The sequence below is a fragment of the Bufo bufo genome, chromosome 5, assembly GCF_905171765.1.
Source record: "Bufo bufo chromosome 5, aBufBuf1.1, whole genome shotgun sequence".
NCBI classification, from domain to species: domain Eukaryota; kingdom Metazoa; phylum Chordata; class Amphibia; order Anura; family Bufonidae; genus Bufo; species Bufo bufo.
The window spans coordinates 469,587,183-469,659,271 of NC_053393.1; positions in this window are offsets into that span (position 1 = coordinate 469,587,183).

Below are 72,089 nucleotides of genomic sequence, written 5' to 3' on the forward strand. Positions count from 1 at the left end.
TGGATGCGGACCCATTGTAAGATAGGGCAAAAGATCTACGCACTGCAAAACATAGGACAGGCATGCTCAACCTGCGGCCCTCCAGCTGTTGTAAAACTGCAAATCCCATCATGCCCTTCTGTAGGCTTATCGCTGTAGGCTGTCGGGGAATGATGGGAGTTGTAGCTGGAGGGCCGCAGGTTGAGCATGCCTGACATAGGACATGTCTTATCTTTTGCTGTATGTTGCAGTTCGTGGACCCATCCAAGTGAATTAGTCCGCCCCGCTGCACAGAGTTCACATGGCTGGGGCCCGTGTTTTGTGGACCACTAATTGCAGTCCACAGCATGGGGACGGTGGCCATACGGTCGTGTGAATGAGCCCTAACCTAAATGAAAATGAAAACACCCCAAAAACGTGCCTGACCGCTCCAAACCAAATCCCACGCGACTCTCATCGTCACTACTTGCCCGTCTACCGGAGAAAGGAGCGGATCTCTCCTCCTCACCTGTCTGTCAGACATACTGTACTGCAAGGGTAAAAGAGCAATAGTGTCAGGCCGCAATTTCGCACCAACTCCGCAACTACTGATTGACAGTGCACATCAATTTAAGTGTAAAAGAATTTGAACACCCTAAAATGTGTGGTATCAGGCTACAGTTTCACACCAACTCCTCAACTAGAGATTGACACCCTAAAATGTTATGTGTAGTATCAAACCAGGTTTGCATAAAAAACACAGAACAGGTGCAGATCTTTCCATTACACCTTATCTCTGAGTAGGCTTTAATACTGGTTTTGGCTCACAAAACGTTGCACACAATAGTTTTTGCCCAGCCAATTCCTGGCATTCTATGCCAGAACAGCCTGCCGAAGAGCTGTGCCGCAAATGTGAGCCTTAGCCTATAAAAATTGTGTGTAGATGTGTATGGGCATAATCTAAACCCTGTCTGGTGTGAGAATATAAAGTGAACGTCCTAGACACTTTTTTATTCTAACTAAATAGGACCGACATGTGCTGATTATTGTAATGTATTAATGTATGTTTATCGGTATTGAAGTTCTAGTTTTCCAAAACAGTCTAATGCATAGTCATTGACTTAAAGGATAATACTCTGGCTGCTGTTGTTGTTTGGTTTGTCTGGTAGGGGCTTGTCTTCCCCATTAGGGATATTAATAAATTCTAATAAACTCTAGATTTTAAAACGTTACTGCCCCTCATTCTTTTCACACTTTCTGTCACAGAGCAGTACATCCCGGGAGAGTGCCCGTGCACCATCTCCCCCTAGGGACCACCCGTTTTTTTCTTCCCTAAAATAGTACCAACAAAACTGTCACCTTATCCCATAGTTTCTAAAATGGGATCACTTTTTTGGAGTTTCTACTCTAGGGTTACATCAGGGGGGCTTCAAATGGGACATGGTGTCATAAAAACAGTCCAGCAAATTCTGCCTTCCAAAAACCGTATGGCATTCCTTTCCTTCTGCGTCCTGCCGTGTGCCCGTACAGCGGTTTACGACCACATATGGGGTGTTTTTGTAAACTACAGAATCAGAGCCATAAATATTGAGTTTGTTTTGCATGTTAACCCTTGCTTTGTAACTGGAAAAAATTATTAAATGGAAAATCTGCCCAAAAAAGTTACATTTTGAAATTGTATCTCTATTTTCCATTAATTCTTGTGGAATACCTAAAAGGTTAACCAAGTTTGTAAAATCAGTTTTAAATACCTTGAGGGGTGCTGTTTCTATAATGGGGTCATTTTTGGATGGTTTATATTATGTAAGCCTCACAAAGTGACTTCAGACCTGAACTGGTCCTTGAAAAGTGGGTTTTTGAAAATTTCTCACAAATTTCCAGATTTGCTTCTGAACTTCCAAGCCTTGTAACATCCCCCAAAATGATCCAAACATGAAGTAGACATATGGGGAATGTAAAGTAATAACTTTTTTTGTAGGTATTACTATGTATTATAGAAGTAGACAAATTGAAACTTGGAAATTAGCACATTTTTCCCAATTTTTGGCAAATATTGGTATTTTTTTTATAAATAAAAATGATATTTTTTTTACTCCATTTCACCAGTGTCATGAAGTACAATATGTGATGAAAAAACAATCTCAGAATGGCCTGGATAAGTCAAGCGTTTTAAAGTTATCACCACATAAAGTGACACTGGTCAGATTTTCAAAAAATGGTCTGGTCCTTAACCATTTCATGACCAAGGGTCATTGATGCCCCAGTGTCCAGGTCAAATTTTATAAATCTGACATGCGTCTCTTTATGTGGTAATAACTTTGGAACACTTTTATTTATCCAAGCCATTCTAAGATTTTTTTCTCGTGACACCTTCTACTTCATGATAGTCATAAATTTGAGTCAATATATTTACCATTATTTATGAAAAAATCCCAAATTTACCAAAAAGTTTGAAAAATTCCTAATTTTAAAAATTTCAATTTCTCTGCTTTTAAAACAGAAAGGGATTCCTCATAAAACATTTATTACTTAACATTCCCCATATGTCTACTTTATGTTGGCATCATTTTGGAAATGTCATTTTATTTTTTTAGGACGTTAGAAGTTTAGAAGCAATTCTTAAACTTTTTAAGAAAATTTCTAAAACCCACTTTTTAAGGACCAGTTCAGATCTGAAGTCACTTTGTGGGGCTTACGTAGTGGATACCCCCATAAACGACCCCATTGTAGAAACTACACCCATCAAATTATTCAAAACTGATTTTACAAACTTTATTAACCCTTTAGGTGTTCCACAAGAATTAAAGGAAAATGGAGAATAAATTTCAAAATTTCACATTTTTGGCAGATTTTCCATTTTATTACATTTTTTTCTTTAACACATTGAGGGTTAATAGCCAAACAAAACTCAATATTTATTACCCTGATTCTGCGGTTTACAGAAACACCCCACATGTGGTCGTAAACTGATGTAAGGGCGCACTGCAGGGCGCAGAACAAAAGGAGTGCCATATGGTTTTTGGAAGACAGATTTTGCTGGACTGGTTTTTATATGCCATGTCCCATTTAAAGCCCCCCTGATGCACCCCTACAGTAGAAACTCCGAAAAAGTGACCCTATGGCAGATTTATTTATTCTATTTCTGAACATGATTATGGGGGCAGACATCTTGTTTGTTCTTAACAGCATTTAGAAAGCATTAAGAAAATTGATTTATGGCAGCCCCATGGTCCATAGACACAATGGTCAGGAGGGGACCTCACTGACTTCTATGGGAGAGTTTTCTAGGCATGCTCTGTGACCTGTGCGGAGGTCATTATATAAGAAAAGAATACATAAGCTTTGACAATCACCTATTGTATATGGAGGATCCTGTCTTATCTATACAGAGAGGTGACATAATTACAAGCAGGATTAGAATGACAGATAAGCAGGTAACTGCAGTAAAGTGATCTGTACAGATCAAGAAGTAGCACCTATTATTAGACATAGTGGCCAGTGTGAAAACTTCTAGATTTTATGGCTTTTGTTTAAATATAGATAGTGACATGGGAAATTAAAAATAACATCAAAAATTATTTTTAAATATGTTACACATATAAATTGGATTTAAACAATAGGTCATTTTCTGATGACACATTCCCTTTAACTCTTTTTGAACCCTACTGGCATGGGATTCAGCCAGTTGCCTCCAGTTCTCCAGATCTGGTAGTTAAAATTATAACTGGATCGGAGAACCATGTTATCAGCTTCAAGTACCGATCCGATGCTGTGGCAGGGCAGCTGGAGATGTTCGCTTCCATTGCTTTGTGCTAGAGATGGCCTGGTTGTTCGCCCGGCGGTCGGTTCGCGGCGAACTTCCTATGTTCGCGATTCGCCGAACATGCGAACATATGGCAATATTCGCGCCGCCATATTCTTTTACATTGTGAAGAACTTTGACCCATGACACATCCATCAGGTGGTACAGTAGGAGAAAATTGAGACATTTCAGCCCATGGACATACCCCCTACCTTATAAATTGACCTGATCTGGCCGCCATTTTACATTCTGTCTTTTGTCAGTGTAGGGAGAGGTTGCTGTGTGGAGCAGGGACAGACTGTTAGGGTCAAAAATGCTATCAAATAGGTCCACAAAGGTCCTATCAAGGACTGGTATAGGTGTACTATTGATAGGTGTGCAGTACAGAGAGGTGTAATACACTTATAATATACTTTCTAACATAGAAAGCATATTATAGTGGATTTGTATTGGGCAGCAGTGGTGGTGACTAGTGAACGGTTCTGCAGCGATACTGCAGCTACACAGAGTGACAAACACAATTACAAAAAAATATTATAACTAGTGTGATATACCAGTTGCCCCCCAAAACAGCTGATAGAAGCGGGGTGTTATATACCAATATACTTTCTTTATAGTGTATTTGGGTACTGCAGCATTTGTTTGCTGCATTCCCTCTGCTACACACAATGACAAACGGTACTAGAAAAAATAATTATAACTGGTGTGATATACCAGTCTCCCCGAAAAACAGCTGATAGAAGCGGGGTGATATATACCTTCTTCCACAAATACTGCGCTTCTATAGATACTTTTGTCACAGGGTCATTTAAAAAATGACAGGCAGAGGAAGAGGCAGGCCCTTCCCCAGGGGTTGTAGGGGTCGGGCAGGAGCACCAGGCCAGAGCCTAAGTGGGAAGTTGCAGAAGGTGCTGTGGTGAAACCAACCTCGCCACTGTGTGGTGGAGAAGCCTGGTTGCCAGCCTCTTGCCCCAGGATTATGGGCCCTCTCATCAGCCCATGCTAAACTTAAACCCCATGGCAATTTGACTGTGTTTGTGGCATCTGAGGGCTGTTTGGATATATTGGGTGCTCAGATCCAAGCCATCTGGGGATATGTTAAATGTCTATGTTTACTGTAATGGTTGGGACATTGTATATTTGAGTAGTGATGTCTGTCCTATTGTCTCCATGTGTGTATTGGCCATTTTCTTTTTGTCCTGAGAGATAATTGAATTACTCCTCGGTTGTCTCCAGGACAGAAGACATTGTGTATTCTCCTGCCTGTGATAATTACATCAACCCATTGTGTAAGGTAATCGTACCACAGGCAGAGGGGAGGATTTTGTGTGGGAGTGTTTTACTGTATTGTACGTGTTTATTGGTGTGTAACAATGTTATATAAGAACAATAAACACACAGCTCTGGCTGACCACTGCTTGACCCTCAACACGCTGCCTCGTCTCATTCTTGGGGGGATTTACTGTATGCTGTTAGAGACTGATTGCTAGGAGTGTAAGCCGCTTGGGTGCGTTTCCTATTCATCTGATAGCAGCTATTTGTGAGGTTCCGTTCAGGAGTTTGGTGCATACCCTTGTATGCCAATACAGGTGCGTCCGATTACGTCAAAGGATGCACCAGACTTGGTTGAGTGGCTCACTCAGCCTTCTGCTTCTGCACCCTCCTCATCCTCTCTATCTGCACCCTCTCCACTCTCTGCTGTGTCCACCCCCAAAGACACCACCACCAACACCACCACCACCATATCCCCTCTGCTCAAGTCACAGGAATTATTTTCTGATCCATTGCAAGACATTTCTGATGCGCAGCCATTCTTGGCATTGGATCAGGAAGAGGAGGTAGCAACGGCCGCCACTCAGCAGTCTGACAACAGTACCCAGATCAGCCAAGTAGGGTGGTCCCCACTGTTGCTTCCTACTCCGAGATCTCTAATGTTAGTGGTTGGAAAGGTGACATCGATGATGACGTGTCAATGGACGTCATGCAGGTGCCCACAAGAGAGGAAGAGGAGGGGAGTTCAGAGGGAGAGACGAAGCAGCAGATAGGGAGGAGAAGCAGGCAGAACTTACATTGCACAGAAGGCAAAAAGCCAACTGCAAATTTATCAGGAGCGAGCCATCTACCATGCACGGTCAAATCTGGCGCTCCTAGGACGCCAGCAAATGGCTCCGCAGTGTGGGCTTTTTTAACGTGTCCGCTGCTGACAATAGTGTTGCCATCTGCAGCCTTTGCTGTCAACGCATAAGTCGCGGTAAGCCAAACACTCACCTAGGGACGACTGCCTTAAGAAGGCACCTTGCCTCCCATCACCGAGCCCAGTGGGAGCAACGCCGTCAGAACCCACAAAGCCGCACTCCTGGTGCTCCACGTCCTACCTCTTCTCCTTCTCCTCTCTCCTCCCAATTGTCCTCCTCTCCACCTTCCACCATGCCGTCCTCATGTTTATCTGGCAAAATGCAGGCTTCCGTGGCCTAAATGTTCGAGCATAAAAAGATTATGACGCCAGATAACCCTCTTGCCCAACGGTTGACCGCTGGATTGTCGGAACTGCTATCCAGCCAACTACTGCCATATAAATTGGTGGACTCGGAGGCCTTTAGAAAATTTGTGGCCATTGGAACACCACAATGGAAGGTCCCAGGAAGGAAATATTTCTCCCAGAAGGGCATCCCAGAGCTATATGGCCATGTTCAGCGGCAAGTGAATGTATCTCTGGCACACAGTGTCAGTGCTAAGATACAGTCCTGATCAAAAAGACCACTTGAAAAATGGCAAAAAATCATATTTTACATTGTTGGATCTTAACAAGGTTCCAAGTAGAGCTTCAACATGCAACAAGAAGAAGTGAGAGTGAGACAAAACATTTTTTGAGCATTCAATTAATTGAAAATAACGATTAAACTGAAACAGGCTGTTTTTCAGCTGATCCAAATTAGGACCACATGCCTTTAAAAGGCCAAATCTGTGCAAAGATGTGGATTCATTGTAATTTTCTCTCAGGTAGTCACACATTGTGATGGCAAAGGCAAAAAAACTCTCTCTTTTTGAACGTGGTCGGGTTGTTGAACTGCATAAGCAGGGTCTCTCACAGCGCACTATCGCTGCTGATGTGGGACGCAGTAAGACAGTCATTTGGAATTTCTTAAATGATCCTGAGAGTTATGGAACAAAAAAGTCAAGTGGAAGACCCCAAAAAATTTCATCAGCACTGAGCCGGAGGATCCAATTGGCTGTCCATCAAGACACTGGACGATCCTCGACCCAAATCAAGGCCCCCTACTGGTGCTGACTTCAGCCCCATAACCATCAGACGGCATCTGAGACTGAAGGGCTTCAAAAACAAAAAACTTCTTCAAAGACCTCGTCTCCTTGAACGCCATAGAACTGCTCGTTTGGACTTTGCAAGAGAGCACCAAACATGGGACATTCAAAGGTGGAAGAAAGTTTTATTCTCTGATGAGAAAAAATTTAACCTTGATGGTCCTGATGGTTTCCAACGTTACTGGCATGACAAGCAGATCCTACCTGAGATGTTTTCTATGTGCCACAGTTGAGGAGGCGCCATAATGGTCTGGGGTGCTTTTTCCTTCAGTGGAACAATGGAGCTTCAGGAAGTGCAGGGGCGCCAAACGGCCGCTGGCTATGTCCAGATGTTGCAGAGAGCATTCCTTATGACTGAGGGCCCTCGTCTGTGTGGTAACGACTGGGTTTTTCAACAGGACAACGCTACAGTACACAATGCCCTCAGGACAAGGGACTTCTTCCAGGAGAATAACATCACTCTTTTGGCCCATCCTGCGTGTTCACCTGATCTAAATCCAATTGAGAACCTTTGGGGATGGATGGCAAGGAAAGTTTACAAAAATGGACAACAGTTCCAGACAGTAGATGGCCTACGTGTGGCCGTCTTAACCACTTGGAGAAATGTTCCCACTCACCTCATGGAAACGCTTGCATCAAGCATGCCGAAACGAATTTTGGAAGTGATAAACAATAACGGCGGAGCTACTCATTACTAAGTTCATGTTTGGAAGTTGGATTTTTGTTTAGGAGGGGTTTAGTGTTTTTTTTTTAGGTGTGGTCCTAAACTTTTGATCAGCTGAAAATTAGCCTGTTTCAGTTTATTCGTTGTTTTCATTAAATTGAATGTCTCACTCCCATTTCTTCTTGTTGCATGTTGAAGCTCTACTTGGAACCTTGTTAAGATCCAGCCATGCTAAATATGATTTTTTGCCATTTTTCAAGTGGTCTTAAACTTTTGATCAGGACTGTACATCTGACCACAGACCCGTGGTCTAGCAAACAGGAAGGTACATAACTATTACTGCCCACTGGGTGAACCTTCTGACGGCCATCAAGCATGCAACCTGTGGCACCTGTGTAGATTTGGTGTTACCGCCACGGATTGCATGCAGGCCTGCCTCTTCTTCTCCTCCTCCTACTCCATCCTCCCTCTCCTCCTCGGCTGACTCCTCCTTTTCTGCTTCTATCGTCTCTTCCGCTGTGCCCCCCAAGATCCCCAGAACCTATTTGACGTGCCAGGTGAGACGTTGCCATGCTGTGCTGCATCTGTTGTGCCTGGAAGCCAAGAGCCACACGGGTCCCACACTCCTTTCAGCTTTGCGCTCACAGACAGATCAGTGGCTAACCCTGCTCAATTTGACAGTTGGTAAAGTGGTGTGCGACAATGGTGCAAATCTGCTGAGCATGTGGAAACCGGGCAAAATGACACACGTGCTGTGCATGGCACACATCATGAACTTAGTTGTGCAGCGATTTGTTGCCAAATACCCCGGGGTCCAGGACGTCTTGCGGCAGGCCAGGAAAATCTCTGGCCATTTCAGAAAATCTTACACGGCCATGGCTCGCCTTGCTGACATTCAGCGGTGACACAACCTGCCCGTCAGACAATGAAACTCCACCTTGTATATGCTTGATAGGCTGCTCCAGCAGAAACGTGCAGTTATTGACTATCTGTACGAACTCTGCAGCAGGACAGGTTCTGGGGAGCTTGTTTTCTTTTCACCACGCCAGTGGCTGCTCATGCACGATGCATGCAGACTTCTGAGGCCATTTGATGATATCACCAAACTGGTCAGTCGCAGCCAGGGAGCCATCAGTGACATCGTACCTTACGCCTTTGCGTCGTGTCATTGATCAAGCCATCGAGGAGCAGGAGCAGGAAGATGAGGAAGTCGCAATGCTGGATGAATTCCCAGGGGGGCTACTCTATCTGAGACAAGTCAACAACAGGAGTCTGAAGAGGAGTCAGAGGAGGATGGTGCCGGGCGAAGGAGAAGCAAGAAGACCATGTTTTAAATCATTCTGGGATCCCTGGTGTTGACATTATCCTGGTTAATGAGCAGGAACCAGGCCACTACACCGCTTCCAGTTTAGTGCAAATGGGGGCCTTCATGCTCCAGTGTTTTAAGAGGGACCCACGTACAAAAAGCATAAAGGGCAAGGATCAGTACTGGGTGGCAACGAACTTAGACCCCCGATACAAACAAAAAATGGGGGAAATGTTACCAATATCACAGAGGGCTGTCAGAATGCAGCACTTCCAGGCCTTGCTTCGAGAAATGCAGCATTCTGCTTTTGCGGGCGCTGGCAGAGGAATTTCCACTCACAGAGAAACAGTTGCGGGTACCAATTCAACAGCACCTGCAAGAAGAGGGCGGTTTGAAGATGTGTTGGTCACTTCGGATATGAGATCATTCTTGCAAACAACCCATCGACAGCTGTCCTCCGGATCCAGCCTCAGGGAACGCTTAGACCTACAGGTGTTCAACTACATCGTGTTAACGGCCGATGTGGACGTTCTGAGAAGCGATGAACCCCTGGACTACTGGGTGGGCAGTCTTGACCTGTGGCCAGAGCTTGCACAATTTGCCATGGAACTGTTGGCTTGCCCCTCGTCCAGTGTCCTGTCCGAAAGGACGTTCAGCACCTCAGGGGGGATCGTGACCGATAAGCGCAGTCGCCTAGCTCACGGCAGTGTGAACTACCTCACATTTCTAAAAATGAATGAGGCATGGATCTTGGAGGAATTCAACACATGTGACGAGTAGACCATGTTTGATTGAAATTCCTCATGACAGCCCACAAATATCCGCCACCACCCAGAACAAATCATGGTCCCTGTCTTAGGTAAATACAGCAGCATAAAAGGCCTTTTATGTCCGTTGAATGCCTAATTTTTGGGGCCTGTACTGGCCGACACTTTCTTATTTATCCTGTAAACGGCTAATGTACCTCCAGCCAAAGAATGCAAAGTTCTTTGCTGTCAGGTGAACGCCTATTGGCTAATTTTTGGGGCCTGTACTGGCCGACACTTACTTATTTATCCTTTGACCGCCTAATGTACCTCCAGCCACAGAATACAAAGTTCTTTGCTGTCAGTTGAATGCCTATTGGCTAACAAAATCAGCTGGTTATATTCAAAATCTCTATCGCGCTGTGTGTTTAAATATATATACAGTACAGACCAAAAGTTTGGGCACACCTTCTCATTCAAAGAGTTTTCTTTATTTTCATGACTATGAAGGCATCAAAACTATGAATAACACATGTGGAATTATATACATAACAAACAAGTGTGAAACAACTGAAAATATGTCATATTCTAGGTTCTTCAAAGTAGCCACCTTTTGCTTTGATTACTGCTTTGCACACTCTTGGAATTCTCTTGATGAGCTTCAAGAGGTAGTCCCCTGAAATGGTCTACCAACAGTCTTGAAGGAGTTCCCAGAGATGCTTAGCACTTGTTGGCCCTTTTGCCTTCACTCTGCGGTCCAGCTCACCCCAAACCATCTCGATTGGGTTCAGGTCCGGTGACTGTGGAGGCCAGGTCATCTGGCGCAGCACCCCATCACTCTCTTCATGGTCAAATAGCCCTTACTTTCAAAGTTTTCCCAATTTTTCGGCTGACTGACTGACCTTAATCTCTTAAAGTAATGATGGCCACTCATTTTTCTTTACTTAGCTGCTTTTTTCTTGCCATAATACAAATTCTAACAGTCTATTCAGTAGGACTATCAGCTGTGTATCCACCTGACTTCTCCTCAACGCAACTGATGGTCCCAACCCCGTTTATAAGGCAAGAAATCCCACTTATTAAACCTGACAGGGCACACCTATGAAGTGAAAACCATTTCAGGGGACTACCTCTTGAAGCTCATCAATAGAATGCCAAGAGGGTGCAAAGCAGTAATCAAAGCAAAAGGTGGCTACTTTGAAGAACCTAGAATATGTCATATTTTCAGTTGTTTCACACTTGATTGTTATGTATATAATGCCACATGTGTTAATTCATAGTTTTGATGCCTTCAGTGTGAATCTACAATTTTAATAGTCATGAAAATAAAGAAAACTCTTTGAATGAGAAGGTGTGTCCAAACTTTTGGTCTGTACTGTATATATACAGTGGGGGAAATAATTATTTGACCCCTCACTGATTTTGTAAGTTTGTCCAATGACAAAGAAATGAAAAGTCTCAGAACAGTATCATTTCAATGGTAGGTTTATTGTAACAGTGGCAGATAGCACATCAAAAGGAAAATCGAAAAAATAACTTTAAATAAAAGATAGCAACTGATTTGCATTTCATTGAGTGAAATAAGTATTTGAACCCCTACCAACCATTAAGAGTTCTGGCTCCCACAGAGTGGTTAGACACTTCTACTCAATTAGTCACCCTCATTAAGGACACCTGTCTTAACTAGTCACCTGTATAAAAGACACCTGTCCACAGAATCAATCAATCAAGCAGACTCCAAACTCTCCAACATGGGAAAGACCAAAGAGCTGTCCAAGGATGTCAGAGACAAAATTGTAGACCTGCACAAGGCTGGAATGGGCTACAAAACCATTAGCAAGAAGCTGGGAGAGAAGGTGACAACTGTTGGTGCGATTGTTCGAAAATGGAAGGAGCACAAAATGAACATCAATCGACCTCGCTCTGGGGCTCCACGCAAGATCTCACCTCGTGGGGTGTCAATGGTTCTGAGAAAGGTGAAAAAGCATCCTAGAACTACACGGGAGGAGTTAGATAATGACCTCAAATTAGCAGGGACCACAGTCACCAAGAAAACCATTGGAAACACATTACACCGCAATGGATTAAAATCCTGCAGGGCTCGCAAGGTCCCCCTGCTCAGGAAGGCACATGTGCAGGCCCGTCTGAAGTTTGCCAATGAACACCTGAATGATTCAGAGAGTGACTGGGAGAAGGTGCTGTGGTCTGATGAGACCAAAATAGAGCTCTTTGGCATTAACTCAACTCGCTGTGTTTGGAGGAAGAAAAATGCTGCCTATGACCCCCAAAACACCGTCCCCACCGTCAAGCATGGGGGTGGAAACATTTTGCTTTGGGGGTGTTTTTCTGCTAAGGGCACAGGACAACTTATTCGCATAAACGGGAAAATGGACGGAGCCATGTATCGTGAAATCCTGAGCGACAACCTCCTTCCCTCTGCCAGGAAACTGAAAATGGGTCGTGGATGGGTGTTCCAGCACGACAATGACCCAAAACATACAGCAAAGGCAACAAAGGAGTGGCTCAAGAAGAAGCACATTAAGGTCATGGAGTGGCCTAGTCAGTCTCCGGACCTTAATCCAATCGAAAACCTATGGAGGGAGCTCAAGCTCAGAGTTGCACAGAGACAGCCTCGAAACCTTAGGGATTTAGAGATGATCTGCAAAGAGGAGTGGACCAACATTCCTCCTAAAATGTGCGCAAACTTGGTCATCAATTACAAGAAACGTTTGACCTCTGTGCTTGCAAACAAGGGTTTTTCCACCAAGTATTAAGTCTTTTTTTGTTAGAGGGTTCAAATACTTATTTCACTCAATGAAATGCAAATCAGTTGCTATCTTTTATTTAAAGTTATTTTTTCGATTTTCCTTTTGATGTGCTATCTGCCACTGTTACAATAAACCTACCATTGAAATGATACTGTTCTGAGACTTTTCATTTCTTTGTCATTGGACAAACTTACAAAATCAGTGAGGGGTCAAATAATTATTTCCCCCACTGTATATATATATACAGGGTGGGCCATTTATATGGTTACACCTTAATAAAATGGGAATGGTTGGTGATATTAACTTCCTGTTTGTGGCACATTAGTATATGCGAGGGGGGAAACTTTTCAAGATGGGTGGTGACCATGGCGGCCATTTTGAAGTCGGCCATTTTGAATCCAACTTTTGTTTTTTCAATAGGAAGAGGGTCATGTGACACATCAAACTTATTGGGAATTTCACACGAAAAACAATGGTGTGCTTGGTTTTAATGTAACTTTATTCTTTCATGAGTTATTTACAAGTTTCTCTTTGTTTACAGCCATTGACATGTCACAGAGGTTAACACGTGAGGAGCGGATAGAAATTGTGTTGTTGTCTGGTGAACGCAGTAACCGGGTCATTGCAGCAGATTTCAATGCAAGACACCCTACGAGACCACCCATCTCTCATGCTACAGTTAGCAAACTGCTTGCTAAGTTTCGTGAAACTGGTTCAGTGTTGGATTTGCCAAAATGTGGACGCATTAAATCTGTCTCTAATGAAGAAACATCAGTGGCTTTCCTAGCTTCATTCAGCAAGAGCCCACAGCGTAGCACTCGCCGCATGTCACTGGAGTGTGGCATTAGTCGAACATCCCTTCAGCGGATATTAGCTACTCACAAATGGCACCCTTACAAACTCCAGCTACTGCAGCATCTCAACGAGGATGACCCAGATCGGCGCACTGAATTAGCAGAATGTGCAAAACAAAAATTGGAACAGGACCCTCAGTTTACGCAGAAGATTTTGTTCAGTGATGAGGCAAACTTTTATGTGAATGGTGAAGTTAACAAACAAAACCACCGCTATTGGTATGACACTAACCCACATTGGATAGATCCCTCCAAGACTGTTGGAACAAAAAAAATTATTATTAAACTTATTGGGAATTTCACAAGAAAAACAATGGTGTGCTTGGTTTTAACGTAACTTTATTCTTTCATGAGTTATTTACAAGTTTCTGACCACTTATAAAATGTGTTCAATGTGCTGCCCATTGTGTTGGATTGTCAATTCAACCCTCTTCTCCCACTCTTCACACACTGATAGCAACACCGCAGGAGAAATGCTAGCACAGGCTTCAAGTATCCGTAGTTTTAGGTGCTGCACATCTCGTATCTTCACAGCATAGACAATTGCCTTCAGATGACCCCAAAGATAAAAGTCTAAGGGGGTCAGATCGGGAGACCTTGGGGGCCATTCAACTGGCCCACAACGACCAATCCACTTTCCAGGAAACTGTTCATCTAGGAATGCTCGGACCTGACACCCATAATGTGGTGGTGCACCATCTTGCTGGAAAAACTCAGGGAACGTGCCAGCTTCAGTGCATAAAGAGGGAAACACATCATCATGTAGCAATTTCGCATATCCAGTGGCCTTGAGGTTTCCATTGATGAAGAATGGCCCCACTATCTTTGTACCCCATATACCACACCATACCATAAATTTTTTTGTTCCAACAGTCTTGGAGGGATCTATCCAATGTGGGTTAGTGTCAGACCAATAGCGGTGGTTTTGTTTGTTAACTTCACCATTCACATAAAAGTTTGCCTCATCACTGAACAAAATCTTCTGCGTAAACTGAGGGTCCTGTTCCAATTTTTGTTTTGCACATTCTGCTAATTCAGTGCGCCGATCTGGGTCATCCTCGTTGAGATGCTGCAGTAGCTGGAGTTTGTAAGGGTGCCATTTGTGAGTAGCTAATATCCGCCGAAGGGATGTTCGACTAATGCCACACTCCAGTGACATGCGGCGAGTGCTACACTGTGGGCTCTTGCTGAATGAAGCTAGGAAAGCCACTGATGTTTCTTCATTAGAGACAGATTTAATGCGTCCACATTTTGGCAAATCCAACACTGAACCAGTTTCACGAAACTTAGCAAGCAGTTTGCTAACTGTAGCATGAGAGATGGGTGGTCTCGTAGGGTGTCTTGCATTGAAATCTGCTGCAATGACCCAGTTACTGCGTTCACCAGACAACAACACAATTTCTATCCACTCACGTGTTAACCTCTGTGACATGTCAGTGGCTGTAAACAAAGATAAACTTGTAAATAACTCATGAAAGAATAAAGTTACATTAAAACCAAGCACACCATTGTTTTTCGTGTGAAATTCCCAATAAGTTTGATGTGTCACATGACCCTCTTCCTATTGAAAAAACAAAAGTTGGATTCAAAATGGCCGACTTCAAAATGGCCGCCATGGTCACCACCCATCTTGAAAAGTTTCCCCCCTCACATATACTAATGTGCCACAAACAGGAAGTTAATATCACCAGCCATTCCCATTTTATTAAGGTGTATCCATATAAATGGCCCACCCTGTATATACAGTATATTCAACAAAGAAAAACAGCAGCACTAATGGTGGATCCTGGTGCAAATTCCTCCGACCACAGGCAAACTGGTCATCAATGGAAGTAGTTCTCCAAAAAAGAGGCAGCACTCTAATATAAAAGTGAAAAGACCCGCTTTATTCCCCTCTGCAACGTTTCAACTGCTCATTGGAGGAGACTACATGTGACATGAAAACACGACTGAATAATCACCGTTTCACCATTAGGCGCAAAAGAACGGATTTGCCGGTTCCTAAACACTTTGTTGAGTATGGTCATACTGAAAGAGAGTTAAAATGTATGATTATCGACCAAGTTCCAAGGGCTAGACGAGGTGGCGATCGCACTTTGAACCTTAAACAGAGGGAATTGCGATGGATGCATCGTCTCCAGACCCTTAAACCAGTTCAAATGGAATATAATGTAATGTTTTTTTGGGATCTTTCATATTGTGAGCTTGTCTCTCTCATTCGGTACTCTGGTATTGTGATCACCTATGGTGTCATACAATATATTTATCATGTTTTCTTTCAGATTTTATCAGATCTGATAGATCTTTTCAAGCTCATCACAGCAGTGGAAAACAACGGCGGCCATTCACAGTGTTTTTAGTCCCATATTTGGGAGTATGATTGCAATTGTATTCTACAAATTGAGATAAATGTACTGTGGATAAGTCGTCAATGGAAGATTGTTACTTATAGTTTCTAGATGAGGGAAAATGGGTGGACCTTGGTTCTGAGGATGTTGGGTACTGATCGCACTTGACAACTTGGTGCCATAATTGGTGGGTGGTGATGATCATTAAAGTGATACAACCACATAAACCACACCCTCTGTTATTACCCTTTATTTTACAGAGACATTGTTTCCACATGGGAACTCATGACTCTATCTCTTCCTATATAGACGGTTTCATATCCCTCTTTTTTCTAGTATGAATTTTTTCTAGTAGTCTCATGATGTGGTATATATGTACTAGACAATCCTGTCATGCCCCATATGTGACTCATCCATCCCCTTCCATGTCTGTCTTTAGCGGTGCCCTTTCTCCCCGGGTGCCTGTGGTTCGCCGGATTTTGGGACGCCTTCTGGTTGCCGGGTTACGTGATACTATCATGTGATCTAGTGACCTGGTAGCGGGGTTGCCTTTTTCTGGCGCGTCACGTGCACATATGGTGGAGGCCGGTTGCCTGTTCACGCCTTGTGATTGACGTCACTGATCACGTGTGGTCATGTGACGGGTCGCGTGACTCAGTGTGTACTGGTATCCTGGTTACCAGACATGCGCATTGACAGACTGGGGACGCTGAGGTTGGCGCCATCCGATTACACTGCTGTGTAAGTTGTTTCTATGCGGCCGATTGGCCATTCATTTAATCACACACAGGTGATCACTTTAATTGATTAATGCACAATGTCACTTTATGTGAATTCACAATGAAATATGTGATTTTTTTTATATTAATAATTATGGTTTCACGAGATGTATAATAAGTTGTATCACTGATTTTATTATATATTTTACATTATATTTTTTACACTTGATTATGTATTTTTTTTCACTTGATTATGTAATTATCACTAATTGACTCACAAGGTATTGTGGGTATAAATGTGGATGTTCTGACACCAGTTTGTATGCTTGATAAAGACTGCAATTAGCAGTTGAAACGTTGCAGAGGGGAATAAAGCGGGTCTTTTCACTTTTATATTAGAGTGCTGCCTCTTTTTTGGAGAACAACTATATATATATATTGTGGGGGTTTGCTCTGGTAGGCAGATGGTAGCGGTGGCAGTATAGAGGCTCAGGAGACAGGCTTTGTGTCCAAACCGTGCTCTTTTATTCACTTTAGTGCATCACATCAAAACTGTGCAATTCACACAACAGCAATGTCCATAAACCCCACCTCCCACAACGGATCCCCAAACGCTGCAGGCGTCTTGGTGCCTGTTCACACAGTCTCTCACATCAGTGGTCAGTACTACACCTTGTCATGGGGCGGGTTTGTCCAAGTTCGTGCAAGTTAGACAGGCCACGTGTCGGCCTGGACAAGGGATTGGCTCCGGCCACAGGATCCCTTTCTTTTGGTCCTTCGCTGAGCCTGCAGCAATTGGGCAGTTCTTGTTAGACGAGCGGACTACATCGCTCAGCCCGACCGAGCGATCAGCCCCCCCATACAGCTTCCTGCAGTGAGACAGGAGACCACACTTCATCAGCCGCCCCACAGTCAGTGAGCATCAAACCTATATCCACAGCCCTGGGTGTAGCAGGCAGACCACACCCAGCAAGCATAGTGAAGGATTAACTCCTTCCCTACCCAACTAAGGCCAGAGATAACCAACCTACCAGGGTCAGTGTAGACTGACATCAACAACTGAAACCCGTCCACCCGACACACACACAATACAACCACAGCTAGGTTGAGATGTTTGATGTCATTAGGTTAATTTGGGGCATGTTCCACCAGGTACTAATTAATCAGTTGTAAAGGGATGAAATACTTATTTGCTTTACTGTATATACAGTACCTTCCAAAAGTATTCACCCCCCTTGACTTTTTGCTTATTTTGGTGCATTACAGCCTTCTGTTCAATGTTTTGTTAATCTGAATTGTATGTCATGGATCAGAACACAATAGTCTAAGTCAATGAAGTGAAATGAGAAAAATATATAAATAAAATTAATTGTTTAGAAATAGAAAACCGAAAATTGGCATGTGCGTATGTATTCAACCCCTTTGTTCGGAAGCCCATAAAAAGCTCTGGTGCTACCTATACCTATTACTTTAAGAAGTCACATAATTAGTGAAATGATGTCCACCTGTCTGCAATCTAAGTGTCACATGATCTGTAATTATATATATACACACCTATTTTGAAAGGTCCCATAGACTGCAACACCTAAGCAAGAAGCATCACTAACCAATCAATGACATGAAGAACAAGGAGCTCTCCAAACAAGTAAGGGACAATGGTGTTGAGAAGTACAAGTCAGGGTTAGGTTATAAAAAAATATCCAAATCTTTGATGAGCCCCAAGAGCACCATCAAATCTATCATAACCAAATGGAAAGAACATGGCACAACAGCAAACCTGCCAAGACACAGCCACCCACTAAAACAGGGTAAGGAGGGCATTAATCAGAGAGGCAGCACAGAGACCTAAGGTAACCCTGGAGGAGCTGCAGTGTTCCACAGCAGAGACTTGAGTATCTGTACTGTACATAGGACGACAATAAGCCGTACGCTCCAGAGAGTTGGGTTTTATGGCAGAGTGGCCAGAAGAAAGCCATTACTTTCAGCTAAAAACAAAAAGGCACATTGTGAGTTTGCGAAAAGGCGTGTGGAAGACTACCAAAAGTTATTTGCGCATCTACCTGGGCATTTTCGTCCCGGATTCTTTTTATAAACCGGGGGTGTCTTCAATTCATGTCTGACCATTTTTTAATGATGGCCAGACGTCGGTGTTTGAGACCCGTTTTGCCCTAGAGCTCAAATGACAGCTGCCGCACTATCCGCTGCTTCTCGGCGTGGAATCGGGTGCGGTCGTATCCACGCCCCAACATCCGCTGCAAGATAAAAATGAAAGCATATAATCCCAATTTTTAAACGTAATAATATTGAAAATAATTTACTCAAGTTAACTGCAAAAAGTACTTAAGTCTTTGAAGTGGAAATATTAGATTTAGGCCGCCTGCACACAAGCGTGTTTTTTCACAAGTATGGACCGTAAAAAACCCGGCCTGCCATCCTGTAGAGTGGACGAGCGCACTGCGTCATTGGTTGCTATGACGCCGTGTGCCTCCGGCCACCGCGGCTGGACTGTGATACACTTGTATGATCTATAAAAATGTATTACTGTACAGCGGTGGCGCACAATGTCATAGCAACCAATGACGCCGTGCGCTCGTCCACTCTGCAGGAAAGCAGCCCAGGTTTTTACGGTCCGTAGTTGTGAAAAAACACGCGCGTGTGCATGCGGCCTTACTGTTACGGTTAGAAGATGGGATTGTATTACGACTGTATGTGGGTGGGGTCTAAGCTATCAGATATTGTCCAGCTAAGCAGAGATGTACCTGTCTAGTGAAGTGACGGTACGGTATGGGGTGTACAGCTGGTTCGCCTCCCCGTGGTGCACCCTGGGTAACTCGAAATGAACCAGCAAATACTAGCGGTCTGACAAAGAAAGCTTCTCCTGAGTCCTGACCAATAGGACACAAATTATAATCTATAAACTGTGTCTGTGTGCGGTATATAGTTTGTGTGTGCGGTATATAGTGTGTGTGTGTGGTATATAGTGTGTGTGTGCGGTATATAGTGTGTGTCATGACAATGGATGTGCAATGTGCATGTGAAAGATATTTCTCTGCTTTCCATACAAATATGCTACTAACATACTGGGTGTGATGTCACAGGAATACTTAGTGCAACAATCACTAATATCTAGTGAGACCTTATAAAATGTGAAGTTGTGTGCACTTGAGAAAATGAAATCGCAGAAGGTCGCACTGGCGATATTTTTTATAACACTCTTTATGCGTATAAAGCGATTGTTCAGACATGCAGGTGAAATGTAATCAAATACACTACTTCCTCTTCGCTGAACTTGTTTCCAACCATCGCGTCCATGTAAGTTCTTGTCGGTGCAAACCAGTTGCTGTAGACCACGACTTCCTAGCTCATGTGCTCTTCCTATTAATACTTTGCCGAATTTTCGCATATAAAAAAATAATGCTTGTAGATCGCAAATTCGCTTAATACTTCTGGTATGTCAGTGTCCATGTTGTGGGACTATGTGTGCACATCTAGAAAGTATTTTGGGGCTACAAATATGACTTGGAGGTTTTTTAAGTTAGTCTGCCATTCAAGTCTATGGGGCCCGCGGCAAACTTCCTGTTCGCGAACATTTGCTTGCAAACGGCAATTTGCGCGTGCAAATGGTCCCACCTGATGCTTGTCTATCACTACTTTGCGCGCCCCTGATAGATTAGCTCCTTAGTTGGGTGCTATGTGTGTGTAGTGTATATATGGTGTATTTATGTACGTGTACAATAAATAAATATCAATAGATTGGAGGGCACTCAACTATCTGGTGATCTGGTATTTGAATCCCACTCCTGCCTACTAGAAATATTTTTTATTACATGCATTACAAAATGTCAAATAATGCCTGTTCCAATTGTTGTAGTAAATGTATGCACAGAATATAGGATGGTTTTCTGTATCATCTAATCACCTTTTATTATCAGCTCAACAGTCTAATTTAAATATATACTAACTTCTCTGATTATGAAGAAACAATCACAACAGGAATCCCAATTACCTTAGTTTAGCTGTATCTAGTATGAATCCATATCAAGTATCAGGCAAATTGCTATTCTATTTACAGTTAGTAATGTTATTTCCATTATTAATAATATAAAGATTCTTATTTGCAAATCACCAATAAAGTTTTTTTTAAGGAAACAGTCTAATGAGCATTTTTCATTTGTTACACAATATTTTTATTTTCTTCCACTCAACAAGATATAATTGTATCGTTTTATGGTTTTCAGGCTTTGATTAAGTTTTATGAAAGTGCTATGAATAGCATATAATAACAAAAACAATTATATAAAAAAGAAAAGGTTAAAGTAGTGCTTGCCATACAAGTTAAGGATATTAAAGGGGTTTCCAGGTTCAGGATAGGTTAGTGAGGGTCCAACACCCCACACCCACATCGATCAGACGTTCCCTGCAGCCTCTGGCACTGGAACATTACGCACAGTATCATTAAAAGTGTAGTGGCCATGCCAGGTTACTGCAGCTCAACCCCCATTTACTTTAATGGGAGCTGAGCTGGAATTATCCAGCATGGCCACTATGCTTTGAACCAAGTTGTCTGCTCCCTGTTCCATTCAAGGCTGCAGGGAATGGCTGATCATTGGGGTGTGGGTGTATCAGACCCTCACTGTTTAGATATTAAAGGGGTTGTCTGGGTTTTTTAATATTGATGACCTATTCTCAGGATAGGTCATCAATATCAGATCAGCGGGGGTCCGACACCCGGCACCCCCGTCGTTCAGCTGTATGAGGAGACGGCACATGCACTGCGCACATGCACTGCGCACATGCCGTCTCCCTTCTGTCTTCCTGTCCGCTGCTGCTGTCTATGGTCTTTGCTATAGACAGCAGCGGTGAGCAGGAAGAGACATAGGATAGGTCATCAATATTATAAAGCCCTGACAACCCCTTTACTAACTTATTCTTAGGATAAGTCAGGAGCCTGGAAACTACTTTTACTTCTAGCTCGGGGATTACAATATAGCAGACCTATCCTTAGGATAGGCCCGGAATATTAGATTGGTAAGGATTCAAGTCCTGATCAGCGATCAGCTAATTGAAAGTGTTGTGGGCTCCAAGCTAGTATTCACTTCATTGCCAGACACATTTCTGTACAGTTTGCAGAAGTTATGCCTGATACTGAAGCTCAGGCCCAATTACTCGATAGGAACTCAGTAACAATGAGTGGCAGTAACAGAAACAACCACTATTAACTGTATGGAGCTATGTCTTACAAACAATGAATGGAGCTCTCTGGTTAGGTGTCAGACCGCTCCGATCTAACATTGATGACGGGTAATATTATAGTCCCAGAAATCCCATTTAAAAAGAACAGTTTCTCCTTAGCCTTAAAATGGGAGAGGCTACATAATAATCACAGAGATGTTGGGGACTTTTAGAACGGCAAACAGTCTTGCTTGACTTCAGTCAGACCATTCACTGAGACCAGAGAGGGAAGGGGGCAGATACTAAACTAAAGCATCACACATTGCACTGATAGGAACAATGCTCTTCTGTAGGCTTCTTTATCTAGGCGTACAGTATTAAGAGAATAGAGCAGCCATACTGTTATCCTAGTTCTAGTAATCTGATATTACTAGAACATCTTATTACTAACATCTTTTGCTCATAGCAGCAGTAAACTAAACAACGGTTTAAGTCCATCTTACACCTGAAGATAATATTTCAGATCTTCACTAACAAGTGTTCATATAAGCTATGATCTGGCAGTGTAAAACTGCCGCCGATTACCCGATGACCAAGCAAACGATCTTTATCGGGTAATTGAAATATTTTTACAGGCTTTAAAATCCTTGTTTGTCGGCAGCAGATCATGCAGTTTAATCACGATCTGTTGCCGGCAGATTGCCTGCTTCATTTGCTTCCCAACAATCGCCTGCTTCATCTGTAGGTATAATAGGGTTCTTACCTATCTGTATAGGAGTTTTATCCATTTGTGTTGACTGCTAAAGAATGGCAACATTTTGCATAAATTATTTTTTTCCCCCGAAATGACAAAAATAAAACAGCCAAAAATTCTAAAAAGAAAAGTTTTCTATGAAATGTCATTAATATGGGCCCTGGACTAAAGCAGTTGTAGATACGGCTATCTAGGCTAAAGTCTACCATCCTTTTCTCTTGGCCCAATATGTAATAGATGTGTGGCAGCGAGATTACCAGCTTCGAAAAAATAAATAGATTTTGTGATACTCCAGCATAGAGATGAGCAAATCAGTTCGTAACAAACCAGGTTCATTTAGAACTGTGCAATATTTGGTCCAGCATCCGAACCTGAAGTTTTTCAATTCAGGTTAGTTTTGGACAAATCCAGTTAAACGGCGCACAGCACCATTTTACTGCACTTGGAGTAGAGAAAAAGCACTAGGGAGGAAGAAAATGGATTCTCACATGACCCTGAGAGGAAGTGTGGGGGGGGGGGCGGCTTGCCCTAATTGGCTTACAGGCTGACAGCCCGGATGAGCCAATCAATGATGCAGCAGGCAGGGTGGTGCCCTTGTAGAATGATCTGAAGAACGAGCTGAACATCATTCTGTATGTCAGGCCTTGAATGAGGGTGGATGGATCTATGCAGTGTCTGACAAAAATGATCTTAGGAACAGTGTACAGTCACAATCAAGCTGCTAGTCTACTGTCAGGGACAATGAAGGGAAAGGCTGGAAAGAAGAAGAATCATGTGCAGTAAGGAATGGCCGGGAAAGCTGTCAGCCAGGAAGTGAGCAGTGAGGAGCTGAGGCTAGGTGAGCCTGGCAGTATGTTCCAGCTGCAATTACAACTTTATAACACAGCAGCAGGTGCTGCAGAACTTTAAAAGCAGCTAACTTCATGGACATTTCTTTTTTTAATTTTAATTTTTGCAATTTTAACAGAAATGCAGGTTTTGTGTTTGGGGGTGGAATGGGGGGTTGGATAAGCTCAAGACTGTAAAAAATACATGTTTTATAATCCAGCGGATAGATGTAGCAAATCTCAGTGAAAACACCTGAAGTACTAGTCTGAACTCCATATCAGGGTGTCTCCACATACTTTCCTTTATTTATTAATTTTTGGTTTACATTTAGGAAAATAGCATGCGTGTGTATTTACAATATGCAGTGTAGCGGATGATAACATCTTTGAGTGATAACGTGACATAGGAGACAAAAATCTGTGTTTGTGCATCTCCACACAGTTCAAATTTAATATTTTTGGGGGTTGAAGTTTGGGAAAACAGCATCTACATACCTTACAAAGTAATGGAAGATGATATCTGTAAGGCCGAGTTCACACGAACGTGTGTGACCCGTGCCTGTGCTGCAGCCCGCAAATTGCGGGCCGCAATGCACGATCGCCGGCCGTAGGTCAGCCGCATCGGATCGCGGACCCATTCACTTTAATGGGTCCACGATCCGCCCGTTCCGCAAAAAGAAGGGACATGTTCTATCTTTTTGCGGAACGGAAGTACGGGACGCAACCCCGCGGAAGCACTTCCGAGGGGTCCCATTCCGTGCGGCCGTTCCGCAATTAGATAGAACATGTCCTATCTTTTTGCGGAACGGGCGGACCGCGATCCCCCCGTTCCGCAAAAAGATAGGACATGTTCTATCTAATTGCGGAACGGCCGCACGGAATGGGACCCCTCGGAAGCACTATGGAGTGCTTCCGCGGGGTTCCGTCCCGTACTTCCGTTCCTCAAAAACATAGAACATGTCCTATCTTTTTGCGGAACGGGCGGATCGCGGACCTATTAAAGTGAATGGGTCCGCGATCCGATGCGGCTGACCTACGGCCGGCGATCGTGCATTGCGGCCCGCAATTTGCGGGCTGCAGCACGGGCACGGGTCACACACGTTCGTGTGAACTCGGCCTAAGTGATAAGGTGACATACTAGGGCGAAATCTGTGTCTGTGCATCTCCACAGAGTTCAAATGTAACTATTTTTTTTGGGTTGAAGTGTGGCAAAACAGCATCTACGTGTCTTACAATATGCTAGATAGCGGATGATAATATCTGTGAGTGATAATGTGACATCATTGGAAAAAATCCATGTTGGTGTAATCTCCACACAATTCAGTTGAAGTTTGGGAAAGCAGTATATATGTGTTTTACATTACGCAGAGTAGTGGCCAATAACATCTGTGAGTGATAACTTGGCATAGTAGGCAAAAATCTTTTTGCTGTCTGCGTGCCTCCATGTACCATATGGCTGCTAATGCCTCAGCTTCTGCTCCTCGCTGCTAATTTCCTACTGCCACCACTATCAATGCTATGCATCTACCTCTAACACCACTACTACCACTACTACTACTACTATTACTACAACTACCCATAGACAGCTGAACTACTCTTACCTTTCCACATCCCCACTGCATTTCTGCTGCTCCTAATTAATTTTTATAGGCTTGTTCACAACGAGCCACTTTTTCTTCTAACAATTAACACTTGTGTGTCATATGGGAAAGCATTCTGACCCTCTCAAGGCATAATTCTTGGATGTTTGGTCCCCCAACAAGCCACTTTAAAAAAAACATTTTTTTATCTCTATTCAGGTCCAAACTGAACTTTTTGAAAAAATTCTGCCAAACCTGGACCGAACCTTGAATAATTTGCCCATCTCTACATAGTATATATGCTGTATGTGTCTTATTGTGATGTGAATTGCAACCTGTCAAAAGTATTGCTAACCTCACAGCATTGTATTGAATTTGCTAGGTGAGAAATTGGAGTCCTTAAAGGGATTGGCCACTGTGACTAATGTGTATGTTATATGAATATATGGAAATTACTAATGTAGCCTTTGTAGATATCCTGTGCCGTTTGCTATATTACACAAGCCATGTACCCTTGTTGGGCAAATCTTCTGTGCTGGCCACATAGAGGTGCTGTCCATAGATCGCTGCTGATATAGGGTCATGTGAACAGGCAAATCACTTTCACAGACACAGTCTTCTCCATCCGTAGCCATTTTATGGACAGGACCTATGTGTGGACAGCACAAAAGACTTGGAAAACAAGGGGGCATATCTTATAAAATATAGAAAATGGCACAGAATTTTAAAATAGGCTATATTTGTACATAGTGCCATATAGTCATCTTAATAACACATTGTTCAACAGTAAGTAGAAAGTGGCCAACCCCTTTAACCAAACTCAAGGAAAGGTACAGGTGGACATGTTGGTGGCAGTATTCATCCAATTAAGTTGTTAGGGAGGTGGAAGTAGAATGATACTGCTGTAGCTGGGTCTTTGTTACTATCAATGTAGAACAAAAATGGCACGTCTAAGGCACAAGCATGGTTGCACAGGTACAGGTTCACATTAAAAAAGGAGATATTTGCAGACTTTGAAGAAATTGAATATTTTTGATGATGAGAATGGTTTCAGTAGTAGATCTTTTCCTAATTTCCAACTGGGAAGGGTCAGGTATTTGAGGGTCTTTCTCACCTTATGTTTTTATGCACACAGTTGTATCAGGGGATCTTCCAGTGGGTCTAGGTTCAGATACATTGTTGGACACTTTGACACAGGTCCCATAAAGTACAGCAGCAAACAACCTCATCTGATACTGACTTTCAGCAGATCACTGGCACAAGGATTCAGTTTTAGGGTTAATATACAGCCTATTATTACTTATTAACTGCCATTATCAGTGCAACTATAAGAGAAGAATTTATTGTACGGTTAGTGCTTATTAGCCTATGGTAGAAAAAGAACTATATAATTTGTAGTTTGATATTTTACTTCAATTTTGTATTCCGTTATTTTTCAACCTATACTATTTAACATTGATTTAGACCTGAATGCTGTCCACATCAGACTGCTGCTGTAATGGATTTTGCAGAATTGTCAGTTACAGAAGTTTCAGCTGTTGCTAAGTATCATTTATTTAGCTTATATATGTTGTATGCATCCTCTACCTTTTGTGTATTCATTATCAAAGCTCTCAGTGCTTATTATTGCCATGCTGTGCAAAATGTCAGCAAAATCAATTAGAAATGTAGAAAATGTTGTTGGGTGCTCTGATCAATAAGCGATTACCTTCTTCCATGTGTGAATATACCTTGGCATAATGATAGAATGTTTGAGCAGTTTTTCAATCATCTTGGACATAGAGCAGGTCAAGTTAGATATTTGCTTTCCTGCTTGCAGAAATGATAACATTTAGTTGAATTAAGAATGATGCATCAGTAGCGTACCTAGGGTATTTGGCACCCAGGGCGGACACTTTCTCTAGCACCAAACCCCCCAATACCAAAATAAATATTACATTTACATGTCCCCCTATGGCTCCCACAAAGTATAATGATCCCCAGTGCCCCGCATATAGTATAATGACATCCTGTGGCCCCCTCACAGAGTAGTGCCCCCCTCACTGGGGGTTATTATAGTGTATGGAGGACACTGGGCATCATTGTAGTGTATGGGGGGCACTGGGTTTTATTATACTGTATGGGGGGGGGGGGCAACTGGGGGTCATTGTACTTTATGGGGGCACTGGGGGGTCACTACACTGTATGGAGGTACCGGGGCTCATGACAATTTATGCGGGGACTGGGGGTCATTATACTACATTGGAGCAGTGTGGGTCATTATACTGTATGGGGGCTCTGGGGTCATTGTACTGTATGGGGTAGGCACTGGGAGTTGTACTGTATGGGGCTCACTGGGGGTCATTATACTGTATAGAGGGGCACTGGAGGTCATGATACTGTATGGGGCCACTGAATGAGAGGCAATCACACAGTATAATGACCACAAGTTACCCCTATACAGTATAATGACCACCATTCGCCCCCTCACACAGTATAATGACCCAACCAGTGGGGAGCTGTCCGTCCTTTCACTCTCTGAGGGCGCTCCTTTCCCCTCTCTTCTCTGGCCCGGCACAGCAGTGACAAGCACATCATGATGTCACCACTAGGACGGACCTGGAGAAGAGAAGGAGTGTGGGTCGATGAGCTGTGGTCAGTAAGTGAAAGGCCTGCCAGCTCCCTTGTGCTTTAGCAACATATAAATAGTGCTTTTTAGGCCTTCTGCACATGACCGTATCCGTTTTTATGGTCTGCAAATCGCGGCTATGCAAAACATGCATACCGCCTTTGTGCGTTCTGCATTTTTGTGGATTGGTACGTCCTGCCCTCTGTTAGAAATGCCTATTCTTATCAGCAACACGGACAAGAATAGAACATGTTCTATTTTTTTTGCAGCGCCACAAAACCGTAATAACATGCGCTGTCCGCATCTTTTGCGGCCCTATTGAAATGAATGTGTCTGCATCCAATCTTCAAAAACTGTGGATGTGGATCGGAAGCGTATCAAAAATATGGTTGCATGCATGAGGCCTTATTGTGCATTGACTGTCTAATGAAGAAGGTGGCACGCCTTTGAAAAGTAAGGCCGGACTAGGAGCGCAGCGGTAAGGGTAGGCCAGCATGAACATGGTTTAGAAACAAGGGAGAGCAGATAAGGTTAAAATTTAGCTGAGAGAGGAGGGGTGGAGATGTGGGCATGGTAACGGGGCGGTGGAGCCAGGTAAGAGTTAAGAGGAGTAGAGAGAAGGTGAGGGAGAGCCATTTTGAGAAGCAGGCAAACGAACATGGCACTTACAGACAGCATGGTGGAGGAGATGCTGCGGAGGCTGAGGCAAGAGGCTGAGGTGAGAGGGCCAGGCTGGCTACAGGATCGGGTCGGTGGCCTGTTGGGGGAGCCCTCGGGTGCGTTACATTCCCCACAGACAGTCTCCAATGTCCGGGCTGCCCGGCCGACAAGCGCTCCAGCCGCGGGAGGAATCCCGTAGTTCGGCGGAGTCCGGAGCAGAGTGGGACGCCCCCTCCCCCACTCTCTGCAGCGTTTTCGTCAGGAACAGGACCAGGTTCTGCAGGCCAGGCCAGGTGTTATCGGGCGGTCTGCTCGGCGTGGGCAGCAAGGGAGATGGGCTGCACAGACAGGAAGAGAAGAACTGTGCAGGCCCAGAGGCGCAGAGCGTGAAGAAGCAGGGATCGATCAGCACGTGGCAGGAGCCATACACATGCACATGTCTGGAGAGTCTAGCGACACCCAGGGATCCACAGCAACGCATGCAGATAGGCCTTCAACGCCTGCGATGCTTGTCCGGGATGAGACGCTAGCTATTTCTAGGAGCACGACGCCAGGATTCCGGGACCAGCAGGAGACAGGACAGATGGCAGCGGGAGTCACAGCACCCGCGGTGCCTGGTGAGACATCATGGGGTCCCATATTAGCGCAAGTTTGCTCCCCGGGTGGTGGGTTGGTCCCTGGGTTATTGGGAGCGGGGTTAGGTCAGATATTAGGGGGTTTAGCAGGGTGGTTGTCTAGTTTGGGGACGCCCCCGTTGCCGGCTTGGGTGGGTAACCGGGGGCCGGGGGTTGGGACTGGGCCGGTTGGTGGCGGTTTGGCATCAGTTTCAGTGGAGACACAAGTGGGCGGGGAGGAAGACAGGCCGAGGTTGGATGATAGGGCACGGGGGGAAGTATATGTGTGCTTTGAAGGCCCTCTGGGGGCTCACTTGAAGCAAGAGGTGAAAGAAAAAACTTGGAAAGGGGAGTACGTGGAAATATTTAATTTGGATAGGAGTAGAAAGGAAAACGGTAAAAAGGAGGAGGAGGAGAAACGGCGGTACTGCTTGATTCCACGAACTTTCGCCAACTGGTTACAGGCGTTTGCTATTCTGGCAAGCGTTATTGGCGAAAAGTCGCCGGAATGTTGCTCCGCGTTATTTTGCTATCAAGATGCCATAGGGGAGGCGTATCGAACTTATGGGGGAGTGGGGTGGCTTCGATACGACGAACAATTTCATCAGCATAAGGCGGTTAGGCCCGATATCCGGTGGGATCACAAGGATATTGGTCTTTGGTTGAGGGTGACAGCACCGATCCGGTTGACGCAGCCCTTTCGGGGGGAAGTTGGGGGGGGACTACGGGGGATGGGGGCCATGGCATTGGCCTCGGCAAAAGGATTATGATTCCTTTTCAATGAAGGAAGCTGCAGGTTCGGGGGGAAGTTCAAGCACGAATGTTCTTCGTGTGGGGGCACGCACGGCACCAATAGGTGTTTTCGGGGAGGAAAGCAGAGAGGTGGGGACTCAGCTGGAAAAGGGCCAGACGCTGGTACGGGTGGAAAGGATGCGGGACTTCCTAGATAGGTACTCGAATCGGGAGGCAGCAAAGCTGTTGGGTGATGGTTTACGTTTTGGTTTCCAGATCCCGTCAGTTATAACGGCGGGGCCGTTGGTTCATAAGAACTTACTGTCCGCGCTTGAACACCCAGGGGTAGACTCTGAAAAATTGGGGAAGGAGGTAGAGTTGGGGCGGATGGCGGGCCCGTTTACTAAGCCGCCGTTAAACAATTTACGGATTTCACCGCTGGGGTTGGTGCCCAAAAAGGAGCCGAACAAGTTTCGGTTAATACACCACTTATTCCCAAAAGGGGCATCAGTTAATGATGGCATAGATCCCGAAGTATGTTTGGTAATATATACGTCGTTCGATGCGGCGGTGGGCTGGGTGAGTCGTTTGAGGCGGGGCACGTTATTAGCCAAAATTGATATTGAGGCGGCGTTTCGCTTGTTACCAATTCACGTTGACAGTATGTGGTTGCTAGGTTGTGTTTGGGAGGGGGGTTATTTTGTGGACAGATGTTTGCACATGGGATGTTTGGTTTCTTGTGCGTATTTTGAAGGGTTTAGTTCTTTTTTGGAATGGGTGGTAGTTGAGTTATCTGGTTGTTCATCGGTTATCCACTATCACAATGATTTTTTATGCCTGGGGCCTGCGGGGTCAAGGGTTTGTTTGTTGTTATTACATACCTTGTGGTCTGTTTTTGCGAATTTTGGGGTCCCTTTAGCGGAAGAAAAGACGGTGGGCCCGGTGACTGAGTTATGTCTTTTGGGGCATTGTAATAGATACAGTTCCAATGGAATGTCGGTTGCCCGAAGAAAAAATTGCGGTATTAAGGGAAGACGTGAATAGGGTCATAAAGCGAGAAAAAATCACGTTGCTGTGTAAGCTAAATATTGCATGTCGTATCTTGCCAATGGGTAGGATATTTTGCAGACGTTTGGCGGCAGCTACAGCGGGGGTTACGGCCCCCCATTATTTTTTGCGGCTGGGAAAAGAGTTAAAGGGTGACCTGAGGGTGTGGGCCGAATTCTTGGGCAGTTATAACGGTAGGTCGATGGTCATGGGGGAGGCATGGGACAACGTAGATTTTGACTTGTATACTGATGCGGCGGGGGGTGTGGGTATCGGGGCTTACTGTCAAGGGCAATGGTGCGCTGGTCGGTGGCCGGAGAGTTGGGTGACTAGAGGTTGGGTCAAGAATCTGGCACTTTTAGAATTGTTCCCCATTGTCATGGCGGTGGTGGTGTGGGGTGAACGTTTCGGAAACACGAAGGTGCGATTCCACTGCGATAATCTAGGGGGGGGTTCAGGCTATTAATAGCTTATCGGCATCTTCCCTGCCAGTAGTTAAACTATTGCAGTTTTTAGTCCTGCGCTGTTTGTCGCTTAACACTTAGGTGGTTGCGGTACATGTGGCGGGGTTGACTAATTCACTGGCGGATGCTCTTTCTCATTCACAGTTGGAGCGGTTCCGGCTTCTGGCGCCAGAAGGGGTATGGACTGTCCAGAGTGGCTTTGGGGGATCCTGGAGGAGCGGTAATGGGCCTGTTGCGGGGGTCGTTGAGTCCTGGGACCTGGTCGGCATATGGTAAGGCGTGGGAATGATGGGAGCAGTGGAAGACTCAGCTGAGCATGGGGGGTGAGGAAGGGGAGATAGGGTTATTGTTGCTGTTAGGGCACCTTTGGGAAGAAGGGTGGACGTTCCCGCAGTTGAACAGGTTCATGGCCGGGTTGGCTTTTGGTTTTCGCATGAGTGGAACGACTGATGTTACTAAGTCTTTCTTGGTCCGACAAGTGATGAAGGGTTGGTGTAAGGGGTACAAAGTGGAGGACAGAAGAAGGCCGGTGTCGTTCCGGTTACTCCTGGGGTTGGGAGACAAGTTGGGGGTGATTTGTAGTTCGGCATGGGAAGTTAACCTGTTCAGGGTGGCGTTCGCTTTGGCATTTTTCGGGGGCGTTCAGGTTGGGGGAACTGGTGTGTGGCAGTACGACCAAGGCAGGAGGTATTAGGAACGAAGATGTAGAGTGGCGAGTTGACAGGGTGTCTGTTTGGATTCGGAGGTCAAAGACGGATCATGAGGGCAGAGGCAGACAGTTGGTTTTGTTTGCAGTTCCAGGTACTTCCCCTTTTTTACAGCACGAGGACGGGTCTTACCTATCACGTTTTCAGTTTCTAGCGGTGTTTAAAAAATGTTTGCAGGCAATGGGGGTATGTAATAAGGGAAATTCGGGTCATTCCTTTCGGATTGGGGCTGCTACTGAGGCTGCCAGATTGGGTCTAAGCGATGAGGTGATAATGCATATTGGGCGGTGGGGCGTTTTAGGTCATATGTTAGACTGGGGTTGTTGTGAGTGATGTGTCGCCTTTTTCTAGGTAGTTAATTTCATCTTTTGTTTCGTTACAGGTTCTTTGGCTGCTCTTGTATGGATCATGGGGCACTCTTATGTGTTTTGGGGGGCCCAGAGGGCAGAGGTTAGGCCTAATGGGAGGCAGTTGGGTTTTCGGGAAGATAAGGCGGTGGTTAGGGTTTAGGGGCATGTTGTGGGGGGGCGTTATGAGGGAAGTGCACCGTTTTGTCAGGCTTGATCGGCCTCCTGATATTTTGGTGCTTCATGTCGGAGGTAACGATTTGGGTGGGCGCCCCTTTAGAGAATTGATCAGGGATGTCAAGTTTGATCTGCTGAGATTGTGGTCTTTATTCCCAGGGCTGATTACAGTGTGGTCGGACATTGTCCCGAGGCAGTCTTGGAGGGGGGCCAGGTCAGTGGAAGGAATTAATAAGGCCCGGATAAAGGTGAACAGGGCGATAGGGAGGTTCATGGCGAGAAATCGGGCAGTGGCGGTTCGGCATGAGGAACTAGAGAGGGGGACAGGGAATTTTTGGAGGGCTGATGGAGTCCACCTGAATGCAGTGGGGACTGACTTGTGGTCTCTACGGATTCAGGGGGGGTGGAGATTTCACTACGGATGTATAGGGACGCGCAGGCTTAAGGAAGTCAAGCTGCGCGTTTGTGGAGGTGGGGGAGGTCCTCGAAGTTGGATAAAATATACTGACACGTGAGGATGGGAGGGCCCCGCGGGAGGGGCTGGACTCTCATAGAGGATCGGGATTGGAGTAATTTAAGGCATCCATCAAGGTTGCTTTCGAGCTGGGTTTAACAGCTGGAGGTAAGATGGAGTCGCCGGATGGTTGTGGTTTGTTGGTTATGGCTATTTGGGGCTTCTAGGACCTCCCTCACCAGGGGTTAATTATGGTTTTGTGTTATTTAACTGTTATTTGGTTATTTATTTATGTATTTAATTCATTTGTTTTATGTATTTAAATCTGAACCGTGGTTGTTGTGGTTATTTGGTTGGGATAAGGAGTAGAGAGTTCATTGGAAGGGATTCAAGAAAAAGGTAAGCTCGAGTGAAGGTATAGCTAATACCATGGTCATGTGTTACATGTGCAATAAACAAATCCTTTTGGTATCCTGCACTCCTCAGCTTGCTTCTTTTTGGACATTTATCTGCAACTTCAAGGGATTCTTTGGATTATCGGTGGGTAGTGCTGTGGTTAACTTATTTTCCTTACTCTGGAGGGCTTTTCACAGTGGTACCTGCATTTGCTCCATCTGGTGAGCATCATTACTTACCTATTGTCCTAGGTCTACTTTACATGCGGTACATCACCATGGAGCTCCCCACTTTGTGATTTTTACCTTTATGAAAGACTGGAACCATTATTTCTATTGCTTCTAAACTGAGTCCTGTATCCACTGTGCATGGTGGAGTACAGTAATCATCCCCTTAATTGCCTTTTTGTTAAGTAAATGCCTGTTCCAGCTAAACTAGCACGTCTGTGTCCATCATTCCATCATCCTTGTGTGGGACCCTGAAACCACAATGGCAATACAAAAGTAAGGACTGAACCCCTTTCATCCTCTTAATTGGCTATGATCATGAAAGAACCAACCAGCAGGAGTTATTAAATAGGTAAATATTGGTACTGTAAAAACATGAACCCAGTGAGACTACAGTGATGGTACATGCAGCTATAGTGCATTTTTGTAGGATATTCCTGTAGATCCACCTGGATAGTGTTGTGAATGACAATGACATAAATTGTGTGCAAAGCCTCAAAACTATCCCATGTCTTTTGACCTTCTTAAGAGTCAGGCTAACTTCCTTTTAGTAACATTTCGTTGCACTTACTGAGAACAAATAACAGAGGGTTGGGTGTGCTCACCTGGCTTTGAATATTTATTGAAGCACGGATTGCCGCCGGGAACAGGACGTAGGATTCTTGATCATAGAAAAGAAAAAATGTAATCCAGCTTCTTCATCAATTGTGGCAGCTTTTATTGAAAATAGTGCATTAAAAACCATACAGACAGTCCATGTCTACGCATTTCGGATCCCCTAATGCTGATCCTTACTCATGACCACCTTACTCATGACCATAAGAGGACTGCATTAACACAAGATTTTAAATAGTGGCCAAATGAAAACAACATCAGGTGGCTGCAATTATCTAAGTCACACCCTTAACTGGCCGTCAAACACTTATACATATAAAACAGCTTTAAAAGAGTTACAAGTCAATAGTGAAGGATCAAATCATGTCTTCGATTTAAACCTTTAGGGACACTATATTCCATGCTCGGGGTCATGAGTAAGGATCAGCATTAGGGGATCCGAAATGCATAGACATGGACTGTCTGTATGGTTTTTAATGCACTATTTTCAATAAAAGCTGCCACGTTTGATGAAGAAGCTGGATTACATTTTTTCATTTCTATGATCAAGAAACCCACTCACTCAGAACCTACATAACAAATGATACTACTAGAGGACAGAAGCTAAAGGCAGTTTCCTGCTTTTCACTGATGCATTTTTGGTTTTATTTCTAACAGAAGATATTTAACGATAGAAACACAGATGTTAATTTTTAGTTTTGAAGCTCAGCTTCAAGCTTCATATTTTGTGCCTGGTAATTTGATGACAGACAGCTTGCAGAATGTACACCACAGAAAGCATTGGCCTTACAGCTGGTATGTTCTGCATATGTTCCAGCTAGAAGCTGTCTTTGATGTGATTTTTTTTTCTCAGAAAAGTCATAGCCTGTTTCTTTTTACTAATCACGCAATGGACTGTATAGTATTATGAAAAATATGGTGTAGGCATGGCAAGAGTTAACACATTTAAAATGGGTGAAAAAAAATCATTATCATTACTTATTTATTAATTTCCATTAACAGTACAGCAAAGTAGTGTCGGCTGGAGTGCTGACGTCATACATAACACTGCATGGGATTTCGCGTGAGATCTTCAATCAAGATGGCGACAGCCGGACCGTCGGGAGAAAATGGATGAGGTAAGTATGTTTTTTTTTGTTTTATACACTATTTCAGGGAATTTCCCCTTAAATTCGTTCGATTTGCTCAACACTAGTTAAAATGCTTCTTCTTTTATTGTCACATTAGAGACATATTTTTCGCCCCATAAGATGCACATTAGGGGTGAATACTAATGCACGCTTCCATTATGGAGGCGATCATTAGTACTGGAGGACCGGGAAGCGCTCCCTGGGCTCTGTACTTACCGCTTCCTGGTCCTCTGCAGTCGGCTGTGCACAGCCTGAGGGCGCTCTGTGACCTCATGCTGTGCGAGTCGAGTCACAGCGAAGCTGGCGGCAGGAAGAAGAGGCTGGAGGTAAGGATCAGCAGCATCCATTGCATGAGAAGTAAGTGGATTTTTAATTTTATCTGATCTGAGGCTGGGGACTGAATAAAAGAGGCTGGGGGCTGAATAAAAAAGGCTGGGGGCTGAATAAAAGAGGCTGGGGGCTGATTAAAAGAGGCTGGGGCTGATTAAAAGAGGCTGGGGGCTGATTAAATGAGGCTGGGGCTGATTAAATGAGGCTGGGGGCTGATCTGAGGTATGGGGGTCTTATCTGAGGTATGGAGGGTCTCATCTCAGGTCTGAATGTTTTTTTTAAATTTATATTGGGGCTCTTATCTGAGGTCTGATTGGGGGTCATTTACATTGGGGTCTTATCTGAGGTCTCATTGTGGGTCTTATCTGAGGTCTGATTGAGGGTCTTATTAATATTGGGGGTCTGATAGGGGCTGTGAGCTGAGGTCTGATTAACATTGGGGGTCTGATTGCTGGTCTGATCTGAGGCCTAATGAAAAATATTTTTTTCTTATTGTCCTCTTCTAAGTGCGTCTTATGGGCAGGTGCGTCTTATAGGGCGCAAAATATGGTACATGTGTACCCTTCACCATAACCATTCATCTTTAAATAGCCCGCCTGTCACAAACTCATAACATCAGACAGTAATAGCAACCAGTAGTGATGAGCGAGCATGCTCGGCCGAGTACTGGTTCAGCTCGGCTCGTGGCGGTACTCGGCCGAATACCACGTGTGCTCGTCGCATTGCTCGAGTCTCCGCCCCGCATGTTTGGTGCCTCCTGAAGCAACCAATCAGCGTTCAGGTAAGTAATTCCCTCCAGTGTAATGCCATAGCCATGTTAGCTATAAGCCTTACATTGGTTGGCTGGCAGGAACACGTGGTACTAGTTTATATAGGAGCCGACGTCCCGCGCTCGGATCATTCAGCGTCAGGGAGAGCCGACTGTAGGCAGGGACATATAGCGGTTTGCTGAAATTACAACGATTGAACTCCCAAAAAGCTCTTGGAAGACAAAACAGTCCTCTTCAGGACTAAAGTGTGTGTTTGACAGCAGTGCAGCATTTATTTATTTTTTAACAAGGGTTAAATTCAGCAGTATTAGGGACTGGCGTCTGCAGGAAGGGACAGATAGTGCAGGGCTGGAAAATCGCTGTGTTGAGTACCAAAAAGTTTTCAAAAGAAAGAAATATGACATATCAGTGAGATCTACAGTACACCATCAGAAAGCAGTGTGTTTAGCAGAATTCTAAAAAGGGGCTTATTCACTAGAGTGTGCCTGCTAGTGAGATATACACCGCTACATCATAGAAATGTAATTTTCTGGGGAAATTAACCTAATTTGTGCCACATCTGTGTGCGCGCTCAATCCACAAATGTTATATACAGTATTCCAGCCTAGAATCATTTCTATTTAGGCCGCAACCATATATACATTAATTCAGCATAGATTTTTTTTCTATTTCGGACAACTTTCACTAGTTTTAGTCACGACTGTGCGTGAATTTAGGCAGCAACCATATATAAAAAAAACTCACTGAAAAAAGTGGGCTAAACGGGTGGAAATTCTCCAAACCCAGACACTGTAGCGTGTCTATAACCGGGGGAGCAATTCCTCCGCATGCGGTCCGCAGATAACGGCAATCCCCAGCAAAAAATGCATACAATGGAGGATACCGGTGCGGACCGCATGCTCCACAAGGACATCTTACACAAAATGATACATGGTGCAGATGAAAAAATATACATACACAATTCACTGCAAAAAATGCACGAAAATGATACGCAACTGACAATACTAGCTAATTCCTCAAGCCGATGTTAAAAGCTGAGATCTTTGCCAATATCCTCCAGTCAGGAACATATCGGAGCCCCTCATGCACCACGTCACGGTGCCTCAGCACGCATGGGGTCCTACCACTCAACTGCCCGTGGTGTGTGAACAGGGTCTGAACAGTGCAATCACAGCCAGGCTCTCACATGCCTCCATAGTGGTATCACCAATGCACTGTGAGGTAGGATAAAGCTGTGAGCCGCACCCACAACAGACCATGTGACACAGAAGCCGCACCCACAACAGACCAGGTGACACAGAAGCCGCACCCACAACAGACCATGTGACACAGAAGCCACCAGGTGCAAAAGAACGTTACCAACAAAAAAGTGGCACATTCCATACACATAAAGACAAAGTGGCCTAAACAGGTGGAAATGCTCTCGTATAGTGTATTACTGTAGTGCAGCGGCGGCATGAAGCACACGGCGTCATAGCAACCAATGACGCCGTGCGCTCCTGCTCTGAACAGGAATCCAGCCCGGCATACCACGGACCACTCTCTGCCACGGAACACGGCCGTGTGCATTTTATTACAAGCCTCCATTTATATATATCTATGTTATACTATTCCTCAGGAGTGATTCGTACCACATCTATTGATGTACTTTTGTGTCTTTTGTCATATTTATGAAAATTACTGATTATTTTAGCCTGTTTAGTCTCAGTTTGCTTTTTAGGATTACTTCATGATGCTGAGCTGGCTTCTTTAGGGTCAGACAATTTTGCCCAACATTTATGTTTCTTGTGTATGTTAACCTGTGCATGCTATACAGTAATTCAGCAGAGAATTCTTTCTATTTGGGACAAAAATCCCTAGTTTGGGTTTCATCTGTGTGTGAATTTAGAATGCAACCGTTATATACAGTAATTCAGCCTAGATTTATTTCTATTTGGGACAAATTTCACTAGTTTTAGTCACATCTGTGTCTGCGTTTAGGCCGCAACCATGTATACAGTAGTTCAGCAGAGAATTATTTCTATTTGGGACAAATTTTTGTATTTTGGGTCTCATGTGTGTGTGAAATTAGTCCGTAACCATATATACAGTAATTTCGCAGAGAATTATTTCTATTTGGGACAAATTTAACTGTTTTGTGCCAAATATACTGTCCATGTACTGTGGATTCATGTGGCAAATACTCTATCACATTTGAAAAGAGTGTCTGTTGGGCCAATCTAAATAATCTGTGCATAATCTAGTGTCCATATTCTGTTCATTACTGGGGCATATACTGAGTCAAATAAAAAATTTGCTAGCGACAAAAAAAATAATCTGTTCAAAATCTAGTGTCCATGGCGCGTGGCCCTCTGTTTCAAATACAGTACCTCATGTGAAAACAGTGTGTTTTTGTGAGAAGTAAAATATTTGTGCCACATCTACTGTGTGTGCATTTCATACATATCACTAACATATACTGTACTTCATCCGCAGACGGTGTATGGTAGTCTGTGACATTATCAGAGCTACATCCCCTGTGTAAAGTGTGCGCATTCAAAATACCTGTTTTAATTGATTGGCACGTACACGTACATATCCTACAATACTGTAGGTGTTAGATACTTTTAAGCATATATAACATTTCATATTAAGAAGGCGGCCAGTATGGGATGTGGAAGTGGCCGTGATGCTGATGGTTCAGGCAGAGGCTGTGGCCCTGGGCTCAATGAAACAAAGTAAAATAATGTAGATGAGGGTCTCCAGGTGCGCTAACCCTCTAAAACAGTGAAGGCGATGGCGAACCTTTTAGAGACTGATTGCCCAAACTGCAACCACAAACACACTTATTTATCGCAAAGTGCCCACACGATCATTTACTCTGAATACTACAGTCCAATATAGTATATCTTCCAGCTTCTTCCTTATTATTTAGCTATAGTGGCCTGTTTACAGTCAATGTGCTGCCTGTGCCATTCATGGCATACCCGACGCTGATGAATGGCAGGAAAACTGTAAGGCATATTGGTGCACCATAGACTTTTTCAAGAGTAAGGATGCCCACAGAGATGGCTCTGAGTGTTGCCCCTGGCACCTGTGCAAGGGTTTCGCTGACCCTATAAAACATTATGAGCGAGGGCAGCCTAAAAAGCATGTTGATATGATGGAGGAGGAGGAGGAGGAGAAGGACGAGAAAAGGAAGATTGAACCATATAACCTTTTTGGTGGTGGCAGAGGTGCATGTGAATACAGTGTATTCAGTACTTTACAAACAACACATTTAAAGTGCCTTGTTGTTCACCCGCTTTCCTCTGGTGGAGTAGATAAGTCAGGGGCAATCCAGACTTTGTTCATTTTTTTAAGAGTCGACCTGTCAGCATTTTCAGTTGACAGACGGATGCGCTTATCAGTTATTATGCCCCCAGCAAAGCTATATACCTGCTCTGACAAAACACTGGCGGCAGGGCATCTCAGCACCTCTGAGGCATAAAGTGCAAGTTTGTGCCATGTGTCCAGCTTGGACACCCAATAGTTGTAAAGCACAGAGGGATCACCGAGGACGCTGACACGGTCTGCTATGTATTCCTTCACAATCTTCCACAATGTTTCCGTCCTTGTGACACTAGGCCGCGCATCAGGGTGAGGGTGCTGGCGGGGTGTCATGAAACTGTCCCAGGCCTTGTAGAGTGTTGTCCTGCCTCTGTTGGAACTATGGTGTGTCTCCCTCATCTCCCTTCCTGGGTTGGCCAAGGAACTACGTACTCTGCCACCAGCGTTGTCAGCTGTAAATATGTCACAGATGGTATTGCAGAAAGCTGGAATTTATAAATAAACATCCGACTGGCTTGATCCCAAACTAAGGAGCATATGGGTGAGCCCTATAAAACCCCTAGAGCTCTCCCTGACTGCTATGCCCATGCAAAGATCTTTATGGTAGACGATTGCATGCCCTCGTACCTTATGCTATGTGACACCTGAAAACCCTATAATAGTGAGGGGACCCGACCACCGGCTCCCTGCACTTAATACGGACAGAGTCAAGGTCATCTACAATCAAGCCAGCAAGAAACACAAATAAAGGAAACAGACTTATCTGAGGAATCAGGAGAAGCAGCCTCCAGCAGTGAACACAATCCAGGAAGAAGTACACTGCTCAAAAAAATAAAGGGAACACTTAAACAACACAATGTAACTCCAAGTCAATCACACTTCTGTGAAATCAAACTGTCCACTTAGGAAGCAACACCGAGTGACAATCAATTTCACATGCTGTTGTGCAAATGGGATAGACAACAGGTGGAAATTATAGGCAATTAGCAAGACACCCCCAATAAAGGAGTGGTTCTGCAGGTGGTGACCACATTCAACTACCACACAAGTGGCTCAGGTAGTGCAGCTTATCCAGGATGGCACATCAATGCGAGCTGTGGCAAGAAGGTTTGCTGTGTCTGTCAGTGTAGTGTCCAGAGCATGGATGCGCTACCAGGAGACAGGCCAGTACATCAGGAGACGTGGAGGAGGCCGTAGGAGGCCAGCATCCCAGCAGCAGCACCGCTACCTCCGCCTTTGTGCAAGGAGGAACAGGAGGAGCACTGCCAGAGCCCTGCAAAATGACCTCCAGCAGGCCACAAATGTGCATGTGTCTGCTCAAACGGTCAGAAACAGACTCCATGAGGGTGATATGAGGGCCCGACGTCCACAGGTGGGGGTTGTGCTTACAGCCCAACACCGTGCAGGATGTTTGGCATTTGCCAGAGAACACCAAGATTGGCAAATTCGCCACTGGTGCCCCGTGCTCTTCACAGATGAAAGCAGGTTCACACTGAGCACATGTGACAGACGTGACAGAGTCTGGATACGCCATGGAGAACGTTCTGCTGCCTGCAACATCCTCCAGCATGACCGTTTTGGCATTGGGTCAGTAATGGTGTGGGGTGGCATTTCTTTGGAGGGCCGCACAGCCCTCCATGTGCTCGCCAGAGGTTGCCTGACTGCCATTAGGTACCGAGATGAGATCCTCAGACCCCTTGTGAGACAATATGCTGGTGCGGTTGGCCCTGGGTTCCTCCTAATGCAAGACAATGCTAGACCTCATGTGGCTGGAGTGTGTCAGCAGTTCCTGCAAGACGAAGGCATTGATGCTATGGACTGGCCCGCCCGTTCCCCAGACCTGAATCCAATTGAGCACATCTGGGACATCATGTCTCGCTCTATCCACCAACGTCACGTTGCACCACAGACTGTCCAGGAGTTGGCAGATGCTTTAGTCCAGGTCTGGGAGGAGATCCCTCAGGAGAACGTCCGCCACCTCATCAGGAGCATGCACAGGCATTGTAGGGAGGTCATACAGGCACGTGGAGGCCACACACATTACTGAGCCTCATTTTGACTTGTTTTAAGGACATTACATCAAAGTTGGATCAGCCTGTAGTGTGTTTTTCCACTTTAATTTTGAGGGTGACTCCAAATCCAGACCTCCATGGTTTGAAGAATTTGATTTCCATTTTTTTATTTTTGTGTGATTTTGTTGTCAGCACATTCAACTATGTAAAGAACAAAGTATTTCAGAAGAATATTTAATTAATTCAGATCTAGGATGTGTTATTTTTGTGTTCCCTTTATTTTTTTGAGCAGTGAGGCAGTATTGGAGGGAATACAAAGGGAGACAATCAGTGCAAATAGGTGACAGCTGGGAGATGGAAAGGAGATGAGAAAGTGAAACCAAAGCAAAGAACATCATACAACAGGTAGAGAAGAACGTCTGCCAGATCTTCTCAGAGAGCTGGCGGTGACAAAATATTTCTGCAATGACATTCTGTTCTGTTATTTTTATAGTTTTTTGTTTGAATTATAGTTGGTATTATAATTGTTATTATGGTTTATGGTTGTAAAATATGTTATGGTTATTTATGAGTTCTTAAAAAGTTCATGCCATTAGTTTAACTCCACTCTTGTTTGTTAGGTTTTTAGTTATATTAGTGTATAAGTTTGGAATGTTTGTTGTGCATGGTACATATATGCTGTATGATTGCCATGTGTGTGAGCTTGCTGAGCTACAAAGCTGCCAACAACTTATGGCCATTATCAGACACAGCCAACCTGGTCCCTTATACCCTGCCACAGCTCTGTGGCGGTGTGCTTTTTGTCACCCAAGAAAATTAATTTCAGCAGGCCTCTTGCCGCTTCCCCATGAGAATTCAGAGTTTGCAGTGGAGGAGGAGGTTGAGAAGAAGGGGGGGTTGCTGCCACTAAATGTAGGTGGTGGCAGAAATCCTGATGGCAGTAGTGCCCTTTCAATCCTTGGTGTCGGTGGCACGTGTGCCATTCCAGGGTCCGTCTCGCTAACGGCCTACACAGTGTTCACCCAGTATGCCGTAAAGGAAATGTAGCATCCCTGGCCAAAAGCACTTGTCCATGTTTCCGTCGTTAAGTGGACCTTCCCAATAACTGCGTTGGTCAGGGCATGGGTGATGTTACGGGACACAATTCCTGGTGTAATGCGGGGACGGCACACAGTAAAAAATAGCAGCAGCTGGGGACTGAGTAACGAAGGACGGCCGAGGAAAGCCTTAGTGTCCACAGGCCTAGATGGTAACATTTCCATGCCTAAAAGTGTGCGCATTTAGTTCTATAGCCTGTGGGTGGGTGGCGGTGTATTGGCGCTTACGATCAAAGACCTGGGGACATCTTTACGCTGTGCTTGGACTCAGAAAGGGGTGTGCTAGCAGATGGTGCTTGCGAAGGCCCAGCTGCAGGACAGGAGTCATCCAGGCCTGCGTCTAGGACTGAGGATTAGCCAGCACGTAACACAGGGGAGGAAGAGGAGGCAGTGGTGTGACCCACAGACATTAATTGTGGACCCAGGGGTTCGGCCCACCGATTAGGGTGCTGTGATGCCTTGTGGCGGATCATGCTGGTGTGGTTGAGGTTGCTACTGTTCCCACCCTTAATCATTTAGCCTCCAGTGTACAGTCTTCCCCCATTATGTTCCCGTGTTTGAGTGTTTATTGTTATGTTTTTAGTTAGTTTATAAGTAGGGTGTAAAATATGTTATGGTTATTTTTATTTATGAAATGTTGAGTTCTTATTTAGGTATAGTACAGTTACAGTTAGCAAATTCCAATTCTTTTATCGTCCCCACCTTCCTCAATAAAGCCCCAGACTGTGGAACACCTACCCCCTTGTCAAGGGAGATTTGCACAAGGGGGAACAGTTGCGGGCCTGTTTATTGTGGCCCGCCTTCTCCCTTTTGCCACCACACAGCCTCTTCCAGCCTGTTGCGGTGCTGTGGATCCCTCCCCCTCTGTCCTGCTGTCCTCGCTTGGCTTTCCACCTTCCCAGGTTGGGTCACTGATGTCATCGTCCCCCATCTCCAAATCCACTTCCTCACTCTGGTCATCCTCCTGACTTGTGTTGACCTAACAAGACCCTACTTATTGACAACTGTGTCTCATCCCCATCATCCACCAAGTGAAACAATAATTGCCATTTCCCCCTGTCATCTTATTCTGACTTTGGAGGCTTAAGAGTTTGGGGATCAGTGCATAAGATATCCTCATGCCCCTCTTCAGGGAGGGTCAGCTCACCTGCAGGCCCTCACCTACAATTTTTTTGGCGGTCAGCTGACATGGTATATTATTTTCTTTGTTTCAGACTTGGAAGGAAACATAATTTGGTTTCCTTCAGTGGTGAATCTTTCACGCATGTGTGTTTTACAGGACTCTGTTTTATATATAGTGGCACAGGGGTAAATATTTCAATGTTTTTTTTTTAAAATATGTCAGGCTTGACTCCATTTTCTCCTCTCCCCTTTGCAGATACCTTTTCAGGAGATATTAGACCCTTTCGCATTTGGGGCTTGGAGGAATTACAATTGTATTCCTTTTTTTCATTGTATGTGCCACTTTCCCTAGATCTTTCTTTGGGGTAGACAATAGAATTCCAAGATAGTCAGATAGCAGCTTGTAATTGTGGTACAGTTCCATAATGTAAAGAGGCAACAAATGCTGACCACCATTCCCTGCACTAACTCTGCTATGTGACGTTCTCTGGAACCCAAAGGAACATTACGATTAGAAATTGGTCATTCTTTCTTGGTAGCCTGTGCTGACCGCCATTCCCTGTGCTAACTCTGCTATGTGACGTTCTCTGGAACCCAAAGGAACATTACGATTAGAAATTGGTCATTCTTTCTTGGTAGCCTGTGCTGACCGCCATTCCCTGTGCTAACTCTGCTATGTGACGTTCTCTGGAACCCAAAGGAACATTACGATTAGAAATTGGTCATTCTTTCTTGGTAGCCTGTGCTGACCGCCATTCCCTGTGCTAACTCTGCTATGTGACGTTCTCTGGAACCCAAAGGAACATTACGATTAGAAATTGGTCATTCTTTCTTGGTAGCCTGTGCTGACCGCCATTCCCTGTGCTAACTCTGCTATGTGACGTTCTCTGGAACCCAAAGGAACATTACGATTAGAAATTGGTCATTCTTTCTTGGTAGCCTGTGCTGACTGGGTCAATTAACTTCTTAGCTGGTCAGATCAGCAGGCCCTTGCTTCTAATGTTTTTGAGGGTCACCAGCAGGCCATCAATGATAATTTTTAAAAGGTGTGTATGATGCCCTCCTTTATGTGTAATAAAGGGTGCATTGTAGTGCCAGTTCCTTGTAATTTTTGGCAGCCCTTTCACTTAGTGCATAGGCTTTATGAGTGTAGGAGTCCCACTACCTGAACAATTGTAGCACCATGTGAATGATGCCTTCCTTTATGTAATATACAGGCTGTATCTCTTCTTCCTTGTAATTTTTGGCAGCACTTACACTGTATATACAATTGAATCTACAGGGAAGAATGTTTCATAACAATTTTTCCTCTAAAATAGATTTTTTTTTTTCTGGGGGCGGGGTTTTGTTCGTTTTTTTCTCAGTCTGTTAAAGTGGCATACAACTTGGACAACATGGTTCCCAGCAGCGACCTTGCAATTTTCAAATTTCGTTTTTCACTCGCCTTCTTCCTAGAGCCATAACTTTTTTATTTTTCAGTTCATATAGCCTTGTGAGAGCTTATTTTTGAAGGGACAGGTTTGACTTTCTAATCGCACTATTTAATATTGCATATGATGTAGTGGGGAGCTCGAAAAAAATTCCAAATGGGGTGGAATTGATAAAAAAAAAAGCACAATTCTGCCACAGTTTTATGGGATTTTTTTTACGATGTTCCCTATGCGGTAAAATTGACTTGTTACCTTCATTCTCCAGGTCAGTACGATTACAACAATAGCACACTTGTATATTTTTTTTTTGTTTTAATACTGAAAAAAGAAAACCTTAAAAAAATATTTTTTTTCTTTTTATCGCATGTATGAGGACTTATTTTTTGAATTTTTTCAAATTACTGAAAAATAGAGAAGCCTATTGGATCCATGGACCTGCCCTGTCATGTTATCCGGTGTGACTGCCAAGAATCGATCTATTTCACACACTCAATCTTAGTTATAAAAATTACAAGAAATAAGAGACATACATAAATGTGCTTAAGACAGTTATAAAAATAAAAGGATAAAAACAAAAAAGGTTCTTACTACTCAATGAATTGTGTGATCATTCTGGTTTCTGGGGACAGGAGGACGTGAAACACAACCCAATGTTGATCAGATCCCCAAATTGTGTCAATGAAATGTTCTCAATTCTTCATTTTTATTCCCATTCGACAGAGGATGGAGCAGAGAGGGGTCTTCCTCCCATTCTCATCTCAGCCTTCTGGGCAGGCACTCAGGGCCAGGCTGACACAGAGGCTGGGGAGGCTCTAGCCTCAGGGCGCAGGCCAGCTCCCCAGCCTCTGGGCGGCAGGCAGGCCACTGACCACGTCGCCGCTGCTGCCGCCCCTGCCGGGCTGCCAGCCGCGCTGGAAGACGGAGGGAGTAGTGAGCACTTGGCACTGACTTACTTGCTCCCTCCCCGCTCCGCCTCCCAGCTCGGCCGCTCCGCTGCTCTGGTCTCTGCTCAGTCGCTTGCCTGACTGGCTGCGTACAGCGCGCACTTTGACCTGACGCGCTGTACGCAGTCAGGTCACATGTGCGCCCTCTGGAGACCAGGAGCAGCGCGGGCAGCAGCACAGCACTGTGTCACGACCCAGCCCAGGCCCCAGCAGGGATAGAGCGTGAGAGTCTGCCCTGAAGTGAAGTAAGATAGTTCTTAAATAAAGATAATATTCTTTTCCGTCTGATCTGAGGTCTGATGGGGTTCTGGATGGGGTAAAATTACAAGGAACGCCCGGGGGGGTGTCGGGGGAGTTGGGTGGGTTGGGGTGGATGTCTGATTAATAACAAACATACATATCTAAATGGCGGGGGGAAAGCGCACTTGGGCAGCTCAGCCTCTGTTGGTGGTGGACCTTGTCCCAGCCCTGCAGGCACTCATTACCTTTGCAGGCTCCACCTCTCTTACTCAGCTGGCAAACGTTAAATATTAATAAAACATCTCTTCCTGTCCACACTAATGCACTAATGGATATCCAGGCCCCAACATGTTTTAATAATGCATATTTCATGAGGCTGATTGTTCTGGTACCACATATGACCAGTGTAGAGGTCCCAAAAGGTGAGATACTCGTTATGTGGGAATGCTGGCTGTTAGGGGTAGGATGTTTGGACTCCCTATGATGCCCACATTATACAGAATGCAATGATTACAATAATTAATGTGTAAGTTGTACCAGAGATGAGTTATCACTTATGATTATATTTTCTTCATCTTCTGGTACTCTATTTGAAAAGCTGCTGGACTCCCGCTGGGTGAGGTTCCATTCTGTCTGAGTGTATGCCTTTCCAGGAAACATCTTCATTACCACTTGCAAAGGGACAGTTTTTTAACATTCAAGTGATAAACTGATTTCTTCCAGGGGGAATGCATATTCCAAATGCAGGTCCAGACTGAACAGCATCGTCTAGACAATTGCTGAATGGCTTGAAAATATATAGGATCACACGACTTAGATATAAAAACATACACAGATAATACAGGGAGTGCAGAATTATTAGGCAAGTTGTATTTTTGAGGATTAATTTTATTATTGAACAACAACCATGTTCTCAATGAACCCAAAAAACTCATTAATATCAAAGCTGAATATTTTTGGAAGTAGTTTTTAGTTTGTTTTTAGTTTTAGCTATTTTAGGGGGATATCTGTGTTTGCAGGTGACTATTACTGTGCATAATTATTAGGCAACTTAACAAAAAACAAATATATACCCATTTCAATTATTTATTTTTACCAGTGAAACCAATATAACATCTCAACATTCACAAATATACATTTCTGACATTCAAAAACAAAACAAAAACAAATCAGTGACCAATATAGCCACCTTTCTTTGCAAGGACACTCAAAAGCCTGCCATCCATGGATTCTGTCAGTGTTTTGATCTGTTCACCATCAACATTGCGTGCAGCAGCAACCACAGCCTCCCAGACACTGTTCAGAGAGGTGTACTGTTTTCCCTCCTTGTAAATCTCACATTTGATGATGGACCACAGGTTCTCAATGGGGTTCAGATCAGGTGAACAAGGAGGCCATGTCATTATATTTTCTTCTTTTATACCCTTTCTTGCCAGCCACGCTGTGGAGTACTTGGACGCGTGTGATGGAGCATTGTCCTGCATAAAAATCATGTTTTTCTTGAAGGATGCAGACTTCTTCCTGTACCACTGCTTGAAGAAGGTGTCTTCCAGAAACTGGCAGTAGGACTGGGAGTTGAGCTTGACTCCATCCTCAACCCGAAAAGGCCCCACAAGCTCATCTTTGATGATACCATCCCAAACCAGTACTCCACCTCCACCTTGCTGGCGTCTGAGTTGGACTGGAGCTCTCTGCCCTTTACCAATCCAGCCACGGGCCCATCCATCGGGCCCATCAAGACTCACTCTCATTTCATCAGTCCATAAAACCTTAGAAAAATCAGTCTTGAGATATTTCTTGGCCCAGTCTTGACGTTTCAGCTTGTGTGTCTTGTTCAGTGGTGGTGGTCTTTCAGCCTTTCTTACCTTGGCCATGTCTCTGAGTATTGCACACCTTGTGCTTTTGGGCTCTCCAGTGATGTTGCAGCTCTGAAATATGGCCAAACTGGTGGCAAGTGGCATCTTGGCAGCTGCACGCTTGACTTTTCTTAGTTCATGGGCAGTTATTTTGCGCCTTGGTTTTTCCACACGCTTCTTGCGACCCTGTTGACTATTTTGAATGAAACGCTTGATTGTTCGATGATCACGCTTCAGAAGCTTTGCAATTTTAAGAGTGCTGCATCCCTCTGCAAGATATCTCACTATTTTTGACTTTTCTGAGCCTGTCAAGTCCTTCTTTTGACCCATTTTGCCAAAGGAAAGGAAGTTGCCTAATAATTATGCACATCTAATATAGGGTGTTGATGTCATTAGACCACACCCCTTCTCATTACAGAGATGCACATCACCTAATATGCTTAATTGGTAGTAGGCTTTCGAGCCTATACAGCTTGGAGTAAGACAACATGCATAAAGAGGATGATGTGGTCAAAATACTCATTTGCCTAATAATTCTGCACTCCCTGTAAAGTTATGATAAAGGTTGTTCATTTCTCACACCCTGGAACCAAGAGGCTTGAATTGTGATTATGAATTGAGTCGTTTTTTTGTAACTATATATTGTGGCTCATATCATATTTATTTTTCTCAACAGAAATTATAAACTTAGAAACTAAATACATAGTAGAAATCGATCCTCACTCCAGGAATTTTCATTTTGATCTATTATTCTTAAATGTTCATTTTTTCTTATTTGTTTACTGGTAGCTATGCCTACCTAAAGTCATCAGTTTGTGACAGGCGGACTATTAAATGTGGTTATCCAAGTATAAAACATGGCCTCCAGTGCCCAAGCCCCTCATATAGATTATACTTACCCCCTTCCCCAGCACCTGTGTCACTCCTGATACCTGCATGGCCGCTGTATCTCCCCGTCGAGTGGATCAAAACATCCGGCGACAGGGGGAGCAGAAAATAGCAGTCCGCAATGGTAATGATGCAGCGGGGAGATGCAGCGGCGGCCATGCAGGGATCAGGAGCGATGCGGGTGCTGGGGAAGGGGGCAAGTATAATCTATATAAGGGGCCTGGGCATTGGGGGGCATGCTTTAGACTTTGGATAACCCCACTACAGCTTTGAACATGAGACTACCATCATTTTATAGAAAATCATCTTGGCTATCTCATACATAAATTGGACTTGCAACTATTTAGCACATGATTAGTTATGCAGATTATAGTCATGTAACTGCATTGTTTCCCAAGCGAAAGGTCACTGGTTCAAATCCAGGAGCAGCCATGAAGATCCTAGATCTCCCACAGCCATGAGCAGTTTCACACTTGCAAGTAGTTTCACACTTGCGGCAGGACGGATCCGACTGGCTGTTCATCCTGTTAGATCCTTCCTGCCGCTATTTCACCTTGCCGCCACTTCATCCCCATTGACTATAATGGGAACGGGGACAGAGCTCCGGTGCAGCGCGGCAGTGTGCGGTGAAAGGCTGGCGGCCGAAAAGTACTGCGAGTCCGACTTTTTCGTCCAGTGACCTCTCAACACGCAGTGCCGTGCTGCGCCGGAGCTCCGCCCCATCCCCATTATAGTCAATGAGGACAGAGCAGCGGTCAAGCGAAATAGCGGCAGGACGGATCCGACAGGCTGAACAGCCTGCCGGATCCGTCCTGCCGCAAGTGTAAAAGTACCCTTAGTCTGTTATATAAGGGCATTGGCATATACAGTGGGATGCGAAAGTTTGGGCAACCTTGTTAATCATCATGATTTTCCTGTATAAATAGTTGGTTGTTACGATAAAAAATGTCAGTTAAATATATCATATAGGAGACACACACAGTCATATTTGAGAAGTGAAATGAAGTTTATTGGATTTACAGAAAGTGTGCTATAATTGTTTAAACAAAATTAGGCAGGTGCATAAATTTGGGCACCACAAAAAAGAAATGAAATCAATATTTAGTAGATCCTCCTTTTGCAGAAATTACAGCCTCTAAACGCTTTCTGTAGGTTCCAATGAGAGTCTGGATTCTGGTTGAAGGTATTTTGGACCATTACTCTTTACAAAACTTTTTTAGTTCATTCAGGTTTAATGGCTTCTGAGCATGGACAGCTCTCTTTAAGTCATACCACAGATTTTCAATTATATTCAGGTCTGGGGACTGAGATGGCCATTCCAGAACGTTGTACTTGTTCCTCTGCATAAATGCCTTAGTGGATTTTGAGCAGTGTTTAGGGTTGTTGTCTTGTTGAAAGATCCAGCCCCGGCGCAGCTTCAGCTTTGTCACTGATTCCTGGACATTGATCTCCAGAATCTGCTAATACTGAGTGGAATCCATGCGTCCTTCAACTTTGAAAAGATTCCCAGTCCCTGCACTGGCCACACAGCCCCACAGCATGATGGAACCACCACCATATTTTTACTGTAGGTAGCAGGTGTTTTTCTTGGAATGCTGTGTTCTTTTTCCTTCATGCATAACGCCCCTTGTTATGGCCAAATAACTCAATTTTAGTTTCATCAGTCCACAGCACCTTATTCCAAAATGAAGCTGGCTTGTCAAAATGTGCTTTAGCCCACCTCAAGCGGCACTTTTTGTGCTGTGGGCGGAGAAAAGTCTTCCTCTGCATCACTCTCGCATACAGCATCTCCTTGTGTAAAGTGCGCCGAATGGTTGAACGATGCACAGTGACTCCATCTGCAGCAAGATGATGTTGTAGGTCTTTGGTGCTGGTCTGTGGGTTGACTCTGACTGTTCTCACCATTCGTCGCTTCTGTCTATCCGAGATTTTTCTTGGTCTGCCACTTCGAGCCCTAACTTGAACTGAGCCTGTGGTCCTCCATTTCCTCAATATGTTCCTAACTGTGGAAACAGACAGCTGAAATTTCTGAGACAGCTTTCTGTATCCTTCCCCTAAACCATGATGGTGAACAATCTTTGTCTTCAGGTCATTTGAGAGTTATTTTGAGACCCCTATGTTGCTACTCTTCAGAGAAAATTAAAAGAGGAGGGAAACTTACAATTGACCCCCTTAAATACTCTTTCTCATAACTGGATTCACCTGTGTATGTAGGTCAGGGGACACTGAGCTTACCAAGCCAATTTGAGTTCCAATAATTAGTTCTAAAGGTTTTGGAATCAATAAATGACAACAGTGCCCAAATTTATGCACCTGCCTAATTTTGTTTAAACAATTATAGCACACTTTCTGTAAATCCAATAAACTTCATTTCACTTCTCAAATATCACTGTGTGTGTCTCCTATATGATATATTTAACTGACATTTTTTTATCGTAAAAACCAACGATTTATACAGGAAAATCATGACGATTAACAAGGTTGCCCAAACTTTTGCATCCCACTGTACCTCTGCTGTGGGCCACAGCAGATGTATATGCCAATCGTCCACCAGCAAGGCAGCTGGCACTGGGATCTCCATGTTATTGGTCAGTTAATACATCAGGGACCCCCTGGCATAGCTAAGTGCAAACTGGGTGATCCATAGGCAGGACTGAGTGGCTGCCCTCATCCACCAGCCCGTCCCTAATGCCAGTCAATACCCCCTTAGGAAATCTCTCATCAGATGTGAGAGCAGCAGCGATCGATCAGCCAGGATTAATGTGCACAGTGGGAGGCCTCCCTTAGGCAAGTGACAAACTGCCCCCCCTCATTATTAGGCAAGTGACAAACTCAGCTCTGCTACATCTACAATGAGCAACTACAACAAATGTAATGCCAAACTGCAGTTCCTCTATGTGATGCCTTGGATAGCTTCCACTGGACCCATGGAACTTCAGTTTGGCATTACATTTGTTGTAGTTGCTCATTGTAGATGTAGCAGAGCTGGGTTTGTCACTTGCCTAAGATTGAGGAGGGGGGGGGGCAGTTTGTCATTGACCTAAGGCCAGGCCAGGGTAAGGGGGGCCTCCCACGCTGTGCACATTAATCCTGGCTGATCGATCGCTTCTGGCCTGCTGCTGTGCTGCCTGCAGTCACATCTGATGAGAGTAGTAGTACTGACTGATATTTGTTTCCTAAAGGAGGGGGACGGGACGGGTATTGACTGGTCTGGTCTGGGGCTGCTGGGCTTAAGTTATCACTATCTATGTCACCGCCACTGGTGCTCCCACCAGGCGGGTTAGGGCCCCCGGACTCACTCAGGGAGGGACAGTCACAGACACTTAGACTGGTCTGGACCGGACCACCAGGACCCCGGTCGGGTCGGATGGTTCGTCCAGCCACGCTCACCTCAGCAGACAGGAGTCAGGCAGCGGCGCAGTCACACTCGTCACAGGCTCAGGATAGGAGGAGGGGAGCTCTCAGCCAGGAGAGGAGACTGAGTCAGTCAGATCAGACAGTGAGTCACTCGCACAGTCACTGGCAGCCAGCACCGCTGCACAAAGCTTCCTCTTTCGTCTTCCGACCTCAACTGAAGCCGCTCCCCCTCCCTCCTCACTTAGCCTGCCCTGCACAGTGCACGTCACGCACGGCCTCGCCTCCGCCCCCTGTGAATCTGATTTCACTCATTTATCAGCTGCGGGCCGCGTTCTCCTGGCTTGAGGGGGCCCCGTGGGCCCCCCTGACTTAGGGGCCCGGTCGCAATTGCGACCACTGCGACCCCTATAGGTACGCCACTGATCAAAATACTAAAAATGAAAATTTAGATTTTTAGGAGCAAAACAGTAACAATGCAGTTACATGACAAGAATCAGCATAACTAATCATATACTAAATAGTTGCAAGTCCAAGTTATGTATGAGATATGCATCATGGTAGTCTCACGTTCAAAGCTGTAGTGGATGTTTAGATATGGAGCCTGAAAGTCAAAAGTTCAAAACATTGTTACCCTTTTGCTCGTCAGTTGTATCTTAGAGAACCTATCAATGACCACCCAGACTACCGTCTTACCGCAGGAGGGAGGAAGGTCTGTAATGGAATGGGCAAGGGGCAAAGTAAACTCGCAGGATGTCTCCTTTGTACCTTGGCCCTAGGCACACACATCACATGCTGAGACAAAGGCAACCAAATCTCGTGACCAAGTAGGCTACCAGTAAGCTCTGGAGGGAAGATTACTAGGAGCCAAATCCTGACACAATCGTATTTCGGCAGGCAAGATCAGTACTAACAGCAGAAATGAAAACAACAGGGGGAAGAATGTTACCAGGTTCAGTATCGATAGAATCACAAGAACTACGTGATAAGGCATCTGCCTTCACATTACCATACCCAGGATAAGTAACAATAAAGTTAAACTGGGTAAAGAAAAAGGCCCATCATGATTGCCTAGGATTCAAGGATTTAGCAGTATCTAGATTTTTTTTTCTTGTGATCCATAAGCACAGTGATTTGGTGCTGAGCCCCTTAAGTGCCACCACTCCTCAAAGGCCCATTTGATAACCAACAGTTTCCTCAGCTGAGGAAAATTTTTGGGAGAAAAATGCACATGGCTGCAAATTAGTTAGGGAAGACAACCACTGAGATAGGACAGCAGCCACTCCTACCTCAGAAGCATCCACCTCAAAAATAAATGGTTTGGTAACATCTGGCTGAAAGAGATACAGGTGCATGAATGAAGCTTCCTTTAAGTGTATTAAAGGTGAACAGAGCCTCAAGAGACCAATGGAGAAAACCCGCCCCCTTCCTGGTTAAGTCAGTCAAAGGTTTGGCAATAATTTAAAAACTTTCAATGAATTTTCTATAATAATTTGCAAAAACCAAGGAATAGTTGAAGGGCCTTAAGAGCAGTAGGCCTGTCCCAATCAACTACGGTTCGCACTTTCGCGGGATCCTGTCATGGTCCCTCCCGTGACAGATGTCAGAAGATCGAAAGAACTAGCTACAAGTGAAGGGATATAACAGCCTCTCTTGCTTCAGTGTTGTTGTTGTTGTTGTTGTTGTTAATGACCACACCCCTTGTTTCAGGTGTAGCTTAGTGGTCATTACACCTCCCCTATATAGTCAGACCTCACCCTTCTGGCTATGCGTTTGATAGCTTAATTTGGTTTTGGAAGAGTTGCTGTGTTGTCCTCTCTGGTATTCCTGCTCGTCCAGCTCACTACATAAGTTGTGTCTCGTTCCTTTGTGTGTTGTTGTCCCTCCCCGTGTCTGTTGTTACTGGGCCTCAGAGAGACACTGGTTCATTCATCTGGAAAGGAACGGGTCATCTCAAGCCCTGCCAATACCCATAGGGCTATTTAGGGTCTCCGGGTCCTCCAGGTTACGCTGTATGGGCATTCCTACCTTCAAGGTTTGCCCATACAGATAGGAGTCGGGGCAAGGAGTAGGGTTCTATAGGAGGTGACCCTTTCCCTAGCGTTGAGCCTAGTGGCTTTTCCCTTCTCTCCTGTTGTCGGTGTGGTGTTCCCTCCCATACCTCATCCATGACAGATCCATACAGAATTTCTTTTCTCTTACACCGAACTCACATTTACTTAACTTCGCAAACAATTTATGGCCTCTCAATTTTTGGAGGACCATTCTTTCATGTATAACAAGAGACAACCAGTCCAGAGTAAAAAACAAAATATCATCCAGTCATACAACTAGAAACTGACCCAGGAACTCTTGGAATGTATCATTTATGAGGTTTTAGAATGCACCTGGGGCATTACACAGCACAAAGGGCCTTACAGGGTATTCAAAATGCCCTTTGGGGTATTGAACGCCATTTTCCATTCTTCCCCCTCCCATATTGTGATCAAATTGTAGGCTCCTCTAAGGTCAATTTTTGTGAACCACTGAGCCCCAACAATTTGATTGAATAGATCAGGAATAAGAGGAAGGAAGTAATAGTTTCGGACTATGATTTTATTAAGTTCCCTATAATCAATATATGGGTGCAATCCACCATCTTTTTTACTCATAAAAAAAAATCCAGCACCTAAGGGAGATGGTCAAATGTGCCTTTTTTTCAGACTATCCTGAATATAATCTTTCATAGCTTCTCTTTCAGGTCCAGAAAGATTCGGCCCTTGGGAAGTTTCACACCAGCGCCAAGTTCAATGGCGAAATCATAGTCGCAATTAGAGGGCAAAACTTCAGAGGCCTCTTTAGAGAACACATCCTGAAATTCCTTGATGAACTTAGGTAGTGGTCACTCCTCTAGTTCCAGAGAGCTGGATAGATAAACAATGATTAGACCACTGAGGACGAACCCCATTTTGTTAATTCCCCAGTACTTCAATAAAAAAAATTGGAGTATGTGCTCTCAACCAGGGTGAACCTAAAAGGACATCAGCAGATAGGTTTTCATGACATATAATGAACATTTTTCAGAATGAATAGACCCAATCTTCATAACTCAATAAAACCTCTGACTAATAGAGTAGTATCCACCCTAGACAATGGAATGGGTTCAGGTAACCTATAAAGCATGAGACCCACAGGAGATACAGAATAAAAATTAACAAAATTTGCTGCAGCCTCTGAATCTACAACAGCTAAACCGGAAACAAACATTCCTACTGAAGAAAAATTAACAGGTAAAAGAACCATATCAGACGTTTTGGGAAATACCTGTGCATCTGAGTGATCTCCCAAATCATTACACAGATGCTGAAGTTATGGCCTAGAAGGATAGGATCACAGTTGATGTGCAGGACTGCGGCAGCAGAAACACAGGCTATTCTTCAAGCGATGTTCCTTCCATTGCTGTGAGGACATAGTGTCCACTTGCACGGGCTCCTTGGACTCCACTGGTGCTTTGGAAACCGAGGCTATGGGACCAAGGAAAGAGAAAAAGGACAGACAAGTACAGATCTTTCCCGCTTACGTTTCCCTAAAACATCAAGTCAAATAGCTAGGGACATAGCCTCGTCTAGGGAACCTTGGGTAGAATGATGAACTAGGAGGCCTTTCAGTGTATCAGAGAGATCTAGTTTAAACTGTGACCTAAGATCCGGATCATTCCAGCCAGAGGCAGAACACCACTTACGGAATTTAGAGCAATAATCTTCCACAGGTCTTTCTGCGTAAGCCAACCTCTCTGGCTCATCATAACAGAGACCAAGAGTGGAAAAGAACTGGTCAACAGAAAATAATTCAGGAGAGTTGGGCCCCCTGAAGCAGGGATATTAGGATGCCTACTCTCTGAGCTTCCGTACCTTATGAGTGTGGCCTAAGATGAGAATAAAGTTTACAGTTCTCACGGAAGCTTACAAAATTTTTACGGTCACCTGAGAAGCGGTCAGGGAGCTTAACCTTAGGTTCTACTGGTGACAGTGCTGTAACAATGGGGGGACTAGTCTTACGGGACTCTTGTCGCTAGACTCTCTCTGCTAGATCCTGAACCAATTGGGCAATAACCTCCATCTGATGGCTTGTGCCGAGCCGAGGTGGAGAGTCCCAAGCCGTCATTTCTTTGCGAAAAAGGCAGTACTAGCCCTGCACAAATATGTAGAACAGAAGGTGGGGCAGTCCTTGAGCTTGCCGTTGTCTGCCAAAGTGCACGGCAGTGCCGAAGTGTGGAGCTGTAACTACGGTCAGGGACAATAAATGTCCTTTACAGCCCACTGGGTGAATGTGGTTCTTGCACAGCCACACCAGCAACTTGGCCAGGTAACGCCGCTTCCGCCTCCACATTGTCACGCCGTTGGTCCTGTGACAATGTCCGCCTCTGCCTCCTCATCTCCACCATGTTCTCAGCCTCCACTGCAGGGACAAGTCACAGTGCCCCTCCAGCATATCACATGTGCCGGGAACGGCGTTGTCACGCTGTTCTGAACCTTATTTGCCTGGGCGAACGGAGTCACACAGGAGATGAACTGCTCTGTGTCCTTCATCAAGAAATCGAATGCTGGCTTTCTATGCTAGTGATGGCCTTGCGGTTCGCCCGGCGGTCGGTTCGTGGAGAACTTTGAGTGTTCCCGATCCGACGAACATGCGAACATATGGCAATGTTCGCGGGCCATATTCTTTTGCATTGCGCCGCACTTTGACCCATGACACATCCATCAGGTGGGACAGGACAGCCAATTGAGACGTTTCAGCACATGGACACACCCCCACCCTATAACAGAACCTGATCTGGCTGCCATTTTACATTCTGTATTTTGTCAGTGTAGGGAGAGGTTGCTTAGTGGAGCAGGGACAGGCTGTTAGGGACACCAAACGCTAGCTAATAGGGCCACAGAAGTCCTTTTAAGGACTGGCATAGGTGTGCTATCGATAGGTGTGATATATAGAGGGGTGTGATATACTTATAATATACTTTCTAACATAGAAAGTATATTATAGTACATTTGTACTGTGCAGCACGATACCGCAGCTATATAAAGGGACAAATGCTATTGGAACAACTAATTGCAACGGGTGTGATATACCAGTTGCCCCCCCAAAAAAACTGATTGAGGAAGGGGTGTGATGTACCTATAATATACTTTCTATATAGTGCATTTGAACTGAGCAGCAGTTGTGTGCGGTTCTGCTGTGATACCGCAGCTATCTAGAGGGACAAACACTATTTGAACAACTAATTGCAACGGGTGTGATATAACAGTTGCCCCACAAAAAAACAGATTGAGGGGTGTGTTATACCCGCTTCCACAAAAGACTGATTAAAGGGTTAAATATACCTGCGTCCACCAAATATTGATTGAGGCCTGCAATATACCTGCTTCCACAAATACTGCTCTTCTCTAGGGACTTATGCACAGGGTCACTTTTAAAATGACAAGCAGAGGAAGAGGCAGGCCATTCTGCAGGGGTGGTAGGGGTCGGGCAGGTACACCAGGCCGGAGCGTAAGTGGAAGGGAAGTTGGAGAAGGCGCGTGCGAATACTTTGAAGGACGCACCAGAGTTGGTTGAGTGGCTCAGTCACCCTTCCACTTCTACACCCTCCTCATCCTCTGTATCTGCACCCTCCTCACTCTTAGCTGTCTGCACCCCCAAATCCACCACCAACACCACCATAGCCCCTCCACACAAGTCAGAGGAATTATTTTCCCATCCATTCCCAGACCTTACCAATGTGCAGCCATTGATATCGGATGAGGAAAGGGAGGTAGCAATGGCCGCCACCCAGCGGTCTGACAACAGTAGCCAGATCAGCCCAAGGAGGTGTCACGGCTGTATGTGAGCAACAAGAGCATACACAGTAAAAGAGCTACTGACCGGACCCAAACTAGGGAGGATAAAGGGTGACCCCTGTCAGACCCTAAAAGCTCTCCCTATACTGCTAAAGCACATGCCCGGATCCAAATGGCGGAACGAGGCATGCCCGCGTACCTAAGACTGATGACCACTGTAACCCCTACAATAGTGGAAGGGGCACGGCCACTGGTGCCCTGCTCAGTATATGGAGGGAACCGTGGCCACCTCAGATCCAGTCAGAAAATAACCAGGTACACAATAATGTCTGCACACTTAGCTGAAAGAGCTGCAGCCGCAGAGAAGACGGATCCAAGGACAGCTGGCAATATCCGGAGTGCTTGCTGCAGCAGAACACAGGTCCAGTGAACTGATAGCTTACAAGTGAAGATACTCAACCAAGAGCTACAACTGAAATGAGAAATATAATCCACGCCCTACAATAGGAGGAGGGGTGATTTAAAGGCAGGGAAATCAAACGCAGGAGGAACAGCTGGGAGAAAGGAAACAAAGTAAAGACTTCATCACAGGGGCGGAGAAACAGAGCAGTGAGAACTCCTCCAAGCTCTGGTAGTGACATCATCACAGGGGTGGAGAAACAGAGCTGTGAGAACGTCTCAAAGCTCTGGTAGTGACAGTACCCCCCCCTCTACAGTTGGACTCCGGACACCCAGGACCCACCTTCTCAGGATGAGCCCTATGAAATGCCCTGATGAGGCGAGTGGCTTTAATGTCCGACACCGGAACCCACATCCTCTCCTCAGGACCATGACCCTTCCAATGAACGAGGTACTGAAGAGAACCGCGGACAATGCGAGAGTCCACAATTCTGGAAACCTCAAACTCCAGATTGCCATCAACCAAAATCGGAGGAGGAGGCAAAGAGGAGGGTACCGTGGGCTGGACATATGGTTTTAAGAGAGATCTGTGAAATACATTATGTATCTTCCAAACCCGTGGAAGATCAAGACGGAAGGCAACAGGATTGATGACTGACAAGATTTTATAAGGCCCAATAAACTTGGGACCCAATTTCCAGGAGGGAACCTTCAGTTTAATATTTCTTGTAGACAACCACACCAGATCATCCACATTCAGGTCCGGACCAGGCACACGTCTCTTATCAGCCACACGCTTATACTTCTCACTCATCTTTCTAAGATTACTCTGAATCTTTTGCCAAATGGTAGACAAAGACGAGGAAAATCTCTCCTCCTCAGGTAAACCAGAAAGAGCCCCTCCCGAGAATGTCCCAAACTGCGGATGTAACCCATATGCACCAAAGAATGGTGACTTATCAGAAGATTCCTGACGACGGTTGTTCAGAGCAAACTCAGCAAGAGGGAGAAATGAACACCAATCCTCCTGGTTCTCTGCCACAAAACAGCGCAAATATGTCTCCAGATTCTGATTGAGGCGCTCAGTCTGGCCATTCGACTGCGGGTGAAAAGCAGAAGAGAAGGACAGCCGAACCCCCAGGCGAGAACAGAAAGCCTTCCAGAACCTGGACACAAACTGCATGCCTCTATCGGAAACAATATCAGAGGGAATGCCGTGCAATTTAACAATATGGTCGACAAAAGCTTGCGCCAACGTTTTAGCATTGGGTAAACCAGGGAAAGGTACGAAATGAGCCATCTTGCTAAAACGGTCCACCACCACCAGGATCACCGACTTCCCCGAGGAACGAGGAAGATCCGTGATAAAGTCCATGGACAGGTGTGTCCAAGGACGGGAAGGTATGGGTAACGGGAGAAGGGAACCTGAAGGCCGTGAACGAGGGACCTTAGGGCGAGCGCACGTCTCACAAGCAGCCACAAAACCCTCCACCGACTTACGAAGAGCCGGCCACCAAAATCTCTGAGCAATGAGATCTACCCTGGCTCTACTTCCGGGGTTACCAGCAAGAACCGTATCATGATGCTCCTTGAAGAGTTTGTGACGTAGCTCAGGATGCACGAACAACTTCCCAGAAGGACAACGGGCAGGTGCCTCAGTCTGGGCAGCCTGGACCTCGGCCTCCAAATCGGAATATAGAGCAGAAACAACTACCCCCTCCGCCAAAATGGGACCCGGGTCCTCGGAGTTTCCTCCTCCCGGAAAACAGCGAGAGAGAGCATCAGCCTTCACATTTTTGATCCCAGGGCGGAATGTAACGACAAAATTGAATCTGGAGAAGAACAGAGACCATCTGGCCTGTCTCGGATTCATACGCCTGGCCGACTCCAAGTATGCCAGATTCTTATGGTCGGTAAAAACGGTGATAGGGTGCCTGGCCCCCTCCAACCAATGGCGCCATTCCTCGAAAGCCAACTTGATGGCCAACAACTCCCTATCTCCCACATCATAGTTTCTCTCTGCCGGGGAGAGTTTTTTAGAGAAAAAGGCACAAGGTCGCCATTTGGCAGGAGAAGGGCCCTGGGACAAAACTGCACCCACACCCACCTCGGAAGCATCCACCTCAACAATAAAAAGGTAAGGAAACATCGGGATGCACCAAGACGGGAGCAGACGCAAAACTCTCTTTAATCTTAGAAAAGGCTGCAAGCGCCTCCTCCGACCAAGAGGAAAAATCTGCCCCCTTTTTTGTCATGTCAGTAAGGGGTTTGACAACAGAGGAATAATTCAAAATGAACTTTCTGTAATAGTTCGCAAAACCCAGAAAGCGCATCAATGCTTTCTGATTCTCAGGAAGCTCCCACTCAAGTACAGCACGGACCTTCTCCGGATCCATGCGAAAACCAGAAGCAGAGAGGAGAAAACCCAGAAATTGAATCTCCGATACCATAAAAAGACATTTCTCCAGCTTGGCGTACAATTTATTTTCCCGCAGAATCTGCAGAACCTGAAAAAGATGATCCTGATGGGTCTGAACATCAGGGGAAAAAATCAAAATATCATCAAGATACACCAATACAAATTTCCCCATTAAATGGTAGAAAATACTATTAACAAAATGCTGAAAGACGGCCGGAGCATTCATCAGGCCGAAAGGCATAACGAGATTCTCGAAATGCCCGTTAGGGGTATTAAAGGCCGTTTTCCATTCATCCCACTCTCTGACCCTGACCAGGTTGTACGCGCCTCTCAAATCCAATTTGGAAAAAACCTTGGCCCCAACAATTTGGTTGAAGAGGTCCGGGATCAGAGGAAGGGGATAGGGATCGCGAATCGTGATACGGTTCAGCTCCCTAAAATCTAGGCAAGGTCTCAGAGAGCCATCTTTTTTTTTAACAAAAAAAAAACCCTGCGGCAACAGGTGATTTTAAGGGACGAATATGCCCCTTATCGAGACTCTCAGAGATATAGGTTCGCATTGCGATTCTTTCCGGTTGTGAGAGATTGTAGAGGCGTGCTTTTGGCAGCTTGGCGCCGGGAATGAGGTTAATGGGACAGTCAAACTCCCGGTGAGGAGGTAGCTCCTGAACACCGCTCTCGGAAAACACGTCCGAGAAATCAGAGAGAAATGATGGCACAGTTTTAGTAGACACCTCTGCAAAAGTCGGTGTGAGACAATTCTCTCTACAAAAGTCACTCCACTCATTTATTTGCCTTCCTTGCCAATCAATAGTGGGGTTATGTCTAGTGAGCCAGGGTAACCCCAAAACTAGAGGAGAAGGCAATCCGTTAAGGACAAAACAAGATATATCCTCCACATGAGTGTCACCTACAGCTAGCCGGATATTGTGAACAATGCCCTTCAGAGATCTCTGTGAGAGCGGAGCAGAGTCAATAGCAAAAACAGGTATATCCTTTTCTAATGTGCAAACCTGAAAACCATGCATGGCTACAAATTGAGTGTCAATAAGATTGACGGCCGCTCCACTATCGACAAAAATCTCACAAGAAATGACTTTGCTCTCTAGCGCCACCCTGGCAGACAGGAGAAAACAGGAACTGCAGGTCAGAGGAAAAGCATCAATTCCTACATCAACTTTGCCCAAAGTAGCAGATGAAGCAGAATTTGATGATTTACCTTTTGAGGTTTTTCTCTTATTATCGCTCTTAGTACAGTTCAAGAATCTCCTAGACGGACAAACATTTGCCAAATGACCTATGCCCCCACAACAAAAACACACCATACTCTGAGGACTAAATCCTCTTTTATCAGGGGCAAGTCGACCTAGCTGCATGGGCTCCTCCTCAGAGGGGAGCGAGACAGGATGAGGCCCCTGCACACTGAATGAGTCCGCACCATTGCCCCTAGACTGACAATGGCTGGACAGAGAGGTCTCGTTTCTTTCTCTTAGACGCCTGTCAAGGCGTACCGCCAATGACATGGCAGACTCTAAGGACGTTGGTCTCTCATGGAAAGCAAACGCATCTTTCAATCTCTCTGAGAGACCATGACAGAACTGACTCCGGAGTGCAGCATCATTCCAACCTGAATCAGCTGCCCATCTCCGAAATTCAGAACAATAAAGCTCCGCAGACAGTTTGTTCTGGCATAAAACACGTAAGTTAGATTCGGCCAGAGCAACACGATCCGGTTCATCATATATCTGCCCCAGGGCCACAAAAAATCTTTCCACGGATCGAAGGGAGGGATCCCCTGATGGCAGCGAAAAAGCCCAAGTCTGAGCATTACCCCTGAGCAGGGAGATGACAATCCTCACCCTCTGCTCCTCCTTACCAGAGGAGTGGGGACACAAGCAAAAATGGAGTTTGCATGCCTCTCTGAAGTGAACAAAATTCTCACTGCCCCCGGAGAACGTTTCCGGAAGTGAGACCTTTGGCTCGCAACAGACTCCATGAGCCGGAGCAGAGCCCAATGCTTGAAGCTGAGTCATAGATTGACGGAGATCCGCTACTTCCAAAGAAAGACCCTGCATGCGGTAAACCAGGCCAGAAAGCGGATCCATGTCAAAAAGGACGGTTTTGGTGGATTATAATGTCACGGCTGTATGTGAGCAACAAGAGCATACACAGTAAAAGAGCTACTGACCGGACCCAAACTAGGGAGGATAAAGGGTGACCCCTGTCAGACCCTCAAAGCTCTCCCTATGCTGCTAAAGCACATGCCCGGATCCAAATGGCGGAACGAGGCATGCCCGCGTACCTAAGACTGATGACCACTGTAACCCCTACAATAGTGGAAGGGGCACGGCCACTGGTGCCCTGCTCAGTATATGGAGGGAACCGTGGCCACCTCAGATCCAGTCAGAAAATAACCAGGTACACAACAATGTCTGCACACTTAGCTGAAGGAGCTGCAGCCGCAGAGAAGACGGATCCAAGGACAGCTGGCAATATCCGGAGTGCTTGCTGCAGCAGAACACAGGTCCAGTGAACTGATAGCTTACAAGTGAAGATACTCAACCAAGAGCTACAACTGAAATGAGAAATATAATCCACGCCCTACAATAGGAGGAGGGGTGATTTAAAGGCAGGGAAATCAAACGCAGGAGGAACAGCTGGGAGAAAGGAAACAGAAAGTAAAGACTTCATCACAGGGGCGGAGAAACAGAGCAGTGAGAACTCCTCCAAGCTCTGGTAGTGACATCATCACAGGGGTGGAGAAACAGAGCTGTGAGAACGTCTCAAAGCTCTGGTAGTGACAGGAGGGAGGTCCCCGCTATTCCTCCCTACTCCGAGATCTCAAATGTCATTGGTGGTAAAGATGAGGATGATGACGTGTCGATGGACGTCATGTGGGTGCCCACAAGAGAGCGAGAGGAGGAGAGTTCAGAGGGAGAGACAGCGCAGCAGATAGGGCAGAGAAGGAGGAGAAGCAGGCACAGCTTGCAGGGCACAAGAGGCAAAAATCAGACTACAAATGTATCTTGAGCTAGCCATCCACCATGCACGGTCTCTTCTGGCGCTTCCAGGACGTTGGCACATGGCTCCGCAGTGTGGGCTTTTTTTAACGTGTCAGCTGCTGACAATAGTGTTGCCATCTGCAGCCTGTGCTGTCAATGAATGAGTCACGGTAAGCCCAAAACTCACCCAAGAACGACCGCCTTAAGAAGGCACCTGGCTTCCCATCACCGAGCTCAGTGGGAGAAAAGCCGTCAGAACCAACAAAGCCACACTCCCAGTGCTCCACATCCTGCCTCTTCTCCTCTCTCCTCCCATTTGTCCTCCACTCCACCTTCCACCATGCCATCGTCTCGTTCATCTTGCAAAAGGCAGGCTTCCGTGGCCCAAGTGTTCGAGAGTAAAAAGATGATGACGCCGGATAACCCTCTTGCCCAATGGCAGACCGCTGGCTTGTGGGAACTACTAGCCCGCCAACTACTGCCATATAAACTGGTGGACTTGGAGGCCTTTAGAAAATTTGTGGCCATTGGCACACCGGCTATCACTGCAATAATTATAAGGTTTAAAAAGTAACAAATCGGAATATCACAGAGAAAAATGATTTTTCATATAAAATGTAACTTTTACTTATAGATGTTAAAATAATACCCCATATATACACTCACCTAAAGAATTATTAGGAACACCATACTAATACGGTGTTGGACCCCCTTTTGCCTTCAGAACTGCCTTAATTTTACGTGGCATTGATTCAACAAGGTGCTGATAGCATTCTTTAGAAATGTTGGCCCATATTGATAGGATAGCATCTTGCAGTAGATGGAGATTTGAGGGATGCACATCCAGGGCACGAAGCTCCCGTTCCACCACATCCCAAAGATGCTCTATTGGGTTGAGATCTGGTGACTGTGGGGGCCATTTTAGTACAGTGAACTCATTGTCATGTTCAAGAAACCAATTTGAAATGATTCGAGCTTTGTGACATGGTGCATTATCCTGCTGGAAGTAGCCATCAGAGGATGGATACATGTTCTCATTCTGTTTACGCCAAATTGGGACTCTACCATTTGAATGTCTCAACAGAAATCGAGACTCATCAGACCAGGCAACATTTTTCCAGTCTTCAACAGTCCAATTTTGGGGAGCTCGTGCAAATTGTAGCCTCTTTTTCCTATTTGTAGTGGAGATGAGTGGTACCCAGTGGGGTCTTCTGCTGTTGTAGCCCACCCGCCTCAAGGTTGTGCGTGTTGTGGCTTCACAAATGCTTTGCTGCATACCTCGGTTGTAACGAGTGGTTATTTCAGTCAACGTTGCTCTTCTATCAGCTTGAATCAGTCGGCCCATTCTCCTCTGACCTCTAGCATCCACAAGGCATTTTTGCCCACAGGACTGCCGCATACTGGATGTTTTTCCCTTTTCACACCATTCTTTGTAAACCCTAGAAATGGTTGTGCGTGAAAATCCCAGTAACTGAGCAGATTGTGAAATACTCAGACCGGCCCGTCTGGCACCAACAACCATGCCACGCTCAAAATTGCTTAAATAACCTTTCTTTCCCATTCTGACATTCAGTTTGGAGTTCAGGAGATTGTCTTGACCAGGACCACCCCACTAAATGCATTGAAGCAACTGCCATGTGATTGGTTGACTAGATAATTGCATTAATGAGAAATAGAACAGGTGTTCCTAATAATTCTTTAGGTGAGTGTATATAGATAATAATCATGAACAATGTCAGATAGTTAGACAAAGCCTTACTTTGGACGTGTCCAGGATAATACAATCCAATAAACAAAAATCCAACAACTTACAGTTTGGAGAGTGTGGACCTGGCCAGAGAATGTACTAGAGGTGAAGTCAGGACAGGGGGAGGGGGGAAAAAATCCCTAATGTGTCCCTCAACGTTACCCCTGTCTAGAGGCGGAGCACCCGCCACAAAAGGGGCGACCCCACCTCTCGGTTGCTAAGCCCTCACTGTCACCTACTTTCACCCTGCCAATGGAATTTTCAGATTCTTGTCCCTTTTTAGATGTTTTTTTCCCCGACGCGTTCTCCAGTATCCGTAAAAACTGGTTCATCAGGGGACCAAGGATAAATAATCCGATGTTCATAGGCATCAATTATGGTAGTTGCATAGATAAAGGAATCCTGGTATGGTAAGGTACTTTACCATACCAGGATGCCTTTATCTATGCAACTACCACACTGTCACCTTGCCACTCTGTGGTATCCTGATGCTGATGCTGCTGCCACTCTGTGGTATCCTGATGCTGCTGCCATATCCACACTATGTCACCTCGACACTCTGTAGTATCCTGATGCTGCTGCTGCCATCTCCACACTATGTCAACTTGCCACTCTGTAGTATCCTCCTGGTGCTGCTGCTGTGTCGCCACCTAAAGACTCAGTCATTGTGCCACTCAGTGGCCTCCTCATACTGCTGCCAACTCAAAACTAGTGTTGAGCGCGAATATTCGAATAGCGAATATTAATCGCGAATATCGCAACTTCGATAATTCGCAAATATACTGCTATATATTCGTTATATCGAATATTCGTCATTTTTTACATCTGAACAATTGATTCCTCCCTGCTTAAAATGCTTGTGGTCAATGAGTCAGTCATACTCCTCCCCACAAGCGTCCCTGTCACCATGGGAACGCCTGGTGGTTAGAATATACCATCGGATCTCAGTTAGATCGTGAAAACTCAAATCCGATGGTATATTCTAACACAGAGGCGTTCCCATGGTGATGGGGACGCTTGAAGTTAGAGTATACAAACGGGTGCATACATACTGGCCCTCTGCTGCCTGGCGGCACCTGACCTCTAGCAGGGCACTGTGATCCACACAATTAACCCCTCAGGTGTCGCACCTGAGGGGTTAATTGTGCGGATCACAGCACCCTGTCAGGGGTCGGGTGCCGCCGGGCAGCAGTGCACCCCCCCACTATTAAAATCATTCATGGGCAGTGCACCCTAACCCCCCCTCACCAGTATTACAATCATTGGTGACAGTGCGCCCTCAATCCCCCCTCCCTCCCTCCCTCCCTCCCCAGTATTAATCATTGGTGGCAGTGCGCCCTCAATATCCCCCTCCCTCCCCAGTATTAATCATTGCTGGCAGTGTGCCCCCCCCCATCATTGCTATAAGCATACGCCGCACAGACCTGCGAGTTTGAGAAGAAAGAGCGTCCGGCGGCCCCAGCGCAGGTAAGTACAATGCTGACTAACTGACCATGGCAGCCAGGACTTCAGTAGCATCCTGGTTGCCATGGTAACTGATCGGAGCCCCAGCATTACACTTCTGGGACTCCGATCGGAACTGCCGCTGCCACCATTGATGAGGGGGGCGCACTGCCAGCAATGATTAATACTGGGGAGGGAGGGGGGATTGAGGGTGCACTGCCACCAATGATTAATACAGGGAGTGCAGAATTATTAGGCAAGTTGTATTTTTGAGGATTAATTTTATTATTGAACAACAACCATGTTCTCAATGAACCCAAAAAACTCATTAATATCAAAGCTGAATATTTTTGGAAGTAGTTTTTAGTTTGTTTTTAGTTTTAGCTATTTTAGGGGGATATCTGTGTGTGCAGGTGACTATTACTGTGCATAATTATTAGGCAACTTAACAAAAAACAAATATATACCCATTTCAATTATTTATTTTTACCAGTGAAACCAATATAACATCTCAACATTCACAAATATACATTTCTGACATTCAAAAACAAAACAAAAACAAATCAGTGACCAATATAGCCACCTTTCTTTGCAAGGACACTCAAAAGCCTGCCATCCATGGATTCTGTCAGTGTTTTGATCTGTTCACCATCAACATTGCGTGCAGCAGCAACCACAGCCTCCCAGACACTGTTCAGAGAGGTGTACTGTTTTCCCTCCTTGTAAATCTCACATTTGATGATGGACCACAGGTTCTCAATGGGGTTCAGATCAGGTGAACGAACAAGGAGGCCATGTCATTAGATTTTCTTCTTTTATACCCTTTCTTGCCAGCCACGCTGTGGAGTACTTGGACGCGTGTGATGGAACATTGTCCTGCATGAAAATCATGTTTTTCTTGAAGGATGCAGACTTCTTCCTGTACCACTGCTTGAAGAAGGTGTCTTCCAGAAACTGGCAGTAGGACTGGGAGTTGAGCTTGACTCCATCCTCAACCCGAAAAGGCCCCACAAGCTCATCTTTGATGATACCAGCCCAAACCAGTACTCCACCTCCACCTTGCTGGCGTCTGAGTCGGACTGGAGCTCTCTGCCCTTTACCAATCCAGCCACGGGCCCATCCATCTGGCCCATCAAGACTCACTCTCATTTCATCAGTCCATAAAACCTTAGAAAAATCAGTCTTGAGATATTTCTTGGCCCAGTCTTGACGTTTCAGCTTGTGTGTCTTGTTCAGTGGTGGTCGTCTTTCAGCCTTTCTTACCTTGGCCATGTCTCTGAGTATTGCACACCTTGTGCTTTTGGGCACTCCAGTGATGTTGCAGCTCTGAAATATGGCCAAACTGGTGGCAAGTGGCATCTTGGCAGCTGCACGCTTGACTTTTCTCAGTTCATGGGCAGTTATTTTGCGCCTTGGTTTTTCCACACGCTTCTTGCGACCCTGTTGACTATTTTGAATGAAACGCTTGATTGTTCGATGATCACGCTTCAGAAGCTTTGCAATTTTAAGAGTGCTGCATCCCTCTGCAAGATATCTCATTATTTTTGACTTTTCTGAGCCTGTCAAGTCCTTCTTTTGACCCATTTTGCCAAAGGAAAGGAAGTTGCCTAATAATTATGCACACCTAATATAGGGTGTTGATGTCATTAGACCACACCCCTTCTCATTACAGAGATGCACATCACCTAATATGCTTAATTGGTAGTAGGCTTTCGAGCCTATACAGCTTGGAGTAAGACAACATGCATAAAGAGGATGATGTGGTCAAAATACTAATTTGCCTAATAATTCTGCACTCCCTGTACAGGGGGGAGGGAGGGGGTTAAGGGCGCACTGCCAGCAATGATTAATACTGGGGAGGGAGGGGGGATTGAGGGCGCACTGCCACCAATGATTAATACGGGGGGAGGGGGGATTGAGGGCGCACTGCCAGCAATGATTAATACGGGAGGGGAGGGATTGTCAACGCACTGCCAGAAATTATGTTTAATACGGATGGGGGGGGGGGGGGATCCGCACTGGCCACCAATGATTGTAATACTGGTGAGGGGGGGGTTAGGGCGCACTGCCCATGAATTATTTTAATAGTGGGGGTGGGGCGGGGGGGCATCTGAGGGGTTAATTGTGTGGATCACAGTGGCCTGTCAGAGGTCAGGTGCCGCCAGGCAGCAGGGGGCCAGTATGTATGCGCCTGTTGGTATACTCTAACTTCAAGCGTCCCCGTCACCATGGGAACGCCTTTTTGTTAGAATATACCATCTGATTTGAGTTTTCACGATCTAACTCAGATCCAATGGTATATTCTAACCACCAGGCATTCCCATGGTGACTGGGATGCTTGTGGGGAGGAGTATGCCAAAGGGGTTTAACTGTACTGTTTGGAGGGGGCAAAAAGACGAATATTCAAAAAAAAATTCAAAACGAATATGTTCGCTATATATTCGTTTTTTTGAATATTCGTCTTTTTTCAACATCTAAAGTCATGATTCCTCTCTGCTTCTTGCTTGTGGGCCAATGATTCATTGACCCACAAGCATTTTAACCCCTTAATGACTCAGCCCTATTTCACCGTAAAGGGTTTCTACCACCACATTTTGACCTAATTAGCTGTCTGACACTAGCGATCTGCTAGTGTCTGCTGTACCTAACCATGCTATTGTAATACTTTTCTCTGCAGCGGTTACCCTAAAAAACGAACTTTTATTGCTATGCAAATGAGCCTCTAGGTGCTATGGGGCTTTTTTCAGCACCTAGAGGCTCCGTTTACTCACCATGTCTGCCGCCCAGCTCGTCCCTCCAGCCCGCCTATCTCCTCTAGATTGACAGCCTCCATCGCGGTCGAATTCTCGCGCCTGCGCTGTGTGCGTCTGTATTCGGCGCAGGCGCAGTGATTTTCAGACCACTCCCTGTGCCTGCGCATCTCCACTGCACCTGCGCATCTCCACTGTGCCTGCGCATCTCCACTGCTTGAGGCCGGGCGTCGTCTGTTCCTGGGAGCACTCAGACGTCATCGGCGCAGGCGAGATGCCGGTGCAGGGAGGGGTCCGACAGTCACTGCGCCTGCGCCGAATACAGATGGACACGGCACAGGTGTGAGAATTTGGATGCGATGGAGGCTGTCAATCGAGAGGAGATAGGGGGGCTGAAAGGAACGAGCTGGGCGGCAGACATGGTGAAAAGACGGAGCCTCTAGGTGCTGAAAAGACGCCCCATAGCACCTAGAGGTTCGTTTTTTAGGGTAACCGCTGCAGAGAAAAGTATTACAATAGCATGGTTAGGTACAGCAGACACTAGCAGATCGCTAGTGTCTGACAGCTAATTAGGTCAAAATCTGGTGGTAGAAACCCTTTAAGGACTTGGCCATTTTTTGCAAATCTGACCAGTGTCACTTTAAGTGCTGATAACTTTAAAACGCTTTGACTTATCCAGGCCATTCTGAGATTGTTTTTTCGTCACATATTGTACTTCATGACACTGGTAAAATGAAGTAAAATTTTATTTTTTTTATTTATAAAAAAAAGTACCACATTTACCAAAAATTTGTAAAAAATTTCAAATTTCCAAGTTTCAATTTAGTCTACTTCTATAATACATAGTAATACCTCCAAAAATAGTTATTACTTTACATTCCCCATATGTCTACTTCATGTTTGGGTCATTTTGGGAATGATATTTTATTTTTTGGGGATGTTACAAGGCTAGAAGTTTAGAAGCAAATCTTGAAATTTTTCAGAAATTTTCAAAAACCCAATATTTAGGGACCAGTTCAGGTCTGAAGTCACTTTGCAAGGCTTACATAATAGAAACCACCCAAAAATGACCCCATTCTATAAACTACACCCCTCAAGGTATTAAAAACTGATTTTAAAAATTTTGTTAACCCTTTAGGTGTTCCACAAGAATTATTGGAAAATAGAGATGCAATTTCAAAATTTTACTTTTATGGCAGATTTTCCATTTTAATATTTTTTTTCCAGTTACAAAGCAAGGGTTAACAGCCAAACCAAACTCAATATTTATGGCCCTGATTCTGTAGTTTACAGAAGCACCCCATATGTGGTCGTAAACCGCTGTACGGGCACACGGCAGGGCGCAGAAGGAAAGGAATGCCATACGTTTTTTGGAAGGCAGATTTTGCTGGACTGTTTTTTTTGACACCATGTCCCATTTGAAGCCCCCCTGATGCAACCCTAGAGTAGAAACTCCATTAAAGTGACCCCATCTAAGAAACTACACCCCTCAAGGTATTCAAAACAGATTTTACAAACGTCGTTAACCCTTTAGGTGTTCCACAAGAGTTATTGGCAAATGGAGATGAAATTTCAGAATTTCAATTTTTTGGCAAATTTTCCATTTTAATCCATTTTTCCCAGTTACTAAGCAAGGGTTAACAGCCAAACCAAACTCAATATTTATGGCCCTGATTCTGTAGTTTACAGAAACAACCCATATGTGGTCATAAACAGCTGTACGGGCACACAGCAGGGCGCAGAAGGAAAGGAATGCCATACGGTTTTTGGAAGGCAGATTTTGCTGGACTGGTTTTTTTGACACCATGTCCCATTTGAAGCCCCCCTGATGCACCCCTAGTGTAGAAACTCCAAAAGAGTGGCCCCATTTTAGAAACTATGGGATAAGGTGGCAGTATTGTTGGTACTAGTTTATGGTACATATGATTTTTGGTTGCTCTATATTACACTTTTTGTGAGGCAAGATAACAAGAAATAGCTGTTTTGGCACAGTTTTTATTTTTTGTTATTTAGAACATTTTTCTGACAGGTTAGATCATGTGATATTTTTATAGACCAGGTTGTCACGGATGCGGCGATACCTAATATGTATACTTTTTTTATTTATGTAAGTTTTACACAATGATTTCATTTTTAAAGCAAAAAAAATAATGTTTTAGTGTTTCCA